At 44.1% G+C, this 72,089-nt stretch overlaps 1 protein-coding gene across 1 annotated transcript; it reads right to left on the bottom strand.

The window, feature by feature from the left end:
- Window positions 1–22,054: 22,054 nt before the first annotated feature.
- On the bottom strand, window positions 22,055–44,809 carry dnai2b (dynein, axonemal, intermediate chain 2b). Its single transcript, XM_061926887.2, has 12 exons — window positions 44,558–44,809; window positions 35,485–35,646; window positions 35,286–35,407; window positions 35,058–35,200; window positions 34,885–34,998; window positions 34,519–34,658; window positions 34,318–34,440; window positions 33,196–33,419; window positions 32,819–32,954; window positions 32,595–32,741; window positions 29,818–30,039; window positions 22,055–22,845 (listed from the first exon to the last, which is right to left on the bottom strand). The coding sequence occupies exons 1-12, from the start codon at window positions 44,738–44,740 to the stop codon at window positions 22,822–22,824; spliced, it is 1,740 nt and encodes a 579-aa protein (XP_061782871.1). The 5' UTR covers window positions 44,741–44,809; the 3' UTR covers window positions 22,055–22,821.
- Window positions 44,810–72,089: the final 27,280 nt, after the last annotated feature.

The raw sequence follows: 72,089 nt of genomic DNA, 5'->3' as shown, positions 1-72,089 counted from the left end.
ACTGTAAATGACATGGATTCAAGTAAAACGTTCCAAAAACGTTCCTTGATGACATTTACAGAATAAAATTGTATGTGAGTCAGCTTCCATTCTGCAAGAGAGTAATCACCTGTAGATGTGGCGGTTTTTAAACGACTGATGATCTACATACAGGTGAGAATAATCAAATAAATTTGTCATATGCATGTATGCCCTGGCACACAATTATCACAATTTCATGATCGAAGCAAACAACTTTTTACACTTTTATACTGAAATAAATACACCTACAACTTATTAAATAAAAATATAGAAAAAACTACCGGCAGCGGTAAAGTTTAGATCCATGAAGGAAAGAAGAAAGTGAATGAATGTTTATAACTGATAAATTTACATATGCATAAACATTTGTTTTCTTTTGTACTATTTTTTAAATTAGTTAACGTTTATGACAACTTTTTTCCAAAACACAATATAGAACATGAGATATAACACGATAATGCATGCATTTATCATTTTTTCTCAAAACGCTTATAAAATGTGGGACCTCAAACATTTACTGTGGGACCCCATTTTTATGACTTGATGTATTTTGAAAATTCCTATCGCCAACACTGTAAAAGGTACAGTAGTTTCATGAATAACACAAAAAAACTTCTCAAACTAGTTTATTATCAGGTCAGCTGAATCATGCCTCAAACTTTGTGCATTCTCCACTCATCTACACACAGAGAAACTTAACAGCACTGCCTACATTCTAGACATCCATCCATCCATTTTCTACCGCTTATCCCTTTTGGGGTCGTGGGGGGTGCTGGAGCCTATCTCAGCTGCATTCGGGCGGAAGACGGCGTACACCCTGGACAAGTCGCCACCTCATCGCACGGCCAACACAGATAGACAGACAACATTCACACTCACATTCACACACTAGGGCCAATTTAGTGTTGCCAATCAACCTATCCCCAGGTGCATGTCTTTGGAGGTGGGAGGAAGCCGGAGTACCCGGATGGAACCCACGCAGTCACGGGTAGAACATGCAAACTCCACACAGAAAGATCCCGAGCCCGGGATTGAACTCAGGACCTTTGTATTGTGAGGCACATGCACTAACCCCTGGTTCACCGTGCTGCCCATTCTAGACATAGTTATGTTTTTTTCAAGTTGTGTTTTACTGCACCAACATACTAACCAGGAGTTATTTCAAATGATATTTAATTTATTGCGTCCTCTGACCAGCAAGCATGTAAACACTTGCAGTGTGACGAGGTTTACATTGTATAATAACGGCGGACAGAAAGCAAAGCATGTATAGACAATTACAGCAAGGGGAAGTTGACATTGACGCAAATTTGCCTGAGTAGCTGGACAGGACCAAAAAAATAAAAAATAAAAAAACATTGACGCAAATAACGGTAGCCTACATATTTGTTTTCATTAATCAGGAATAGCAACTGATAGCTGTTTTTGACAGAACACCTGAAGGAGCAAATACACACAGCTTTAACTTACAGTTGTGTCGTTATCACGATCGATGGGTCTCCCGCATATGGCATCATAAAGTGCAAAAATAAAATGTGTTCACATCAGTGACGTGCAGTCACTGGAGGCAGGTGAGGCCCAGCCTCACCTTTCCTGTCATGGAAAGAAAAAAAATGTAAAAAGAAAAAAAATTAATTAAATTGTTATATGTATCCAGTGATTATACTATAACGTTATTTTCCATTTAACTTCACCAGTTTTAGATTATTTTTATTCAAAATCGCTGAATTTTCACATTTGCCGTTCAAATACTGAGAAGAGACGGTGCGGTGATCGGCAGCCAGTTGAGGCACGTCACTGAGGTGTGCCTCAACATGGATTGCGCAATGACTCGGCTAACTGCTGGCCTGCTGTGCAGTGAGACTGTATTGCTATATGAACTATATTATACATTTCCATAGTTTAGTTAGCTGAGGTATATAATGTACAGTGTATTTTGTCAACAACTGCATGTGTGTAAAGTATTTCTTGTGCTGAGCAATCATAAAACTGCTGCGAAGACGCACTGTGTGAGGCTTGCAGTAATCCCGCCTCCTGGTGCCGGTTATTGCACCCCCGCGCAGAATGCACCCCCCGACGGGAACGCCACACCAACCAAAGCCCACACCCAAACCCTCCAGGTGCAAGACCGAATCCACCCAAAAAAAAGTCACTTAACAAGAAGCCAAAAAGTGCAAAAACAACAATGCTCGCGCCGGAGGAGCCGTGAACGACTGCAGGGACACAACATTAGGTACACCTGCAGACTGCAGCACGGATTTCATATTTCATTCATTCACAACTCCTCCAACACGAACACCACTGTTCCCGCACTTATAAGTAGAGGTAAGACCATAATAACGTTTTTTTTATTAAATGTGCTTTTTTGTGTGCTACAGTTTGTATGTATAAAGTTAAGTTAAAGTAGCAATGATTGTCACACACACACTAGGTGCGGTGAAATTTGTTCTCTGCATTTGACCCATCCCCTTGATCACCCCCTGGGAGGTGAGGGGAGTAGTGGGCAGCAGCGGCGACGCGCCCGGGAATAATTTTTGGTGATTTAACCCCCAATTCCAACCCTTGATGCTGAGTGCCAAGCAGGGAAGAATGCTGGTATGAGCTTTTAAACATAACCCGTTAACTGCTGCCAATCAAATGGTGAATAAGATACTCTTTAGGGTTCATATGTTTGTAAATCTGACTGTGATGAAGTCAGTGCCTCACCAGTCATGAACCTCACCGCACGTCACTGGTTCACATATTGTGACGTAAAACACGACACACGATACATTCACACCTTTTAGTTTTGGCGCGGGCAGCACGGTGTTGGCTGGCGACTTGTCCAGAGTGTACCCCGCCTACCACCCGAATGCAGCTGAGATAGGTTCCAGCGACCCCAAAAGAGACAAGCAGTAGAAAATGGATGGATGAATGGGTAGTTATGGCGCTGCCAGTGAGACGTTCGACTTGAACTTCCTCATCTCAGAAGGAAAGACATCTGATTGGGCCACCTTCGTCGATAACTCCCACCCTCTGTCATATTGTACGTTATTAAAGAACTGTGATATATTCTGAACTTCTCCCAACAATCTACATGAGGTAATTAAATATGATTGGATTTAGTTTCTGACAACTTTTAGTCTGGTTTTTAATTTGTCGACACTGGTTTACTGAGGGCGGAGCCTCTGAGACAGCGGAGGGACAGAATTGAGGGATGATCATATCATTTGAGTGTTTTAGCGAGTACCTTTTTCAACGGATTTCTACACTACTGCAGATAATTTTGTCAACTTGTCATAAATACATTTTGTGGGTAAAATCAAATATACTTTCTATATTTCAAACATTTTGATTTGAGGGGGCAATACATTAATTTGCCTCTACGTAAAGCCAGCCCCAATATAAATTCTACATTGCTCCCACCGCACAACTGTCATCCTCCCGCGCGTAGGTTTGACCTACTTCCTGTTCTTGCTACAGTGCTAAGCCTTCTGGGTAGAGTAGTATATACTGTATTTTCCAGACCATAGGGCACACCGGATTATAAGGCGCACCGCCAATAAATGGTCTATTTTTTAATCTTTTTTCATATATAAAGCGCACCGAGTGCATTAACGGAGTCATATTATTATTATTTTTTTCTAAATTGAAAACATTTCCTTGTGGTCTACATAACATGTAATGGTGGTTCTTTGGTCAAAATGTTGTTGTTTTACAGATCATCTTCAAGCCGCTTTCTGACAGTCGCTTCCGGTTGCGCCGTTTTGTGGGCAGTCTTATTTACGTGGCTCATCTTCGGCAGCGTCTTCTCCCTGTCATCTTTGTTGTAGCGTGCAAGGACGGGAGTGGAAGAAGTGTCAAAAGATGGAGCTAAATGTTTTAATGACATTCAGACTTTACTTAAAACAATAACGGAGCAGCATCTCTTCATCCGGAAACGACAACATCGGAAATGTGTCCCGTGAAAAACCGTTCGACGGGAATTCTCTAATAACTAAAGTGCCTTGGGTGAATAACATAAACTCACTACACCAGTATGTTTTAGCGCTTTCATGGCAAGTTTATTGACAGATATAAGTAAGAACTTTACACTACTTTATATTAGAATGACAACAGTGGAGGATGAATGTCCCATAACAAGAAGAGAAAGAGAAAAAGAAGAAGCTTATCGACTACGTTGTCGGCACGGACTACAAAGGCGGAGACGTGCAAATGTTCAGGATGTATGTAGATCCCAAATACAGATCAGCAGGTACCAGAAGGTAAGGAAAGCTGCTTTTGCATAATATTGCGAAACAAAACGCCAGATAATGTCTTATTTTAAGACTATAATAATACTTGTATGTTGAAGCACATCAAGCGGTGCGGCTTCATAGCTTACCAAAGTCGTACTAAAACAATTTGATGGATTTTGCAATGTTCTATATTTTCAATGGTACATATAAAATGTTGGTGTTGTTTACTTGAGTCATATTGCCATCATAGTGCAGTCTACACGTATCTTACATTTGACTGCCATCTACTGTTCACACTTATCATTACACCATGTACCAAATACAATTGCTTCGAGGTCGGTAAGCAAAACCAGAATTATTCCGTACATTAGGTTATAAGGTGCACTGTCGAGTCATGACTTCTTAGTTTACATGTATTTATATATTTATTTAACCTTCATTCATCCATTGTAAAACCATTAAGAACATATTTCTATATGCATTGCTGACCTAGCAAAGAGGCAGCATTTACATGACAGAGATGTTGAAGTGTGATGATAATCCCTCATCTCATTTACCGACAAAAAATACAGCTCGTTTTCAACAGTTCACAAAAGCTTGTGTCGGTCAGTCAGTTTCAGTTTACTTCGAACATGCATACAATACAATTACAATGTAATACATCACAGATTTCCAGTTGTTTCATTACGGCATTTCTGAAAATGAATACGATAAAGCAGAGCTTATTTACCGTATTTTCCGCACCATAAGGCGCCCTGGGTTATAAGCCGCGCCTTCAATGAACGGCATATTTCAAAACTTTGTCCACCTATAAGCCGCCCCGTGTTGTAAGCCGCATCTAACTGCGCTAAAGGAATGTCAAAAAAACAGTCAGATAGGTCAAACTTTAATAATATATTAAAAACCAGCGTGATGTGGGCGCGCATGGAGTCGTATATCAACATGGACGGAGCTGCGTGAAAAAAGCCACCCGGCCTCTTCGCGTAAACTTACCTTAACCACTCGCTCATCTTTTCTTCATCCATCCATCCCTTCGAGTTAGCTTTTATGATGACGCCGGCTGGAAAGGTCTCTTTTGGCAAGGTCTTTCTTTTGAATATCACCATGGGTGGAAGTTTCTGGCCATTAGCATGGCAAGCTAGAACCACAGTGAAGGATGACTTCTCATTCCCTGTGGTGCGAATATTCACCGTACGTGCTCCCGTTGTATCCACAGTGCGGTTCACAGGAATATCAAAAGTCAGTGGAACCTCGTCCATGTTGATAATGTTCTCTGGCCGGATCTTTTTTTCAGCTATCTTGTTTTTACAATATGCACGGAAAGTAGCCAGCTTTTCTTGAAAGTCTTTAGGCAGTTGCTGTGAAATAGTAGTCCGTGTGCGGATGGAGAGATTGCGTCTTTTCATGAACCGGAAACCTGTCGCCATTTTGTGGTCTTTACAGATGTAAACACACAAAGGAAATGAAACGTAATATCCGCGCGCTTCTTCTTCTTCTACGCGGGCGGGTGGTTGCTTACAGTAGAAGAAGAAGCGCTTCCTGTTCTATGGGGGCGGGTGCTTACCTTGGCGGTTGCTTGCGTAGAAGAAGAAGCACTTCCTCTTCTACGGGGAAAAAAGATGGCGGCTGTTTACCGTAGTTGCGAGACCGAAACTTTATGAAAATGAATCTTAATATTAATCCATATATAAAGCGCACCGGGTTATAAGCCGCACTGTCAGCTTTTGAGTAAATTTGTGGTTTTTAGGTGCGGCTAATAGTGCGGAAAATACGGTAATCCTTTTCGTATCATAGCAGTTGTATCCCATTTCTCTGTTCCCTGTTTGTAACAGAACAGTGAATAAATACATGAGTAAATAAATTAGTTTATAATAAGTATACACTTAATACATAAATATTAGACAAATAAACAAATACACAACAACTAAAGTTCTCATGAATAAATAGTCAAGTAATTTAAGGTTCACCTACTATATGAATGACCGAGATTAGCTTTTTCTTTTTTTAAATGTTCAGGATTTCTTATCAGGATTTTTCTTTGTTGTACTTTGAACATTTGTAGTTTGGACAGTTTCTTAAAGTGAATCATTTTAGTACTTTGACTTCCTTGCTTAATCCATTCCGTAATTTGGTCCAGAACATATTTTGCTTTACAGTATATTACCCTTTCAATGTTAAAGTTAAAGTTAAAGTACCAATGATTGTCACACACACACGAGGTGTGGCAAAATTATTCTCTGCATTTGACCCATCACCCTTGAACACCCCCTCAGATGTGAGGAGAGCAGTGAGCAGCAGCAGTGGCCACGCCCGGGAATTCTATTTGTATCTGACTTTCCTTTCTGCCGTTACTGAATAATATTATTTACATTTCATTGAGATACAAAGGTAGGCTGTTTTCGTCAAACCATCTTTTTAATGTGTTCATTCTTTCTGTTAATATTTGCAGAAGAAATGAACAAATTAAAAAGATGGTATAACAAAAACATACTATCTTTGAATCTCAGTAAAACAAAAATAATGTTATTAATGGTAACGTGCAGGGGTAAATGTGTTGGAACATAAATGAATGTTTAAGATTGACAAACACTTTCTAAGCGTAAAACATACACTAAGAATGTCTGTAAATTGTGGACGACAGAGGACAATAAGGAAGCCTTTGGTGGTGTTGTATTGTATAACAACAATTAATTATTACTATTGTTAGTTATAATTAATTTATACAGAAAATATGTATGTATGTGCTTTCATACATCTAAGGTCTACTTTTAGGTCTGCGTGTTATAAGATAAGTAAGATTTCAATACATCATTTGTTTTTGTTTTTGTTTTTTTATAATCCTGTGATTTTTTAGGTTAATATTACAAGGAACAGTTAAAAATGAAGTTATTACAATAATTTAAACTATTCAACGTTTTTATATTGTGTTTAGTATAATTTAGCTTTATTATTCACAATATATGTATATATTTACATATTTGTACTCCCTCCATTCGAACAAAATATAATATTAAAATATAAAACTCAATGTACCGTATTTTCCGTGCTATAGAGCGCACCGGTATTTAAGCCGCGCCCACTAAATTTTACAAGAAATACATATGTTTACATACGTTAGCAACACCGGACTATAAGCCACAGATATATATACACTGGTATGAAATATTTTGTAAATGTGTATTTACATACCTTAAATGTTTCCAAAAGGTGTTTTAAAACGGCTGATCAAACTAAACAGAAGTCATTCCAATGGACCCACTAGTTGCGGAGACTAGCTCTCCAATCAGCTAAACAGACTCAACAACTTCACAGTGTCGTTTGGTGAAATTACGAAACTGAAACTATACAAAAAGAATACCATTGTATTTTAATAATACTAACACAGACACTTGTAAACTATTGCTAACGATGCTAGCTTCATTACATTACTATTGTACGTTTATATGTATGCATAAAAACACTCGTAGAGAAATCTGTTTAGTAAGTAAGATTTGTTTTAGTTATATTGTAAAACTTTCACAAGTTTTTTGGATTTATGAATAAAGAATCCTTTCGAGCAGAAATGCTAAGAAGAAAAACTTCCAGTTCAAGGAACAAAACAGGAAGTACAATTTAAACTGCAGAATGAAAAAGTACATTTTCAACCTGAAGCACCATCAGTGAGCAAACTCGTCCAAAAGATGGCACCATAGCACAAACATAACAAATATTTTCAGTGTCTCTGTCAATGTTCTTTGAAAACTATTTGTTGAATAGGAAACATTATGGCCGTTAGCGAAGAAAAATCCATAAATTACCTGCACTGTTTCAAAAGCCATAAGGCTCAAAGTGTGGGAAAAAAGTGGTGGCTTAAAATCTGGAAATTCCCATAGAGAACATAAAAACATGTACTCACAACCAAAAATTTTACTTACACTTGAGTAATTAATACTAATTGTATAACACACACATTTGCTACACCTGCTAACACGCTGGTGGGCTCATGATTAACATGCTAGCGGGCTAACTATTAGAATGCTTGTGAGCTAACGATTAGAATGTTAAAGGGCTAACGATTAGCAAATTAACTTCGAACAATAAGATATCTAAATCAGACGGAGTACAAAAAAATTGTTGCCTTTATATTACCTCATTGGCGGCATGCACCAGAGGACTAATTAAAGCCTTTTTTGATGGTTACACTGGCAACTTTGAAGGTGACTTCTTTCTCGATGGCACAGTGCATGGGGAGTAGTTCATCAATCATTGATGTCCCATAACGTGACAGGGCGAACGTTGGTTCCGACATCAAATCAATCCATTAAACAAAGTCAAACAAAAACAGTATCTTAAAAATCTAAACATTTGTAAACTTCACAAAAATACGTATATACAAACATATAAATTCAAATATATTAAATTACCGGTACCTCAAAACAGTCTACCGGCATATCTTGTGGCGACTTTTCCAGTGGCACATTGTTCTTGAAAAGATAGGTCGAGCCCCTAATTGTACAACCTAAGGAGGTGTTTATCCCTCAAACTTATATTGTATTAGCTTTTACCGTATTTTCCGCACTATAAGGCGCACCTAAAAACCACAATTTTTCTCAAAAGCTGACAGTGCGCCTTATAACCCGGTGCGCTTTATTACGATTAATTTTCATAAAGTTTCGATCTCGCAACTTCGGTAAACAGCCGCCATCTTTTTTCCCGGTAGAACAGGAAGTGCTTCTTCTTCTACGCAAGCAACCGCCAAGGAAAGCACCCGCCCCCATAGAACAGGAAGCGCTTCTTCTTCTACCCGCCCCCGGAAGAAGAAGAAAAAACGCGCGGATATCACTGTACGTTTCATTTCCTGTTTACATCTGTAAAGACCACAAAATGGCTCCTACTAAGCGATCCGGTTCATAAAAAGACGCAATCTCTCCATCCGCACACGGATTACTACCGTATTTCACAGCAACTGAACCGCACTGTGGAACGGGAGCACGTACGGTGAATATTCGCACCACAGGGAATGAGAAGTCGTCCTTCACTGTGGTTCTAGCTTGCCATGCTAATGGCCAGAAACTTCCTCCCATGGTGATATTCAAAAGGAAGACCTTGCCAAAAGAGACCTTTCCAGCCGGCGTCATCATAAAAGCTAACTCGAAGGGATGGATGGATGAAGAAAAGATGAGCGAGTGGTTAAGGGAAGTTTACGCGAAGAGGCCGGGTGGCTTTTTTCACACAGCTCCGAAGGCGAACACACCTTCACTAAGACGGGCAGACAGCCTCGGACGACATACGCCAACATTTGCCAGTGGATCGTAAATGCCTGGGCAGATATTTCGGTCACAACTGTGGTCCGAGCTTTCCGGAAGGCAGGATTCACAGAACAACAGCGACACTGACTCCCGATGACTTCTACGAGACGGAACCGGCCATTTTGGATACCACGCTTGCGCAACTTTTCAATTCGGACACCGAAGACGAAGAATTCGAAGGATTTACGAATGAAGAATAACTTCAGAAGGTGAGCGCTATGTTTATTTTGTGTGTTGTGACATTAACGTTCGAGCAACATTATGTTACTATTGCTCTACACCATTTTGAATTTTACTATGTTTGTGATTGCACATTTGCGTACATTTTGGGACAGAGTTGTTAGAACGCTGGTTTTCAATATATTATTAAAGTTTGACTGAACTATCTGACTGTTTTTTTGACATTCACTTTAGCGCAGCGTTTTTTTGACATTCACTTTAGCGCAGCGTAGGCGCGGCTTATAGTCCGGGGCGGCTTATTGGTGGACAAAATTATGAAATATGTAATTCATAGAAGGTGCGGCTAATAATCCGGTGCGCCTTATAGTGCGGAAAATACGGTAATATTGCCTTGTGGTTAGAGTGTCCGCCCTAAAACTGGAAGGTCATGAGTTCAAACCCCGGCCGAGTCATACCAAAGACTATACAAATGGGACCCATTGCCTACCTGCTTGACACTCAGCATCAAGGGTTGGAATGGGGGTTTAATCACTAAAATGATTCCCAAGCGCGGCCACCGCTGCTGCTCCCCTCACTTCCCAGGGGGTGAACATGCCATCTTTATAGCGAGCAGTTTGAATGCAGTTTGAAAGAATTCACAGCGCATCAGTTTCCCCACATTTTGTTATGCAACAGCCTTATTTCAAAATAATTTTGTTCAAATTCTGCACACCACACCCTATAACGACAACATGAAACCGTTTTTTTGTAAATGTTTGCCAATTCTTTAAAAACAAAGAAACTTAAAAAATAAACTGTACATATTGTGAAGCTGAAAATTCAGCACTTATAATGCTTGAGATGTTTCTACTGCTTTAATTTAGTCCACCTGTTGTAAATTCAGTTAATTGGAAAAAAAACTCCCATCAATGACATTTACCATTATTTCCATGACAATGTTCCTTTGTGAGCAGATAGCAGTGACTTTCATAATGACTAGACATTCATTTTAAATGCTCTATTAATTGTGATTTTTAGGACAGAGGTTAATGAACTGCTACACAATAGGCATAAATAAAATTAGTGCTCACTTGGTAACAGCCTTAGGTTTTCATTAGTTCAATTGATTTCTTTCTTCCATGTAAAAAACAGAAAAGATGTGGATATTACAACTCAATGCATCCCTCAGGCTTCACTTTTGGTATTAACCGTCTCCTCCTAAGTGACTTCAATTAACCCCCGTCTGCTCTCGTTAAATGACGCTGCAAGATGCGTACAACATGAGCAGCACATCATCATCATCGGTGCGTAGATTGAATCTTCTTCAATGGATGTGCTAAGTCAGCACAAAGAATGTCCATTGGACTTTAAGAATTAATTAATTCATTAAGTTATTTTTAAGTAACTCTTAATGGGATGGGAGAAGATGAATGTTCTGCACACCTGTTTCAATTAACAGTGCTGATACGATGCAATAAATCAGCGATAGTAAGAATAATTTTGTGATCATTAAAAATACCCGTGGCATCGAGACAGACAAGCGGTGGAAATGGATGTATGGATTGAGGATTCATCAAATGTTTTTTTTAGTTTACTCATATTTCCCACGATATACTGTACAGTTTTGTTTTTTTTAGGTGACATGACCCCCTGGCTCTGCGTCGCCTTGGAAACGCTCGAGACGAAAGTGGTGCGCTTTGCTTTGCAGAACGCAGATTGTCTTACCTCCGCCAAAGAGGTTATGTTTTCACCAGGGTTTGTTTGTGTGTTTGTTAGCAACATAACTCAAATAGTTATGGATAGGTTTAGATCAACTGTCTGAAAACACCAATTCCCCTCATCTACCATGAACACACTTTACTTCTTGCTCAAGGCAATCCACACCCCCACCTTGCCGGTCCTGCGCTGCGCAGAGGATTCTGGGAGATGTTGTTTATTTCAGACTCGGCCTACGCTAAATCGCCAGAAAAAAATATATACAGGTAAAAGCCAGTAAATTAGAATATTTTGAAAAACTTGATTTATTTCAGTAATTGCATTCAAAAGGTGTAACTTGTACATTATATTTATTCATTGCACACAGACTGATGCATTCAAATGTTTATTTCATTTAATTTTGATGATTTGATGTGGCAACAAATGAAAATCCAAAATTCCGTGTGTCACAAAATTAGAATATTACTTAAGGCTAATACAAAAAAGGGATTTTTAGAAATGTTGGCCAACTGAAAAGTATGAAAATGAAAAATATGAGCATGTACAATACTCAATACTTGGTTGGAGCTCCTTTTGCCTCAATTACTGCGTTAATGCGGCGTGGCATGGAGTCGATGAGTTTCTGGCACTGCTCAGGTGTTATGAGAGCCCAGGTTGCTCTGATAGTGGCCTTCAACTCTTCTGCGTTTTTGGGTCTGGCATTCTGCATCTTCCTTTTCACAATACCCCACAGATTTTCTATGGGGCTAAGGTCAGGGGAGTTGGCGGGCCAATTTAGAACAGAAATACCATGGTCCGTAAACCAGGCACGGGTAGATTTTGCGCTGTGTGCAGGCGCCAAGTCCTGTTGGAACTTGAAATCTCCATCTCCATAGAGCAGGTCAGCAGCAGGAAGCATGAAGTGCTCTAAAACTTGCTGGTAGACGGCTGCGTTGACCCTGGATCTCAGGAAACAGAGTGGACCGACACCAGCAGATGACATGGCACCCCAAACCATCACTGATGGTGGAAACTTTACACTAGACTTCAGGCAACGTGGATCCTGTGCCTCTCCTGTCTTCCTCCAGACTCTGGGACCTCGATTTCCAAAGGAAATGCAAAATTTGCATGGTTGGGTGATGGTTTGGGGTGCCATGTCATCTGCTGGTGTCGGTCCACTCTGTTTCCTGAGATCCAGGGTCAACGCAGCCGTCTACCAGCAAGTTTTAGAGCACTTCATGCTTCCTGCTGCTGACCTGCTCTATGGAGATGGAGATTTCAAGTTCCAACAGGACTTGGCGCCTGCACACAGCGCAAAATCTACCCGTGCCTGGTTTACGGACCATGGTATTTCTGTTCTAAATTGGCTCGCCAACTCCCCTGACCTTAGCCCCATAGAAAATCTGTGGGGTATTGTGAAAAGGAAGATGCAGAATGCCAGACCCAAAAACGCAGAAGAGTTGAAGGCCACTATCAGAGCAACCTGGGCTCTCATAACACCTGAGCAGTGCCAGAAACTCATCGACTCCATGCCACGCCGCATTAACGCAGTAATTGAGGCAAAAGGAGCTCCAACCAAGTATTGAGTATTGTACATGCTCATATTTTTCATTTTCATACTTTTCAGTTGGCCAACATTTCTAAAAATCCCTTTTTTGTATTAGCCTTACACAATATTCTAATTTTGTGACACACGGAATTTTGGATTTTCATTTGTTGCCACTTCAAATCATCAAAATTAAATGAAATAAACATTTGAATGCATCAGTCTGTGTGCAATGAATAAATATAATGTACAAGTTACACCTTTTGAATGCAATTACTGAAATAAATCAAGTTTTTCAAAATATTCTAATTTACTGGCTTTTACCTGTATATACCAAGTTTATGTTTGATACCGACACAGCATTATTGTTGCTTAAGCATGCTGACCGTTAACATATGTCCATACTTGCGAACCCTCCCGGAATTTCCGGGAGACTCCCGAAATTCAGCGCCTCTCCCGAAAACCTCCCGGGACAAATTTCCTCCCGAAAATCTCCCGAAATTCAGGCGGAGCTGGAGGCCACGCCCCCTCCAGCTCCATGCGGACCTGAGTGACGTGTCGACAGCCTGTTTACACGTCCGCTTTCCCACAATATAAACAGCGTGCCTGCCCAATCATGTTATAACTGTAGAATGATCGAGGGCGAGTTCTTGGTTTCTTATGTGGGTTTATTGTTAGGCAGTCTCGTTAACGTCCTCCCAGCGCGGTAACAACACACAACAACAGCAGTCACGTTTTCATCTACCGTAAAGCAGTTTGTCTGCCGTAAACAGCAATGTTGTGACACTCTTAAACAGGACAATACTGCCATCTACTGTACATGCATATGTGACAATAACATCTACGGCTTTTAGAGAGTGCAGTGTACAACTGCGCACACAAGGAGATGAAGAAGAATGCATCATCAGAGAGGGTGTTCAGCATGGTTAGAAAAATAGTGACAGAGAATAGAACAAGGGTGGACAATTCACTCCTCTCTGAGCTGCCACCTTACCGTGGTAGAGGAGTTTGCGTGTCCCAATGATCCTAGGAGCTATGTTGTCCGGGGGTTTCTATGCCCCCTGGTAGGGTCTCCCAAGGCAAACTGATCCTAGGTGAGGGATCAGACAAAGAGCAGCTCGAAGACCTCGATGAAGAACACAAACCAAGGACCCAGATTTCCCTCGCCCGGACGCGGGTCATCGGGGCCCCCCTCTGGAGCCAGGCCCGGAAGTGGGACACGATGGCGAGCGCCTGGTGGCCGGGCCTGTCCCCATGGGGCCCGGCCGGGCACAGCCCGAAGAGGCAACGTGGGTCCCCCCTCCAATGGGCTCACCACCCATAGTAGGGGCCATAGAGGTCGGGTGCAGTGTAAGCTGGGCGGCAGCCGAAGGCAGGGCACTTGGCGGTCCGATCCTCGGCTACATAAGCTGGCTCTTGGGACGTGGAACGTCACTTCCCTGGGGGGGAAGGAGCCTGAGCTAGTGCATGAGGTGGAGAAGTTCCGGCTAGACATAGTCGGACTCACTTCGACGCACAGCAAGGGCTCTGGAACCACTTCTCTTGAGAGGGGCTGGACTCTCTTCCACTCTGGCGTTGCCGGCAGTGAGAGGCAACGGGCTGGGGTGGCAATTCTTGTTGCCCCTCGGCTCAAAGCCTACACGTTGGAGTTCAACCCGGTGGACGAGAGGGTAGCTTCCCTCCGCCTTCGGGTGGGGGGACGGGTCCTGACTGTTGTTTGCGTTTACGCGCCAAGCGGCAGCTCAGAGTACCCACCCTTTTTGGATTCACTCGAAGGAGTACTAGAGAGTGCTCCCTTGGGTGATTCCCTCGTTCTACTGGGGGACTTCAATGCTCATGTTGGCAGCGACAGTGAAACCTGGAGAGGTGTGATCGGGAAGAATGGCCGCCCGGATCTGAACCCGAGTGGTGTTCTGTTATTGGACTTTTGTGCTCGCCACAGATTGTCGATAACAAACACCATGTTCAAACATAAGGGTGTCCATATGTGCACTTGGCACCAGGACACCCTAGGCCGCAGTTCCATGATCGACTTTGTAGTTGTGTCATCGGATTTGCGGCTTCATGTTTTGGACACTCGGGTGAAGAGAGGGGCGGAGCTTTCTACCGATCACCACCTGGTGGTGAGTTGGCTGCGATGGTGGGGGAGGATGCCGGACAGACCTGGCAGGCCCAAACGCATTGTGAGGGTTTGCTGGGAACGCCTGGCAGAGTCTCCTGTCAGAGAGAGTTTCAATTCCCACCTCCGGAAGAACTTTGAACATGTCACGAGGGAGGTGCTGGACATTGAGTCCGAGTGGACAATGTTCCGTACCTCTATTGTCGAGGCGGCCGATTGGAGCTGTGGCCGCAAGGTAGTTGGTGCCTGTCGTGGCGGTAATCCTAGAACCCGTTGGTGGACACCGGCGGTGAGGGATGCTGTCAGGCTGAAGAAGGAGTCCTATCGGGTTCTTTTGGCTCATGGGACTCCTGAGGCAGCAGACAGGTACCGACAGGCCAAGCGGTGTGCGGCTTCAGCGGTCGTGGAGGCAAAAACTCGGACATGGGAGGAGTTCGGGGAGGCCATGGAAAAAGACTTCCGGACGGCTTCGAAGCAATTCTGGACCACCATCCGCCGCCTCAGGAAGGGGAAGCAGTGCAGTGTCAACACCGTGTATGGTGGGGATGGTGCTCTGCTGACCTCGACTGCGGATGTTGTGGATCGGTGGAGGGAATACTTCGAAGACCTCCTCAATCCTACCAGCACGTCTTCCTATGAGGAAGCAGGGTCTGGGGAATCTGTGGTGGGCTCTCCTATTTCTGGGGCTGAGGTTGCCGAGGTAGTTAAAAAGCTCCTCGGTGGCAAGGCCCCGGGGGTGGATGAGATCCGCCCGGAGTTCCTTAAGGCTCTGGATGTTGTGGGGCTGTCTTGGTTGACAAGACTCTGCAACATCGCGTGGACATCGGGGGCGGTACCTCTAGATTGGCAGACCGGGGTGGTGGTTCCTCTCTTTAAGAAGGGGAACCGGAGGGTGTGTTCCAACTATCGTGGGATCACACTCCTCAGCCTTCCCGGTAAGGTCTATTCAGGTGTACTGGAGAAGAGGCTACGCCGGATAGTCGAACCTCGGATTCAGGATGAACAGTGTGGTTTTCGTCCTGGTTGTGGAACTGTGGACCAGCTCTATACTCTCGGCAGGGTCCTTGAGGGTGCATGGGAGTTTGCCCAACCAGTCTACATGTGCTTTGTGGACTTGGAGAAGGCATTCGACCGTGTACCCCGGGAAGTCCTGTGGGGAGTGCTCAGAGAGTATGGGGTAACGGACTGTCTTATTGTGGCAGTTCGCTCCCTGTATAATCAGTGTCAGAGCTTGGTCCGCATTGCCGGCAGTAAGTCGGACACGTTTCCAGTGAGGGGTGGACTCCGCCAAGGCTGCCCTTTGTCACCAATTCTGTTCATAACCTTTATGGACAGAATTTCTAGGCGCAGTCAGGGCGTTGAGGGGATCTGGTTTGGTGGCTGCAGGATTAGGTCACTGCTATTTGCAGATGATGTGGTCCTCTGATGGCTTCCTCCGGCCAAGATCTTCAGCTCTCACTGGATCGGTTTGCAGCCGAGTGTGAAGCGACTGGGATGGGAATCAGCACCTCCAAGTCCGAGTCCATGGTTCTCTCCCGGAAAAGGGTGGAGTGCCATCTCCGGGTTGGGGAGGAGATCTTTCCCCAAGTGGAGGAGTTCAAGTACCTCGGAGTCTTGTTCACGAGTGGGGGAAGAGTGGATCGTGAGATCGACAGGCGGTTCGGTGCGGCGTCTTCAGTAATGCGGACGCTGTATCGATCCGTTGTGGTGAAGAAGGAGCTGAGCCGGAAGGCAAAGCTCTCGATTTACCGGTCGATCTACGTTCCCATCCTCACCTATGGTCATGAGCTTTGGGTCATGACCGAAAGGACAAGATCACGGGTACAAGCGGCCAAAATGAGTTTCCTCCTCCGAGTGGTGGGGCTCTCCCTTAGAGATAGGGTGAGAAGCTCTGTCATTCGGGGGGAGCTCAAAGTAAAGCCGCTGCTCCTCCACATCGAGAGGAGCCAGATGAGGTGGTTCGGGCATCTGGTCAGGATGCCACCCGAACGCCTCCCTAGGAAGGTGTTTCGGGCACGTCCGACCGGTAGGAGGCCACGGGGAAGACCCAGGACACGCTGGGAAGACTATCTCTCCCGGCTGGCCTGGGAACGCCTCGGGATCCCCCGGGAGGAGCTGGACGAAGTGGCTGGGGAGAGGGAAGTCTGGGCTTCCCTGCTTAAGCTGCTGCCCCCGCGACCCGACCTCGGATAAGCGGAAGAAGATGGATGGATGGATGGATGGACAATTCAACCCTTAACTCAACTCAGTAGATGAGTGTTGTGTGTGTGTATATGTGTAAATAAATGAACACTGAAATTCAAGTATTTCTCTTATTTATATATATATATATATATATATATATATATATATATATATATATATATATATATATATATATATATATAATAAAATAAATATATATATACAGCTAGAATTCACTGAAAGTCAAGTATTTCTTATATATATATATATATATATATATATATATATAAATATATATATATATATATAGCTATAATTCACTGAAAGTCAAGTATTTTATATATATATATATATATATATATATATATATATATATATATGTATATATATATAGCTATAATTCACTGAAAGTCAAGTATTTCATATATATATATATTGACTGGTGAATTCTATTCTGTAAATATACTCCTCCCCTCTTAACCACGCCCCCTTTCCACCTCCCAAAATCGGAGGTCTCAAGGTTGGCAAGTATGCATATGTCAAGCACCAAAGTATCCAACACAGGAGGTGTATACGTCAAAAAACTAGCTAAAAACTAGCATGCTAATGTTACCATGCTGATATTATGGTAAATGGCAAATGGTTTGTATAGGGCTTTTCTACCTTCAAGGTACTCAAAGAACTTTGACACTATTTCCACATTCACCCATTCACACATTGATGGCGGGAACCGCCATGCAAGGAGCTAACCATGACCCCATCAGGAGCAAGGGTTAAGTGTCTTGCTCAAGGACACAACGAACGTGACTAGGTTGGTAGAAGCTGGGGATCGAACCAGGAACATTCAGGTTGCTGGCACGGCCACTCTCCCAACTGCCCCACGCCGTCCCCAATAGCATTAGCATGTATCAAGTACCAAAATATGACTCTCAGTTATAAAACTGCAAAAATTGTTGTGTTTTGACTAAAGGGGAGGTGATGGCAAACAGACACCAGGGGGAGTGTATATACAATTTATTATATATATATATCTATATATATAGTCAATATATATATAAATAATAATAAACAATACTACTGAACTAAGGAAATGGAGTGTGAACTAGAATACAAGAGTGTGTAGTGTAAGACTATGTGTGTAGTTAGCTGAAGTGTGTTACCAAGTGTTGACGAGAGCAAACGAGGCAGTCCATGGGGCAGGCAGGTGATCCGGGGCGAGAGAGAGGCGTCAGAATCCAGGGGCGAGCAAGAGGTGCTGAAGTCGGCGGAGCCGGCCGAAGTGCTGAAGTCGGCGGAGCCGGCCGAGGTGCTGGAGTCGGCGGAGCCGGCCGAGGTGCTGGAGTCGGCGGAGCCGGCCGAAGTGCTGGAGTCGGCGGAGCCGGCCGAGGTGCTGGAGTCGGCGGAGCCGGCAGAGGTGCTGGAGTCGGCGGAGCCGGCCGAGGTGCTGGAGTCGGCGGAGCCGGCCGAGGTGCTGGAGTCGGCGGAGTCGGCCGAGGGGCAGAGGTTGAGGCCAGCCTGGAAGCTCGTGGAGACGAGGGGGCCAGCCTGGGAGCTGGTGGAGACGTGGGGGCCAGCCTGGGAGCTGGTGGAGACGTGGGGGCCAGCCTGGGAGCTGGTGGAGACGTGGGGGCCAGCCTGGGAGCTGGTGGAGACGTGGGGGCCAGCCTGGGAGCTGGTGGAGACGTGGGGGCCAGCCTGGGAGCTGGTGCTAGCTCGGAGGCTAGCCTGGGGACTGGTGCTAGCTCGGAGGCTAGCCCGGGGACTGGTGCTAGCTCGGACGCTAGCCGAGGGGCTGGTGCTAGCTCGGACGCTAGCCGAGGGACTGGTGCTAGCTTGGACGCTAGCCGAGGGACTGGTGCTAGCTCGGACGCTAGCCGAGGGACTGGTGCTAGCTCGGACGCTAGCCGAGGGACTGGTGCTAGCTCGGACGCTAGCCGAGGGACTGGTGCTAGCTCGGAGGCTAGCCAGGGGACTGGTGGTTGCGGCTGGGAAAAGCGGAAGACAGGTGGAATTAGTCTGGCAGAGGGTAGCCTGTCTTGGTGCAGCTGCGCAACCCCATCAGCACAGCCACCAGTACTACCCCCCCCCCCTCTCCGAAAGCGGATGCCAGACGCTTCTTTCTGGCTGAGGAACAGTCACTAAGGGTGGGAGGAGGGTGTCCAGGCGACGGGTAAATTCCTCCTTGCTCACATCACTGCTAAACATGCCTTTCCACGACAGTTTGGCAGGACAAGACAACTCCTCCGGTGTGGAGCGAAAAAAAGAAAAAGACATGGTGAATGGGGCAAGAGGCAGAAAAAAAAAAAATTGTCACAGGGGGCGGAACGAAAGTCACTAGGGGCGGGGCTAAGGAACTGTGCCGTCAGGTCCTTAATAATTTTGGCGGGAACTTACTGTTGTGTTTAGACTAAAGGGGAGATGACGGCAAACAGACACCAGGGGAAAGTATGTCCAAAGATTTATTATATATATATATATATATATATATATATATATATATACATATATATATATATATATATATATATATATATATAAAATAATAAAACAATACTAATATAAACTAAACTAATGAAATGGAGTGTGTGACAAAACCCTAGAGTGAGTGGTGTTAGACTATGCGTGTAGTTAGCTGTTGTGTATTACCGTTCTGCAGAGGTGTGGACTCGAGTCACGTGACTTGGACTCGAGTCAGACTCGAGTCATGAATTTGATGACTTTAGACTCGACTTGACAAAATGTGAAGAGACTTGCAACTCGACTTAGACTTTAACATCAATGACTTGTGACTTCACTTGGACTTGAGCCTTTTCACTTGACATGACTTGACATGACTTGCCACTTTCCCCAAAATCCAAAGCTTAAAAAGTTATTTGGGAGCGCTCCGTATTTTTCATTTTCTTCGTCTGTCTATCAGCGTGTTATTCCTGTCAGCTGGTGTGCTGTCAGTACAACAGCCAATCAAATTAGATATACGTTGTTTTCATCACACAGCATTCATCCAATCAAATTGCAGGACAACCAATGAACAAGAGTTGTCCAACAACGTGCCAGTGAGAAACAATTATGTTAAAGTTGGTTTCGTTCGGGTATAAAAACTACGACTTGGTCAACAAAAAACGAATTGCGGTATGCAAATCACGCAGTTCGAATATTACAGACGGAGACGCAACAACTTCCAACTTCGTTCGACATTTGAAGTTGCACAAAGAAGGGTAAGTTTTGAATGTAAGATAACGTTTATTGGCTAAGTAACGTGACTTTTATTTGCTGTGTAGTTAAATCAGTGAGGCTGCAAACTCACTGCTAACGTTATAACCATAGACATCTTATAAGTAGACGCAGCATCGAGCGCTACTGCCTACTGGCGCAGACGAGGCGCGTGGCCGCCATCTTGGAGTGGTGATCCGCTCCACTCAGTGCAATTAATTTGGCAGGAGCAATGAACTGTCAGCGCATTTAATTCATTTTACCTCACTGAATACGACTGATTTTCACCCCCTTTTTTGTCATACGTGTAGCCATGATAACAGACACATGTTTTGGCATGTTTTATTATTCATAGTTTGCTTAACAGTAATATAATATTCGTATACACTATAAATGACCAAACGTCCGAGATCAAAACTGGGAATATAATCCCAGAGAAGGGGGAAAAAAACAGTAATCTATTTTTAAATTGAAGAAACAATATGATTAGGTTATATATACATATGTGTGTATCCTACATAAACAATGTATGAATACATTAGATATCTATATATCTTAGGGACCTATAGACTGTATCTCTGTTGCTTCAGCAGCAGAGAGTTTATTCTGTCTTGACACTTTGTATTGATATTTTCTATTACATTCTTCCCTTAAATGATAATGTTTGCAGTGATTGTTTTATATGTATTATTTTATGTATGTCGCTTTGGATAAAAGCGTCTGCCAAATACTTAAACATATATAAACACCTGAAAGTCTTCATATCAGCTAAAACCACCAATCTGTTTCACTGGATTCAGAATAAAACCAAATTCTGTTCAACCCAACAATGTTAGTATTTGAATATTGTTACTTGAAGACTGATTCCTGGTTACAATTATACTGTTAAGAAAGTATTGTCTTATACTTTGCCTAAAATGAGAATGCATCATAATCAGTGGCGGCTGGTGAATTTTGTTTTAGGTGGGGCTGAAAGTTTGTAAACCAAACCCCTGTAGGGGCGTCATCCTCCCCCAGAAGATTTCTTTGTGATTTTCACATACAAATATTGAAGATCTTTGATCCTTCTCAACTCTGTGGTAATATTATTTTCATAAAATACAACCAATAGTACGTTAATGTTAAATCTCACTTGTGAAAAGTAATCCCCCGATTCCTATTTTCAACAGTCCGCTCATTTGAGCAGGAAAACGCTGAACACCATCTTTGTTTTCTACCTGTCATCTGTCAGTTTTGGCTGCTCGCCGGCTCCTCATCAGCACTTCAAGATGGCGGCCAAATTGCTCACGTCACAGCAACCAATGCTGCGTCTACTTATAAGATGTCTATGGTTATAACGTCATTGCAAACACGGCAATCTGTTGCGTCCACTGCAGTTTGCTACCTTATTCATACTTTTTGTCAAGTGATTTCTTTTTTAAGCAGGGTTTCATGAGGTACATATACATAATGTTACGTTAGTCAATGTATCACACACAGTAACGTAACGTTAGACGGCAGTCAGCAGCACCGCGTATTTTAGCCACCTACAAAAAGACAAACATAGTCAAATAAAGGTCAGTTAAAATGTATACTATATTAAGAATATGTGTACATATTGCATAGGGTCCTGACATCTAAAAAGTACAACTCTGTTCATTGTTATGTTCATATATTTGTTATGTTTTTCATGTGTACGCACACATAAACACACATACAGTATGAGATGAGATCAATGAGATAAGGTAAGAACAGGATAGAAACTGCTGTGGAACTAGTTACAATGCAATATGCCATGGAAATACAATGTTAACACTTTTGTGCAAATAAGTACAGTTGCACTTGTTTTTTTTTCAAATGTGTTTATTCTGTAAAGGAATGAGTTACATGTTTAAAATGACTGGTTAATAGTGCTATTTTGAAGTGCAATGTCATCACTATCTTTTTCCCTGCAATTTCAAATGCACTTGTTTTAATAAATAAATACAGCGTTTTAAAAGCATACACAATCTGTGTAAATATATTAGTCTGTGGTTAAATGACTTGAAAGGACTCGAAACTCAAAATGCAGGACTTGGGACTTGACTTGAGACTTTCCAGTCTTGACTTTGGACTTGACTCGGACTTGCCCTGTATTGACTCGGGACTTGACTCGAGACTTGAGGGTAAAGACTTGAGACTTACTTGTGACTTGCAAAGCAATGACTTGGTCCCACCTCTGCCGTTCTGTTGGATGAGGGAGCAGACAAGTCCAAAGAGGGCAAGGCAATAGGGGTCCAAGAGGCAGGCAGATGATCCGGGGCGAGAGTGAGGCGTCAGAATCCAGGGGCGAGAGAAAGGTCGAGGAACGAAGGAGGCAGTCAGAGTCCAGAGGGAGATCCAGGGGAAAGTGAGACGCACAGCTCACTTTACAGGCGACAGAGGGTACTGCGGGGACACGGGAGAAGACAAATCAAGGCACGGAGAGGAAACACGAAAAGAGCATAAAGCTTGTTGCTTACGGTACACCATGAGAAAACTAAGTTCCCGCGCCGATCCTAGGGTCCACTGGTCTTTTACCAGCTCGCCCTCATTCCAGGTGTGAAGATTGCCAGCGAGTGATTGCCAGAGGTGGGTAGAGTAGCCAGAAATTGTACTCAAGTAAGAGTACTGTTACTTTAGAGATTTATTACTCAATAAAAGTAAGGAGTAGTCACCCAAATGTTTACTTGAGTAAAAGTAAAAAGTATGTTGTAAAAAAACTACTCAAGTACTGAGTAACTGATGAGTAACATATACACACATATATATATATATATATATATATATATATATATATATATACATACATTGATATATACAGTATATAATTTTTTTTTTTTTTTTTTTGCCGTTTTTGTTTACATGTTAATAGTGTTTTAATGAATATACATGCATGTTTAACACATATAGATTCCTTTCTTTCATGAAGACAAGAATATAAGTTGGTGTATTACCTGATTCTGATGACTTGCATTGATTGTAATCAGACAGTAGTGCTGACAAACGTCCACGTTTTCAAATGGAGGAGAAAAAAAGTTCCTCCTTTCTGTCTAATACCACATGAAAGTGGTTGGTTTTTGGCATCTTATATGTCCAGCTTCCATATTCGTTTTTATACACTTTACAAGAAATACATTGGCGGCAAACTCCGTAGCTTGCTAGCTTGTTTGCGCAGGCTTTCGGAGACTCTTATTTTGAAAGCGCAGGCGCGATGGAGCGGCACTTTTATTGTGAAGACAGGAACTGTGCAGTCAGTCTTTAGGCTTTTGACGGGGTGTACGGTTAAAATAAAAAATGGTCTTTTTTCCTTCACACTTTTGATTGATTGATTGGAACTTTTATTAGTAGTTTGCACAGTACCGTACATATTCCGTACAATTGACCACTAAATGGTAACACCCCAATAAGTTTTTCAACTTGTTTAAGTCAGGTCATGTGACCCCTGGCTCTGTTTGATTGGTCCAACGTCACCAGTGACTGCATCTGATTGGTGGAACGGAGTGAACGTCACCAGTGACTGTATTTGTTGAAACGCAGGCACTATGAAGGTCTGTCTGACAGACCAAAACAAACAAAGCATGCATTAACAGATCGATAAAAATTAGTAGCGAGTAGCGAGCTGAATGTAGATAAAAGTAGCGGAGTAAAAGTAGCGTTTCTTCTCTATAAATATACTCAAGTAAAAGTAAAAGTATGTTGCATTAAAACTACTCTTAGAAGTACAATTTATCCCAAAAGTTACTCAAGTAGATGTAACGGAGTAAATGTAGCGCGTTACTACCCACCTCTGGTGATTGCAGCTGGTGGCTTCTGCAGGGCGGAGACGCGCGTGGCGCGTTCCTGGATGTGCGCACCCGTGGGCGTGTCCCGAGGTGCGCACAGACGGAGCCTCCAAGTGTTCCCGCAGAGGAGGGAGAAGCAGACTGCGCGTGCGCCGTAACAAAAATAGCTTAAAAAGCAAGCATGCTAGTATTTGGTAAATGGTCTGTATTTATTTAGGGCTTTATTCTACCTGGACACATTCACAGACTGATGGCGGAAGCTGCCTACTAAAAGGTGAAATGTCTTACCCAAGGACACAACGGCCATGACTAGGATGGTGGAAGCTGGAATTGAACCGAGAACACTCAAGTTGCTGGCACGGCTGCTATACCATCAGCACTGTGCCAACACGCTAGCAATGGACTTAAATGAACAAGGAGCATTTTTACTTTAAAATGGTTTGAAACGTGGACTTCTAAAAATTGCACATTGATTTCAAATGGGAAAATATGTCCCGGAAAATTTAGAATTCCTGGAAAAGTGGGAATTTTTGAAAATGTAAGAAATGTTGGCACGCGTGTCATGAAGGAGCTGAAATATTTGGAAAGTGGAATAGTTTGAATCAGATGAAAAATATGGACGAATAGGGCAAAATAATATATTACAATACTATACATTAGGGACGGGATTCATATGGTCCCATTCTTGGGTTGATCTCGTGTGAGAGGAAAAGGGCGGTTTAATCATTTTGCAATGCAATCTGCTGACAAGGATGGAAAGTGCCACTCTGCATAGCAACTGATGCTGTGATTAAAGTTGGAATTGCCACAAAACAAATGTTGGGATATTCAACACTACTGCCATGTGGTGGCTAAAGTGGATAGTGCAATCCCCAATTCGTCACCTTTCTTGTATCAGGTAAACTGCAACGAATGAGCCATATGAATCCCCTTCCTACTGTATGTGTGAACGCTAGAAAACCTGATGTTGTATACATGGCAACAGGTGGATAAAGAGGGCCATCCTGTACCTTCTGCCATCCACTGGAATAACATTTCATTGTGCCATTAGTTTGCTGACATAGATGGTTTGTGGTAAATAATTTTTGCACCAAGTAATTAGAGTGAAACTTAATAATTTCCCGCGGCACACCTGATAACCTCTAACACAGGGGTGGGCAATTGATTTTTACCGGGGGCCGCATGAGCAACCCGAGCACTGCTGGAGTTGCATTGCAAAATTACACAGAATAAATGTGTTTATTTTGTTTAGAATTCAGATGGGTTTGATTTGGTGCGCGGCATATATTTGCTGTGCGCAGAGGACGCTTGAGCAGTGCGCAATTGCGCAGGCGCGCACCGTAGAGAGAACGTTGCTTGGCAGTCCATGTCTTGTTGAAAACACGCCATTCGTCATCAACTTTTCTCTTTTTAGCGTCTCAAGTGTAAACCGTGCATCACTTGTCGCTGTGCACCTTCACTCACAGGTTACACACGGACATACGCCCATAAATAACACTTTTCAAAATAAAAGCAGCACAGTTCTATTGCGCGCACGACATAGATGTTTTTTAAACTTTATTTTGTAATTTGTGATTGCAGCTCACAATCACGCACGTGCATACGTCCACACGGAAGTAATACAAATAACGCTTTTCAAAACAAAAGCAGCACCGTTGTATTGCACACTCGACATAGATACTTTTTTAAATTTATTTTGTAATTTATGATTGGCCTCACGCGGGCCGGACAGGGACGCACAAAGGGCCGGATGTGGCCGCAGAATGCCCAGGTCTGCTCTAACAGGTTAATGTGTACAGTGGTTGGAATCATTGCTGTATGAGGAATAAACAGACATGAATATACTGTTTAAATTCTGAACATTCCATTGTGAACAATGCACATTTTTATCTAAATTTGCACCAAATTGTGTTCTTCCTCCGTACGTGGAGTGTCATGAAAACAGGGACAAATTGAAAAAAACTAACAAAAAAAGCAGACTCCTCTCTTTCATACTGATGCACTTGGCAGAGGTAAACATGTTGTTCCTTCCCCTTGGTAGACACGTGATTCTTTGCCAAGCAAAAGCTGAAGACCCACAGTTGAGGTGTCTGTATTGCATTTTTTGGTGGTGAAGGACGACATGGAGTTGTTGATAGGTTTGAGGAGATGGTTTATTGTACTGAACAGAGTCTGCGGATTGGAGGAGTTAAAATTGATGAAATTGGAATAGTAAGTGGACCGGGCAGTGTTGTATTGTTGGATGAAGTCTGTAAATGCTTGCTGGTGTACGATGAAGGTGAGTTTTCCGGTAGAGTCTTTCAAGTTGTCTTTTGTGGATTTTCATTTTCCGTAGCTCAGGAGTGTACCAGGGGGCAGAGTGAGTGAAGCAGACGATTTTGGATTTTAAAGGGGGCCAGTATTTTAAGGCAGGTGGACAGTGTTTGATAATAGTAAATGATGAGATCAGATGGGTTAGACTCAAGAGGAGGAGAGGCTGATAGAACTGAATTGAGTTGGGTAGATAAGGCAGATGAGGAGATGGATGTGATATTCCGAAAGTTATTATCCTGTTAGCTTCTAAGATGGGGACAGGGATATGAATGTCCATGGTGATGGCCAGGTGATCAGAGATGAGGAGATTGTGACTGGAGAGTTAAGGGAGGATAAGTTCAGAGGAGCAGACATGATCCTGGATGTGTCCATGACGTGCTGAATGATATTAAATGAGTTTAGGAGTCCAAGGACACTTGAGGCCACTTTGTTGTTGGCTTTATCTACATGGAGGTTAAAACTACTAGAAGTAAAATGCATGGAGATATTGCACAGAGTTGGGTCAGGAGGCCAGAGAAATCAGAAAGTAAGGAATGATTTGTTTTTGGAGGGCGGTAGACGACGGCAGTGACAAGGGGAGTGGAGCCAGAGAGTTTGAAGGCAATGTGTTCAAATGATGGGACAGGAGGGGTGGCGATGACAGTGGAGGGTATGTCCTATTGGTTGATTACAGCAATGCCACGCCCCTCCCCCCATGACTGGGTTTTTCTATGTGGGTGTGGTTTTAGGGAGAAGTAATCCGGTTGTTTCAGTGAGACAGAGAAAATCCAGGTAATTGTCAGTGATGAATTGATGTACGATGGAAGATTTGTTATTCAGGTAGTGGGTGTGGAGTAGTGCAAAATTAAGTTTGTGATACTTGGTGACTCGTTGTGAGGAGCGGGAAATAGGGCCAATATATGACATGTGACGTTTGGTGTTAACATGATGGAATAGTGTGAGGACGACATGACCAGAATGAGGGGATGGGCTGAGGGGACAGACAGGTAGAAACAGAGTGTTGCTGTAGTACTTCGTTGGGGTTGGTTTTACAGTACAGTAGTGAAGATATATGTCTTACTAGTCAATCAGCTGATGTTTGCACACTGTATTGTATGGGTTCTGAAGGTAGTTATCCTGACAAAATAAACCAAAATATTACATCTAAATATAGCTTTAAAAACACTTATACTAGGGTTGTTTGGGAATAAAGTACTGCGATTGTAATTGATTGAAGTCTGTATTATTCTGGCGTTGAAAAGTACCGGTACTGTTCTTTCATCTGAGTGCAGCTGAGTGGCGGTGACTACAGAGTCGAGGCACTAATAATTGTATTTTTCTTAAAGCACATACCAGGATTGGCAACCATAAATCATGAAGCATTTAATATAACGTAAATAAAGCTTTTTTTAAATTATATTCTAATATAATCTTGTAGTGCAACAAGAAAAACAATGTGTTTAATGCCCTTTAATTTATATTTCAACCTTCTAAAATTGTTCTTTGAGTGCAATAGGAAACATGTGTTTATTGTATTGCAAGATTTTCTGTTAAAATAAAGCCAAAATTGACAATTGTTCATAGTTTCCTTTATTTGGAAAGGTATCGATATACATTTTGGTACCGGTACCAAATTATTGGTATTGGGACAATCCTAATTTATACATACATATCCATAAAATAAAGTAACAAAAACATGCTTTTATGTCTTTGAAATATAATTTTGCGGCTGTATTTTGTTGCACTCCGCTGTATACACTCATGCACTGTTTAGTGACCAGCGGGGGTCACACATGATTATTTTTTGGAATTTAGATTAATCCTGAATAATCACAGATTATTATTTACTTGCATAATTTAACTTGAGAAAATACCAATATTTGTATATAAATGCAATTGTATTGTCAGAATGCCTGTTTTACTTGAATGCATGTCATTTATTTGCATAAAAGTTTTATCTAAAGTATTTTCTGCTTGTATTTTGGAATGAAATTTACCAGCAAGCACACCGGTCAAAGTCTTCTTACTCATTTGTGTACCCACGCATGCACTGATCTAAAAGAGCTTGTTCATCGCTTATCCGAGTCAGCAGTCTAAGCAGAGATGCCCAGACTTCCCTGTCCCCGACCAACTCCTGTAGTTCCACAGGAGGGAAACCGAGGCGTTCCCAGGCCAGCTGTGAGAAAATAGTCCCTCCAGCGTGTCCTAGGTCTGCCCGAGGCCTCCTCCCAGCTGGACATGCCCGAAACACATAAACAGGGAGGCATCCATAGTAGATGCTCGAGCCACCTCAGCTGCCTCTTCTTGACGTGAAGGAGGCCGGACTGTCCTCTCCAGCACCCTAGAATAGACTTTCCCTGGGAGGCTGAGAAGTGTGATCCTCTATAATTGGAACAAACCCTCCGATCCCCCTTCTTGAAAAGGGGGACCACCACCCCGGTCTGCCAGTCCAGAGGTGCTGCCCCAGACTTGTACGATCAACATTATTTGCATGATTAATATTGACGCAATACTGAAGCAATATTGTTCCTGTATTTACTTGGTAGAGGATTTAAATGCTCCTCAAGATGAGACGAATTCCGCTTTAAATTGTATATGTGACAAATCAAGTTCATCCATCCATTTATCGCTTGTCCCTCTCAGGGTCGCAGGGGTGGCTGGAGCCTATCCCAGCTGCATTCAGGCGGAGTACACCAAGGACAAGTCATGATACAAATCAAGTTCAAATATGATAATATCAAAAGTTGCAGTACTGTATCGCCCAGACTAAATACCCAACTATTGTAGCAGAGGCTTCATTTGAATCAAACGTTCTCAAAGTCTAGTTTTACAGCTTAGAAAAAAACTTGACTAGACTATTGCTTCAATTTGGGTCAGGTTAAAAATGTGGAGAATATCTAAGTTTGTGTTATTTGTATTTAACAGGACCTCAGGTGTCAATTCACACAAAAGTGAAGAAAAATACAATTAAATTATATAGGTACAGCATATGAGCATGAGCAAAGCCATAATATTTATTTTGTAGTGTTTATGCAAAAAACAGAAGAAGCCAGCATAAAAACAAACAAAAATACATCTTAGCCACGCTGATTAATGTCCACGTTTGGAAAAAAATTATGGACACGTTATTGAATGAACTGATGGCTAAGCTTCACGCTAGGGTGAGTTCAACAATTGGATTTTCTTTGACTGCCGCCTATGAACTAAGCTGAAATAAAAAATGACAGAAACATCAAGCAAATTAGATGATGAGGTGAAACTAAATATATCATATTGTTAGTTAATGATAACCAAGTGCCCTTACCTGCTTCTTATCTTCCTCCCGCCGTCTCTTCTCCGCCTCCACTATCGTGAAAAAGTCTAGCTCAGCTCTGGCAATCAGCTGCTCGACAGTTTCCTCTTGGTCCGCCCCGTTTTGGCCCGTCTGGTCTTCTCTGCTCTGCTCGGAGCGACTCCTCTCCTTCAGGCGCATCTCCTTCTGACGGGCCTCCAGGATCTTCTCGCGCTTTGCCTCACGCTCAAACATCTGCGCATGCAAAAGAATGCTTGATTTTAGGGAATCGTTGTATGTATTGTACGAATGTACTGTTTGAGTGGCACGGCACCGTGTAAAAGTTTAGGTTCAATTATTAATATTATCATTATCAGTGGTAGTAGTAATAGTAGTATACCGGTAGTCGTAGTAGTAATAGTATTTGTTGCTTGAGCATATATAAATATACAATGACCATTCAAAAATGTAAATCTTCTTTAGCTCTAGTTGCACACCCCTCTTATAATTATAAACACTTGGAGGAATAAGTTTTGTATTTTTGTCATAGTCCTGCTAAAAGTTTTGCTTTAACTCTAAGGGAATGTGCTGTTAGAGAAATCATAAAAACAACAAAAATAGTCCTGGCTTAAGGACGTTATTAATGATATATGTCACCTGGTAAGCCGGTAATAATGCAAAAATGCAAAGGAATGACCCAAAAGTTAAAGCCCACACTTACTCCTGCAAATGCAATTTAGTTGATGCAATTTCTTCTCCTGGCAGTTATTGATAATGGCCACTTTGCATAAGAGAAATAATTTGAAAATAAATTACTATGCGTGTTACAATCCAATATTAATATCAGATATTGGTCCATTACCAGCAAAAAAAACAAATATTGGATTGCATCTTTTCTTGTATTTCAGTGAAATAATGTACAAAAGGTAAACATGGTAGGCTATATGCTACTAGAGCTACACATCAACCAAGAACACAAGCTATACATACATACCTGTTCTTAATTGAACAATACTGCAGTATAAAACAGGGCATTTGCCAATATAAACAAGTATCAAATAATTTTAGTTGCATAATACTTAGATACAAAGTCTCCAAGGCAGAAGTGTCCAGTAACACATGTGTCTGCATCATTCAACTTACTGCATCATGAGCTTAATTTAATGAAGTATTGTGATCACTATGTGTTTCCACAAAAATCAATAAGTAAGCATAAGTCAATTGCATGAAGTTAGACATAAATAGGTTAGTGTTTCTCATACCTACTATTGTTTTCCGAGTAATTATGCTTGATCAAGCCTTTTCTAACATTTCACACAACAAAATAAGAAATGTATAATACGTGACGATATCATTCAACACTCCAATATTGGTATTCTATTGTAAGTGAAAAAGTTGTATCAGTGTGATGGGACACAAGTAGGGGATTTTATTTTTGATGTTTCGTTGCCATGCATGTTTTAGAGTGTTTTTATTGTTGTGGATTTTAGTTGCATGTTTTTATTGCTGTGGAATTTGATTGTAATTTTAGTTGCATGTTTTTACACTTTGTGGACTTTGATTGTATTTTTAATTGCATGTTTTTATTCTTTGTGGACTTTGCTGGCATTTTAAGACGTTGCCCCTTTTAGCTTGTTGCCCCTGACAACCAAAGTGCCCAATCGGACTGCACCTGAGAACAGCCGCACCTGTGGAGCATTAAGGCTGCACACATTTAAAAGGGAAGAGTGTCAGAGAGAAGGGAGGGACGAGGAAGGAAGAGCGACCGCGGGAAGCGCGGCGGAGGGAAACGGAAGCAACCGGGGGGGACGCCCGCAGGCTGGGAGGGAATCCAGGACTACACAGCAGACCCCGCAAGCTACCGGAGTGAACCCCAAGAAGCCCACAACACGCAGGGGCAGAGGAAACTCTGCCTCCGAAGTAAGTGTCGTGGATTGTGGATCTGTGAGGGTGATCAAACTGCCTTTGGCTGTGGGCTTGCGGGCTCGTGCGTTGTACGCTGGCTGTGTGGTCCTGTGGACAGGAGTAATCGGGACCCAGAGACCTGCGGTGACTCCCGGGAGCGACCAAGAGGCGGAGCGAGACGGGACGGGTACGGCCACGTAGGTCCCGCAAGTGACCGGCGACTCACGAGGAGAGTGGGCGTACCCAAAACCTCGACACAGAACTACAGCAAAGGCAGGAGAAACCCTGCCTTGCGTGTAAGTGTGACGTCAGCCCGGAGAGCGTCTCCGTACTTTTAGAAGATTTTATCCCCGTGGCCTGCCTCCGTTTTAATTGTGTGTGTGCAGGAGGACGCCGTGGAAGTGGGCGGAGCCAGGACGCTGACCCACTACGCCTGTACCCTCACCATAATATTGTTTACCAATTGGTATTTTTAGTGTTATTTACTTGACTGTTTTTACTGTTTGGAAATCATCATCATTATCTTTACTTATTTTGGGACTGTTGCTCTCACTACATTGGGTTCTTAATATTTATATTAGTTTTTATCAAAATGTTATTAGATTTTAAATTTCCACCACTCGGGTCCACATCACATCAGGACACCCTTAGACCCACACAGTCAAAGCCCAAGCTCACTCATGCACACATACCTGATGCACAAGAGCAACATACTTGTCATATAAATAATATAATTAATGTGATTTTAACTCATGTCAGTTATTCACTATAATGGCCACCTTGCATAATTAAAACAGTAATATAGTATTGTGTATTAAAGTTTACAGAGCAGTGTGAATGCGGGAGATTTTCAAAGACTCCACTAAATTCATGCATTTCAGTCTGCTACTAATTTGGAGTCTCACCTCAGCCATTTGACTCTTCTCATTCTTCTGAAGGCTGGACAGTCCTGAGCAGATCTCCAGTATTGTAGCGGTGCCCTGCTGAGAGCCACAAGCCACCAGGCGTCCGTTGTCATGCACCCGCAGGCTATACAGAGCTTCATCACACACCTGGGGGGAAAAAAATGGTTAAATAGAGCTAGAGCGGTCAAGACACTTTCAAAGAAACACAAGTAAAATCTGGGTACTTTGACACTCAGCGTTGGGTCATTTTGCTTGAACAAGACATCCCAGATGTCCAACACGCCATCTGTCTTCACAGTGAAAAAGACGGAGGGTCTGACAGGACTCCAGCAGGCATCTGTCAAGTATGACATCTGGTACCTGATCAAACCACAAACAGACATGGCTCAGCCCAGAAAAAAATCACGATGTAAGAACGTTAGAAGATGGCAAAGGATCATGTCGCCAGAATACACTCAATTGGAAGATATTGGGTAAATCCAATAAATAATAGTAAGATGGCAATTGGGGGTGAACTAATATTCCTTAACATGCCTAAATTTTGTATGCATACAATATTCACAAATAAATAACTATTAAACAGAAAATAAGGACTTTGTACTTTGTCCACATGATGGACGACTCCTTAATGTCCTCAGACCAGATGCGAGCCCTCCAGTCCCCCACTGTGAGGAAGTTTTTAGGGAAGAAAGGGTTCCTCTGAAGAGCGTAGACAGGTCCATGGTGACCCTCATAGGTACAGACAATTTTCTCGGCTGGGGTCTTCGCCTTCCTGTTGCAGGACACAACAATGCCTTGCTCGGTCCCCACCATGAACTTAGTTGGCTGGAGACACAGGAGGAAACCTTTGATATCCTGAGACACGCCTACATCCAGTAAAGTCCAGATTAGACCAAAACAGAAAAAATATTTTAGTTGTGTTATTGAAAGCAGTTATGTAGGGGTTAACATTTCATTTAGAGACTATTGTTCATACTGTAGATGTGAATGGTTGTTGGTTTATACAGTGGTACATCAACCTACGAGCACGTTGCGTTCTACGACCATAGAGTTTATAACTCTGAATACTTAAATTACCCCCGCCAATTGAAATTAATTCAATCTGTATTCGGCCTTCCCAAAACAGCACAATTTTAACATGTCACATGCCTTTTAAAAAAGAAAAAAAAAACTAACCCTTACTCCTAACCCTTAGAAATGGTGTGGATGAGCAAGCCTCAGCAGCAGAACGATGTCAACTAAAAGGCTGTGGAAGCTGGACTGCTCCTATTTGTTTGGTTTCCAAATGGTTTGAGAACAAACTTATTTCAATCTCCAGCTATAAGCTAATGATAGCAAGTAAAACCGGATGTTTTGGGGCGGACCTCACAACGTTGGCTGTGGCATTAGCTATAAACCCTCAAGCAGCTCAGAGGTTGGTAACTTAAATTAGGCTGGTAAATTAAAGAATAACAAAAAGCCAAGAGACACCTTGTATGCTAATGAACTCGTAAGTAGAGGTACCACTGCATGTGGCCTGTGATTGACTGTGAGCCAGTCCAGGCTACACCGTGCCTTTCACCCAAAGACAGCTGGGATAGGTTTTGGACAGGGTAAGTGGAGACAAAATTACTGATTTACATCATTGTCTTAAAGGAAGCAGGATGGATCTGTTGACCTACCATTCTCCTTCTGTTGCAACTAAAGACAAAACTTTTTAAAACCTCAAAGAACAGAAACACACCATGGTAGCTTCAAACTCCAGAGAAATGGCTCCTAAGGCCCGGTCCAGGTTCCCTTCTCGACCTAGGTCCAGAACCAGCTGCTCGGTGGGTTCGCTCAGCCTGCGGACGTCCCACCATAGAACCTGCCATAAATGACAAGGTTTAGTTACTCAGGCTGGATGAATCAAACACTTTACAACTGAGGCTGGGCTCAAACTGACCTGTCCATCAGTGGAGGCAGAGAAGGCTTCTGTCCCGGTCTTGGATTGTAACCAGATGGTCTTATAGACAGGGTCCCTATGACTCTGCTCCAAAGAAGAAACATTCGTTGGCTGGCTGCCTTTGCGGGTGTCCCAGAACACTAAAATAACCAAACATTATTGAGTACATGAATAAGAAGTCCATCCCTGGGTATCCTGTTCAGAATCACAAGATGACTGAATCCTATCACAGGGTTTTTACCTATTTAGGGGAAAAGGTGAGGTACTGTACACCTTCGACTGATCACCAGTGACAGTACAGGGGTTGAGGTCAATACCAAAATTCTGATACTACTGACATGAGGGGAAGACCATCACTGAACCCACCGATTTGTCCATTGTAGCTCCCGCTGACTAGAGTGTGTGAGTCTTTGGGGTTGTAGTCCAAACAGACGAGTGGAGATGCTGCCTTCAGGGTCATCTCAGGCTTGTTAGGATTCTCTGCAATAAACATCACATATGATCAGCCTCCTGCCTGATTTTGTGACTAGCATACGCACCGATATCCCAGATGTACGCGTCCGTGCTCATGTCTGTAGATGCTTTCTGGAACTCCAGACATGAATAGGCAGCGGCCAGCTTCCTGCCTCCTTCGGGATGCCATGACAGACAAGTGACGGTTCGCTTCACCTGGTTCGGATCCCTGTTGAAATCGTTAGTTACTAGTCTGCCCCATTAGAAGCGGAAGTTGAGGTCCAAAAAGTTATTGAACAAAGAGTTTCTCATACCTAAACACATTGATGGTCTTAGCAGATGGTGGCTCCTGAATTTCATCCTCCAATTCTTCATCCTCAAAGTACTCTTGATAGATATCCACTGCGTTATTCTGCCCAACACAGTAGCGGATAACCTGGACCAGACAAAGATAATTTCAGCAGTGGATATACTGTAGCAATGAGAAACAAACATGGATTAAGTAGATCGTACACCACCCAGCTGCATAATACTGTTCAAGTAGCTCTCATCCTTCTCAACTTTCTTCCTGAAACGAATGGTTTGTTCCATCTCTTGGGGGTTGATGTCTTTGGGCCAACCTCCCTCCACATGGTTTATTCCACAGCTCTCAGATTCAAACCTCTCTGTGTTCACCTGGCAAGTAAACATCAACCAAAGCAAGGTAGTTCATTACAAACATTCGGATCATATTAAAACGTTTTTCAAGCAGTCAGCAGGACTGCCAGGTGCAGTGTCCTGCTTGACGATGCTGTTTTTGTGTCTTGTTTATGTTATATACACACATACAGAGCAATTTGATGAGTATAAATATGCCAGTGCTGCACCCTATAATTTCTGCGTAACGGAATTGGCCAATAAAGACAATCTAATATTAAATGCAGACATTTGCAATTTACATAATGCAATTGACATGTCTTTGTGAAGAGAAGGAATCTTTGGAAAATCCAGCACCAAATAAACTAAAACCATAACTGTGTTATAACTTGCGGTCAAATTTTCGTGACATAGCCATGCCATGTCTGAGGAGCACATAGAAGAGGTTGAGTAAGGACCCGGAGACGGAAGCGCCCGGAGACGGAAGCTGCTTACTCCGAAGAGGTGATGAAGCTGGTCGAGTTAGGGCTGGTCAAGAAACTGGAACCCGAGGAGGAGGAAGCTAGTGCCGAGTCACAACGTGAAGCACAATGGCAAGAATCAGGTTGTGTTCAATTGTAGCTTCCAAGTCCGCGAACAGAACCTGAACAAGCACCTTCTTCCTGGTCCGACTCTGACCCCCTCCCTACTCAGAGACATGGTGCGCTTCCGCCGGCGGCAGACCGCGATCAGCGATGACATAAGAAGAATGTTTCATTCTGCTGCTGCTGGACGAGGACAAGCCACTTGTGAGGTTTGTGTGGTGAGAAAACCCAGACAAGCCCCTCTACTTACTAGTGGGAAGTGCTTCCCTTTGGGACCACCTGCAATCCGTGCTGCGCGACATACGCCTTGCAGGCCCATGTGGCAGGAGGAACCGTACCTGAGGGGGTAGCTGACGTCGTCCTGCACAATTTTTATGTACAGGTAAAAGCCAGTAAATTAGAATATTTTGAAAAACTTGATTTATTTCAGTAATTGCATTCAAAAGGTGTAACTTGTACATTATATTTATTCATTGCACACAGACTGATGCATTCAAATGTTTATTTCATTTAATTTTGATGATTTGAAGTGGCAACAAATGAAAATCCAAAATTCCGTGTGTCACAAAATTAGAATATTACTTAAGGCTAATACAAAAAAGGGATTTTTAGAAATGTTGGCCAACTGAAAAGTATGAAAATGAAAAATATGAGCATGTACAATACTCAATACTTGGTTGGAGCTCCTTTTGCCTCAATTACTGCGTTCATGCGGCGAGGCATGGAGTCGATGAGTTTCTGGCACTGCTCAGGTGTTATGAGAGCCCAGGTTGCTCTGATAGTGGCCTTCAACTCTTCTGCGTTTTTGGGTCTGGCATTCTGCATCTTCCTTTTCACAATACCCCACAGATTTTCTATGGGGCTAAGGTCAGGGGAGTTGGCGGGCCAATTTAGAACAGAAATACCATGGTCCGTAAACCAGGCACGGGTAGATTTTGCGCTGTGTGCAGGCGCCAAGTCCTGTTGGAACTTGAAATCTCCATCTCCATAGAGCAGGTCAGCAGCAGGAAGCATGAAGTGCTCTAAAACTTGCTGGTAGACAGCTGCGTTGACCCTGGATCTCAGGAAACAGAGTGGACCGACACCAGCAGATGACATGGCACCCCAAACCATCACTGATGGTGGAAACTTTACACTAGACTTCAGGCAACATGGATCCTGTGCCTCTCCTGTCTTCCTCCAGACTCTGGGACCTCGATTTCCAAAAGAAATGCAAAATTTGCATGGTTGGGTGATGGTTTGGGGTGCCATGTCATCTGCTGGTGTCGGTCCACTCTGTTTCCTGAGATCCAGGGTCAACGCAGCCGTCTACCAGCAAGTTTTAGAGCACTTCATGCTTCCTGCTGCTGACCTGCTCTATGGAGATGGAGATTTCAAGTTCCAACAGGACTTGGCGCCTGCACACAGCGCAAAATCTACCCGTGCCTGGTTTACGGACCATGGTATTTCTGTTCTAAATTGGCCCGCCAACTCCCCTGACCTTAGCCCCATAGAAAATCTGTGGGGTATTGTGAAAAGGAAGATGCAGAATGCCAGACCCAAAAACGCAGAAGAGTTGAAGGCCACTATCAGAGCAACCTGGGCTCTCATAACACCTGAGCAGTGCCAGAAACTCATCGACTCCATGCCACGCCGCATTAACGCAGTAATGGAGGCAAAAGGAGCTCCAACCAAGTATTGAGTATTGTACATGCTCATATTTTTCATTTTCATACTTTTCAGTTGGCCAACATTTCTAAAAATCCCTTTTTTGTATTAGCCTTAAGTAATATTCTAATTTTGTGACACACGGAATTTTGGATTTTCATTTGTTGCCACTTCAAATCATCAAAATTAAATGAAATAAACATTTGAATGCATCAGTCTGTGTGCAAAAAATAAATATAATGTACAAGTTACACCTTTTGAATGCAATTACTGAAATAAATCAAGTTTTTCAAAATATTCAAATTTACTGGCTTTTAGCTGTATATAACTGCCTCCACGGCACTGAGACCCTGGAGGAGGCACGTCGTCTGGTTCACAACCTGCACACCCACCTGGCTACCGCTGGCTTTGACGTCCGCCAGTGAGCGAGCAATGACCCTAAAGTCTTGAGGGACCTCCCAGCCGAGGCAAAGTCAGACAGCAGTGAGACCTGGGTCACTCAGTCAAGCGACGACGCATGAGATGACGCTGGGCCTCCTCTGGAGCTTCAAATCGGACAAGCTGCGCTACCAGTATAAAGCAGAGGTGTGGACTCGAGTCACATGACTTGGACTCGAATCAGACTCGAGTCATGAATTTGATGACTTTAGACTCGACTTGACAAAATGTAAAGAGACTTGCAACTCGACTTAGACTTTAACATCAATGACTTGTGACTTCACTTGGACTTGAGCCTTTTGACTTGACATGACTTGCTACTTTCCCCAAAACCCAAAGATTGAAAAGTTATTCAGCGCTCCGTAGCTTTAATTTTTTACGTGTCTGTCTATCTATGAGCGTGTGTGCTGCTTGTCAGCTGCTTGTCAGCGTGTGTGCTCTCAGTACAACAGCCAATCAAATTTGATCTACGTTGTTTTTGTCCCACAACATTCATCCAATCAAATTGCAGGACAACCACCGAACAAGAGTTGTCAAATAACGTGCCAGTGAGAAAGATTTATACCAAAGTTGGTTTCGTTCGGGTATAAAAACTACGACTTGGTCAACATAAAACAAATTGCAGTATGCTAAACATGCAGTTCGAATATTGCAGACGGAGACTTCCAACTTCGTTCGACATTTGAAGATGCACAAAGAAGGGTAAGTTTTGAATGTAAGCTGACGTTTATTGGCTAAGTAACGTGACTTTTATTTGCTGTGTAGTTAAATGAGTGAGGCTGTAACCTCACTGCTAACGTTATAACCATAGACATCTTATAAGTAGACGCAGCATGTAGCGCTACTACCTAATGGCGCAGACGAGACGCGGGGCCGCCATCTTGGAGTGGTGATCCGCTCCACTCAGTGCAATTCATTTGGCAGGAACAATGAACTGTCAGCGCATTTAATTCATCTTACCTCACTGAATACCACTGATTTTCACGTGCTTTTTTGTCATACGTGTAGCTATGATAAAGGACACATGTTTTGGCTTGTTTTATTATTCATAGTTTGCTTAACAGTAATAGAATAATCTTATATGCTATAAGTGACCAGACATCCGAGATCAAAACTGGGAATATAATCCCAAAGAAGGGGGAAAAAAAACGTCAGGTATTTTTAAATTGAAGAAACAATATGATTAGGTTATATATACATGCGTATATCCTGCATAAACAATGTATGAATACATTAGATATCTATATATCTTATAGACTGTATCTCTGTTGCTGCAGCAGCAGAGAGTTTATTCTGTCTTGACACTTTGTATTGATATTTTGTATTACATTCTTCCCTTAAATGATCATGTTTACAGTGATTGTTTTATATGTATTTTTTATGTATGTCGCTTTGGATAAAAGTGTCTGCCAAATACTTAAACAGAAACATATATAAACACCTGAAAGTCTTTATATCAGCTAAACCACCAATTAGTTTCACTGGATTCAGAATAAAACCAAATTCTGTTTTACCCAACAATGTTAGTATTTGAATATTGTTACTTGAAGACTGATTCCTGGTTACAATTATACTGTTAAGAAAGTATTGTTTTATATTTTGCCTAAAATGAGAATGCATCATAATCAGTGGCGGCTGGTGAATTTTGTTTTAGGTGGGGCTGAAAGTTTGTAAACCAAACCCCTGTAGGGGGGTCATCCTCCCCCAGAAGATTTCTTTGTGATTTTCACATACAAATATTGAAGATCTTTGCTCCTTCTCAACTCTGTGGTAATATTATTTTCACAAAATACAACCAATAGTACGTTAATGTTAAATCTTACTTGTGAATAGTAGTCCCCCGATTCCTATTTTCAACAGTCCGCACATTTGAGCAGGAAAACGCTGAACACCATCTTTGTTTTCTACCTGTCAACTGTCAGTTTAGGCTCCTCGCCGGCTCCTCATCACCACTTCAAGATGGCGGGCAAATTGCTCGCGTCACAGCAGCCTATGCTGCGTCTACTTATAAGATGTATATGGTTATAACGTCATTGCAAACACGGCAATCTGTTGCGTCCACTGCAGTTCGCAACCTTATTCATACTTTTTGTCAAGTGTTTTTTTTTAAGCAGGGTTGCATGAGGTACCAACACATAACGTTACGTTAGTCAATGTATCACACACAGTAACGTAACGTTAGATGGCGGTCAGCAGCACCGCGTATTTTAGCCACCTACAAAAAGAGAAACATAGTCAAATAAAGGTCGGTTAAAATGTATACTATATTAAGAATATGTGTACATATTGTATAGGGCCCTGACATCTAAAAAGTACAACTCTGTTCATTGTTATGTTCATGTATTTGTTATGTTTTTCATGTGTACGCACACATCAACACACATACAGTATGAGATGAGATCATTGAGATAAGGTAAGAACAGGATATAAATTGTTGTGCAACTAGTTACAATGCAATATGCCATGGAAATACAATGTTAACACTTATGTGCAAATAAGTACAGTTGCACTTGTTTTTTCAAATGTGTTTATTCTGTAAAGGAATGAGTTAAATGTTTAAAATGACTGGTTAATAGTGCTATTATGAAGTGTGATGTCAGCACTATTTTTTTTGTCCTGCAATTTCAAATGCAGTTGTTTTAATAAATAAATACAGCGTTTGAAAAGCATACACAATCTGTGTAAATATATTAGTCTGTGGTTAAAAGGACTTGAAAGGACTCGAAACTCAAAATGCAGGACTTGGGACTTGACTTGAGACTTTCCAGTCTTGACTTTGGACTTGACTCGGGACTTGCCTGTCTTGACTCGGGACTTGACTCGAGACTTGAGAGAAAAGACTTGAGACTTACTTGTGACTTGCAAAACAATGACTTGGTCCCACCTTTGGTATAAAGAGATTGAGCACCGCCGCTACGTCGCTATGTGGGCGATCTACCGGACCCTGGCGAGCCAGTACGACCCTCTCGGGTACATCAATCCATTCACCACCCGAGCCAAGGTGTTGGTGAGGGAGTTGTGGACTGAGAAGAGGAGTTGGGTCGCCCTCTCCTCGTCCCCGTGTCCTCCTGTCTGACAACGGGACCAACTTCCACGGTGGGGAAGCTGAGCTGAAGAAGAATTACAGGGACATGACCGAGGAGCTTAAGAAGCAACTAGACCCCCTTCAAGTTGACTTGCAGTACAACCCACCTAGCGCCCCTCACTTCGGTGGAGTCTGGGAGGGGGAGGTCAGGTCGGTGAAGGCGGCTCTAAACTTCGCCCTTGGAACACAGGTCCCCAAAGCTGAAGTCTTTGCCACTGTGTTAGTCAAAGTGGAAGCGATCCTGAACTCCAAACCATTGGGATATGCAAGTAGCGACCTGGCTGACCTCGATCCCTTCACGCCCAACTCTCTCCTCATGGGGCGGCCAGACACAGCTCTTCCACTCGCTGCCTATGCTTCAACGAATGACGTCAGTGATCATACCTGGAAGTACAGTCAGGCCATAGCTGACCAGTTTTGGAGGAGGTACACCTCCGAGTATCTCCCCAGCATGCAAGGCCGTCACAAGTGGCACAGAGAGCGCAGTAACTTGGAGGTTTGCACTCCAGTCATGATAGTGGATCCAGCGCTACCCAGAGCGCATTGGCTCCTGGGCAGAGTGAAGACAGTCACTACGGGGAAGGATGGAAGAGTTTGCTCAACGATAGTGGACACCGGCCAGGGAACCAACCATCGACCAGTGGCTCGTCTTATCGAGCTTCCCCCATACTCTGACCCGACTCCCCCTGAACCCCCTGATTTGCTTGTATAGCAAACCTTCATTTGCATAACTGATTTCCTTCACATAAATCAGGGGGCTGCTCTTCTGAAGGTTTGCATATTTGTGTAATTGTCTCTTTAGTTCTGCAGATAGGAGATAATTTCTGTTAAGGGATTAATTATAATTATTATTTATTTATATTTCATATGTGTCGTTTGGGAAGCTAAAAGGTAGGAATGGTTCACATACTCTTCATTTTCAATGTTTTATCGTTTGTACTTCATTTTGTAGAGGCGGGTAATCTTATCCGGCACGCTCTTATTGGCGGGCAATCTTAATCATCGGATTAAACGAGCGTGCGCATATTTGGGGTAGCGGGCAATTTTATTCGGCACGCAGCGGCGCACATAATGACGGGCAATCTTATTACAACACGCGCATATCCGGGTGGCAGGCATTCCTTTTTTGACTGATGAGCAGCCAGGTTCCTGGCATCCGCATCCTTCACTGACTAAACGTAAGTTATTTAGTTACAATATATGTTCTTACACAAGTGTGTTCAAGCTGCTACTTAAGCGTTAACTGTGATATTTAACTTTTGAATTTGATGTGAGTATGATTGACTGTATGACTGTTTTTACAACCTTATCAGGAAGTGTTCCATGAACTGTTTAGATTCTGTAAAATAGCCTAAGCCCTTCCTGTAAGCAGTGCTGCATGTGAACGGAGCTTCTCAGCTCTAATGCTCGTAAAAACAAATTTACGTACAACTATGGTTGACACGAGGCTGTGCCTTTTAGGTGTCCTAAGCATTGAATCTAAAAGAGCTACGGACTTGAACATGGATGATTTTATTAACGTGTTTGCCTGCCAACACAGGAACAGGCGCATTGAACGTTATTTCAGTCCAATCATCTTTTGATTCTACCATGATGTTATAGTTCTACTCAGTCCAGTTAATGTTTTTGTTTTTGACAAATACTTTTAAAAGCACATTGTGTAAAATTTTTAATCTTTAATTAAAAGTGGATTTGAATGAGGACCTCCATCCATCCCATCCATTTTCTACCGCTTGTCCCTTTCGGGGTCGTAGCCTCGCGGGGGGCGGGGGGGTGTATAGGCTCCAGCACCCCCCGCGACCCCGAAAGGGACAAGCGGTAGAAAATGGTTGGATAGATGGACTTTATTATAAGAGGAAAGTTGACATACCGTATTAGTATTTTGCACCTACTGTTGCAAGCTGTCTGATGTAGGCTACTGTACTGATGTACTCAATGCCAGCAATTGTCTTACAAGGAGCTTCACCCCATACTTGGTTGTGGTATTCGTGGTAAACTACTATAGTAGCAACGGTTGTTCCTGCGGTAGACTGACGGGTTTTGTTGGGTGCCTCCCCTGCGAAAAAGTATGGACACGCCACTGGTTTGAGCCTGACAACAGACGGCCTTAATACAGTGATTTTCAACCACTGTGCCGCGGCACACTAGTGTGCCCTGACATATTGTCTGGTGTGCCGTGGGAAATGATGCCACTTCACCTAATTGGTCCAAAAAATATTTTTTGCAAATCACTAATCATAATGTGCTGCTGTCTAGTGCCTGCGCTGTGTAGAGCTTGGCAATCCCAATATGCAGAGCACAGCAGGAGACAGGTAAAAAGGTATGTAACGCTTAAACCAAAAATTAATACAAAAGGCAAGTCCCACTAGGAAAAGGCACTGAAGCATAGGGATGGCTATGTAAAACAAAAGTAAAACTGAACTGGCTACAAATTCAACAAAAACAGAATGCTGGACGACAGCAAAAACTTACAGCGTGTGGAGAAAAGACGGCGTCCACCAAGCACATCCGTACATGACATGACAATCAACAATGTCCCCACAAAGAAGGATAGCGTATGCACAACTTAAATAGTCTTGATTGCGAAAACAAAGCAGGTGCGGGTAATAGTTCAATCCCCACCTTCTACCATCCTAGTCACGTCCGTTGTGTCCTTGAGCAAGACACTTCACCCCTTGCTCCTGATGGCTGCTGGTTAGCGCCTTGCATGGCAGCTCCCGCCATCAGTGTGTGAATGTGTGTGTGAATGGGTGAATGTGGTAATACTGTCAAAGCGCTTTGAGTACCTTGAAGGTAGAAAAGCGCTATACAAGTATAACCCATTTATCATTTATAATAGCACTCAAAGGAAGGCGTGAAGCTGCTACAGGAGAATAACAACAAAACAGGAAAAGTCACCAAAATAACAGCGCAAGACAGGAACTAAAGCACTACACACAGGAAACAACAACAAACTCAAAATAAGGCACGACAACCTGGTGGAGTTTCATTTTTTAACCTTTTCTGCTGGTGGTGTGCCTCCGTATTTTTTTTTATGAAAAAAATGTGCCTTGGTTCAAAAAAGGTCGAAAAACACTGCCTTAATTGGAGAACACATTTGGAACTAAAACAGGCTCATTAAACAGTAAATTTGGAAAACATGTCAATAATATACAGCTGTAATGTGTTACTAAACGGATGAAATGACTGAAGTCACCTGGTGCTCGGACATGTCCCGGGAGCATTGTAGCGCCTGGACACTGTTGATTCTCGGCACAAACTGCAGCGCTAGGTTGGGGTCTGGAGGAACATCTGCTAACAGCTCCGCCGACCGGTCAGAGAAAAGACATTGGCGGCCCAAGTCCCTACGGGCTTTCGTGTACTCACGAACGATCTCCATTGCGTTTAAATTACCCGACAAAAGTCACGAAATTACGGGCCAAGCAATTGCATTGGCGTCTCTTAGCAACAGAAGTAAACCCGGAAGTGAGTATTGTTTTGTAGCGACAGGATTCGAACTTTAAAGAGAGTCAAACCTATTAACTGGAAGCATGCGGTCACTTGAAATATATATATATTTTTCGACTAATGGCTCAAATAAAAAATAAAAATAAAATAAATACAACTAGCACGGCATATGCCAACTGTAATCCGATCCATCCAAAACTTTATTGGCAGATAGGGGTTGACAATGTTTCAGTACCTCTTCAATAAAGAAAATGACCACAAAAATTTAAACATGCATACAAAGTAAGTACAGTGGGAATTAAGCGCATATTTTAAAGTGTACAGTTACTAATCTATAATGTAGTAAAAATCTACATACATAAATATTAATTTTAACATCGATGCACATTCACATGAATACAGGATGTACTACTCCCAGTATGAATATTCATAAAGACAAAGACAGATTTAATAGGCGATAGCTCACACGGATAGTAACTGCAGAATACAACAAGGGAGAGAAAAATAAAATAACGTACCACACCATACCAACTTTATTTATAAAGCCCTTTAAAAACAAGCACAGTTGAAGAACAAAGGGCTGTACGCCACAAAGAAATAGCGGCAAAGGACAGACTAAAAAATAACATTTAAAACAGAAATAAAAATACACATTGAAAAAGCAAATGCAAATTACCCTAAGAACAATTTGTTAGATAAAAAGGAGTTTAAAAAGTTAAAAACAGTTAAAAACAGTACTCAATAGATTGATATCAAATCTTGCATGGTTACTTTTCTATTTTTCACTGTAATTACTCTCTCAGTTTAACCACATACCTCCAAAAACATGCACCTGGGGATAGGTTGATTGGCAACACTAAATTGGCCCTAGTGTGTGAATGTGAGTGTGAATGTTGTCTGTCTATCTGTGTTGGCCCTGCGATGAGGTGGTGACTTGTCCAGGGTGTACCCCGCCTTCCGCTCGATTGTAGCTGAGATAGGCTCCCGCGCCCCCCGCGACCCCGAAGGGAATAGAAAATGGATGGATGGATGGAAGATTGATATCAAATCTTGCATGGTTACTTTTCTATTTTTCACTGTAATTACTCTCTCAGTTTAACCACATACCACCACTTAATGTACAAGAGTGTGTAACATAGTCTACGGAACGCCTTAGGGGACAAATCAGTTTGAATTTCCAGTAGTTTGTTGTTTTATTATAGATGACAGTTTTTAAATGTGAAATAACAGTTAATTGTTGTGAAATATAAAGATAACGTAATTTTTACAGTCATTGGTTGTAATGTTACAGCAACTTTAAATTAAAATATTTTACTGTGAAAAATCAATGTTAAATGCTGTAAAAACTTGGTTAATTATTACATTGTAGCTTTAATACAGGGTTGCCCAAACTGCAGCCCAAAGGCCATCATGTTCAAAACAAGAAAACTCGAAAAACTTTGAAATAATACTACTATAATAACACAATGAATGTCAAAATTATAGGGAAAAAAAAATACAAAATGTGAAAGAAAAAGAGCAAACATGCATACTGTAATGAGAAAACATTGATACTACTACTACGCCTTGTTGTCTACAATATTACACACAGCTGTGGGCTTCAGTACCTGCAACAAGGGGTGTATATATATATATATATATATATATATATATAAATAAATAAATATAATGATAAATGGGTTGTACTTGTATAGCGCTTTTCTACCTTCAAGGTACTCAAAGCGCCTTTGACACTACTTCCACATTTACCCATTCACACACACATTCACACACACATTCACACACTGATGGAGGGAGCTGCCATGCAAGGCGCTAACCAGCACCCATCAGGAGCACGGGTGAAGTGTCTTGCTCAGGACACAACGGACATGACGAGGACTAGGTGGTGATTGAACCAGGGACCCTCGGGTCGCGCACGGCCACTCTCCCACTGCGCCACGCCGTCCCAACTTTATTTATGTATATATATATATATATATATATATACACATATATATATATACTGTATGTATATATATATATATATATATATATATATATATATATATATATATATATATACATACATATATATATATATATATATATATATACATACATATATATATATATATATATATATGTGTGTATATATATATATATATATATATATATGTATATATATATGATATGTGTGTGTATGTTACTCATCAGTTACTCAGTACTTGAGTAGTTTTTTCACAACATACTTTTTACTTTTACTCAAGTAAATATTTGGGTGACTACTCCTTACTTTTACTTGAGTAATAAATCTCTAAAGTAACAGTATTCTTACTTGTGTACAATTTCTGGCTACTCTACCCACCTCTGCATAGAATTGATTGATTAATTGATTGAAACTTTTATTAGTAGATTGCACAGTTCAATACATATTCCATACAATTGACCACTAAATGGTAACACCCGAATAAGTTTTTCAAGTTGTTTAAGTCGGGGTCCACGTAATCAATTCAAGGTAAGAAAAAGCTTTTCACATTTAGGATAAATAAACATTGATTGATTGAATGTAAACCAAAACAGAATTGCGCGCACTTAAGTCAAGCAATGATCCAAAATGATTAAGAAGCATCCTGACCAACAACCAGGGATAGGCGTGTCCTAATTGCCGATCAAGGACAGGTGAGGTAGCCAGTGCTCAGACTAGTGGTGGCAAATGGAATCAAACAGGAAGTGAAACAAAAAATCAGAGCGCTTGACAGGTAATACAAAATACAAGAAACAAATAACTGCCATGTGAGATCATGAAATCTTAACAGTCCAGTTGTGATCAAATCACTGCCTTTGTGATAAAACTAAGACTAATAATACACTTTGTCAAAGATAGCACAATCTGTCGTAAAATATATATATTTTTTTTACAAAATAAAAAATAACGCTTGATTTTTGCAGAATGTGGAAAATAAAAAATCGGAGGGACGAGCGCTTCTCAATTATTCTTAGAAAACATATTTATTTCAATTTGCATCAGATAAGCAAGTAAAGATGTCACTCTGAATTATTGTTATGCATTCAGACAAACACATTCAAGTGCTGCACATACAATGCCATCAATTAAAACCCCCACCCCTATCCGTCCGCCGGTGCAACGCGACCTAGTACGCATGCGCAGAAATGCGCATGTCATAGTTTCTTTTTATGCAAGTTCTTAAATTCAATTTAACTTCAAATTTATCTGAACAATATCCAGTGTTGTGGTATTTCAATTAACTGAAATCCAGCATGCTGTGGGACCTTATTGTAGTGAATCACAGCTGAAGCAACATACATTAATCAAATATTTAATGGACATGTGAAAGTAAACAACTTGTTAGCAAACTTTATATATTCTGGACCAAGAGATTGAGTAATCGTTCGACAAAATGTACATCGCGGACAATAACTGATACACTCTGCTTTGCCAGTCCAAATGCATTCGCTGTTTTCCGTAATCTTCCCTCGTCGGCCAGGTAATTCAAAGAACACGCTATCTTTTTTATCACATACACGGAAGCCCACATTCTCGTTGTCTCTCCTTCGACAAATGAACAACGTTTTTCAGTGAGTAGAATCACAGCTGACCTGGACACAACACACACTCGTTAACAAACACATCCCACCAGGCTGCCGTTCTTCCAGGGCTTTTTCAAAACCGTCGCTCAACATTGCTGTGTTGTATCCGAAATAGCTGCAATCGCGCGTTTCCTTCTCTTAAGGTATTCATGTGTAATTCCCACAAGCATCTGTACATATAGAAGAAGTAGAAACACGGGTATGTCTGGATGATTAGCCCAGTTACGAAACCGGTTGTTATGAAGCTGGCTGTGGCGCGTTCTTTCTGGTGTCACTTCCTGTGTGGGGCGCGGTCTTTCTGACGTTACTTCCTCTCCGAACTCAGTTTGTAAATGATCATTGAGTCCATACAGAGCTAAGCGCCCGAGATTCAAGAAATACACGGCGCACTTACTCGTGTAAAAAATTATCCAAGGAGGGGAACCTTAAACGATAGGTTAGTGTGGCTGACACACAAACAATTATTCGTTTAAGGAGTTATCTGGCTTAATGAAGACAGGGCCTTACTGTACTAAATGGCCTCTCATGAGTGAGTGTTCCGCCATAAAACATGAAGAACAAAACAAACACTACAAAAATGGTGACGCGGATAGACAGTGGGCCAGAGCTCATACTGCGTAGTTTTTTTTACACATTTTTTGGTGGTTTTCTTTATAATTTCACATAGTTTTGGCACCCTTGCACTGCAATATAGTCGGACTGAACTCCTGCAACTTAACGAGCACATCATGTGTCAATTAGGCTACACAAACTAGGACCCAAACTCCATCAACTGGGACTTAATATTACCCTGTGCAACTGGATTGTGGACTTTATAACAAATCACACACAAGAGTGTTAGAGTAGACAATAACACTTTCTCCAGCCTTGTCATCAGCACAGGGGCGTGTGCTGAGCCCCCTGCTTTACACTCATGACCGCTCTGCTTTTTCCTCCAACCTCATTGTCAAGTTTGCAGACAACCCCTCGGTCTTTGGACCATACCTGCCAACTTTTGAAATCAGAAAAACCTAGTAGCCAGGGTCCAGGGGCCGCAGGCCCCGGTAGAACCAGGACAAAGTCCTGGTGGGGGGTTCAGGGGGCCGACACAAAATGATTATTAGCATTCAGACAGGTTAAAATGTTGCTAAAACCATCACTTTTCTATCAGTCACAATGACTTTTCAAAACAAAAATATTACAGCAAAAATCATATGGGTTGATTGACATGTTTATTCTGTAAACTAACTTCAATAGTTTGAAATTATTTTGACAGTTAATGCCAGTTATCCTGTCAACCTTTCACAAGACTTCAATTTGTTAATTGAAAGTATAAACAGTATAAACACTTTTTACAGTAAACAAATGGTAAAACAGTACTAAACAATTCCATAAAAAAAAAAATTGGTGTCATTATTAACTTTCTGTCCAAGCTTGTATAATCTACTGCCTTGTTCAATTGTAAAAAATATTCTGTGCCTAAAATTCACATTTCTATCACAATTATCATACTGTAAACATGGTAAGCTAACTTCATTAAAATTAATAGTCCTGTCAATAGCATGGAATTACAATTCAAATGTAGTTTTTTTGTAAGCCTTTCAAAAGAATTCAAAATATGAAAAATTAATGAAAATTAATTTAAGCCATCAGACACTTGAAAAGTGGCACATCACATCTCTAATGTAATCATTTTAACTTTTCAACAGAAATAGCACTGCAAAAATATTAAGGACATACTTCTGTATTTTGGTAGTTATGCTGTCAACATTTAACAAGATTTCTTCAACTTGGACTTGAAAGCATAAATAGTATAAACACTTTTAACAGTATAACAGTACTAAACAATTCCAATAGATAACATTGGTGTCATTACCTTTTTGTTTGCTCAATTATTGCCTCCGTAAATAAAACTTCGGCATTTATCACATCCAAAGAATCTGTTTGGGCGACGAAAAACGTTGAAAGTTTTTCACTTGATTCGCTAGCAACGGCATTAGACTTGTGTTTTTTTGTCCCAGCGTGGTCTTTTACATCGCTAATTCCTCCGTGTCTGATCGAAAAATCTTGTCTGCACAAGGTGCAATTCGCGTAGTTTTCACCCTTTTTGGAACGGATAATTATTCCCGGATAGGCTTTTGAATATTCTTCACGGAATGACTGCAGTTTTCTTTTCGGTTTAAGACTCGTTTGCGATTTTTCTCCGGCTGATTCCATGATCGTTCGCTCGTTTGGAAACAATGGCAACTGGTGCCTCGTGCTTGGCAGCGGTGCTATAAATAGCCTCGCGCATGGCATTCGGAATGGCTCGATAGGAAGTTACGGGAAGCAGTGTCGATTGTCATTGTTGTTACGCGATTTCGTGAATAAAACTTTAAAAAAAAAATTTTTTTTTAATTACTGAAAAAACGTCCATCCAAAAACATATTTTTTATCACTGCAACCGTAACCCGGAATAGGTTGATGAAAACCGTACTAATTACGGGAAAACCGGAGTAGTTGGCAGGTATGTTTGGACTCACCACCAACGACAATTAGACGGATTATAGGAATGAGGTCTGGAGTCATGGTGTGACAATAACCTGGTTTTATACATCAAAACATCAAAAATAATTATTGTGTATTTTTGCAGGAAGGGACTCAACCACAGACCTCTCTCCATCGGCTCGGCTAAATTCTTGGGGGTGACCGTTGCGAAGGACCGGTCCTGGGGCACTCATATCGTCTCCCCAGCATAGAAGGCCCAACAACGCCTCTACTACATGAGGAAGCTGAGGAACATGCATTCCCAGACCTCTGATCTAACTTACACATTTTTAGTGTGGTTTTCTAGCTCCACTAAGGCGGACCAACAGACACTCCAACGAGTGGTGAAAGCGGCAGGGAAAATAATTGGGACTACTCTTCCAGAGATCAATTCCATCTTCACTACTCAATGTCTGAGGAGAGTGTAGAACATCCTGTGTGACCGTCACCACCCTGCCTATCATCTGTTCCACCTGCTGCCCTCAGGCAGAAGGTACAGGTCCAAACAGGCCTGAACAAGACTGTCTAACGATCTGTATCCTCAGGCTATAAGGTTGCTGAACACTCCCCCACTCCCTCCACCAACCTCCCTCTGACCCTCTCTCATGGACAATAACAGCTCTAAACTGGACTTTGCATTGCTGCCCTCTATCTTAGACTTAGACTTAGACAAACTTTAATGATCCACAAGGGAAATTGTTCAACACAGTAGCTCAGTTACAATGATGGAAAGTGTAAGGATGGAAAGGACAATGCAGGTATAAATAGACTAATATAGCGATAAAAAAATCTAACATATATACGAATATATACATAATATGTGTACAGAATAATATATATACAGATATATTATATTATGTCTATAACATATATACAATATATACCAATGACCATGTACAATATTACAGTATATACAGTATATGTGACAGCAGCAGCATAAAATAGAGAGTAGATCCAGCAGGAAATAGAAAATAGACATTATAAACATTATAAACAAAGAGAAGTAGCTAACATGTCAGCTGTCAGGTAATAGGCAGAGGTCATCTATTGCTGTATGGCGAGTGATTATACAGCTGGATGGAGTGTGGAATGAAGGAGTTCTTGAATCGCACAGTGCGGGAAGGAAGTTGAAGGAGCCTGTTGGAGTATGAGCTCCGCTGTCCCTTAATTGTCAGGTGGAGTGGGTGGGCAGGATTGTCCATGATGGCGAGCAGTTTGTCCAGTGTCCTCCTATCCCTCACTGACACAAACGCCTCCAACTGCGTGCCAATAGTTTGGCCGGCTTTCCGGATCAGTTTATCAATCTGGTTTGAGTCCCTTTTGCTGGTGCTGCTCCCCCAACCAACCACTGCAAAGTACAGTGCACTGGCCACAACAGACTGATAAAAGATCTCCAACAGCTTGCTGCACACATTAAAGGACCTGAACTTCCTCAGGAAAAAGAGTCTGCTCATGCCCTTCTTGTAAACAGCTTTGCAGTTGTCCTTCCAGTCCAGTCTGCTGTTCAAGTGGACTCCCAGGTACTTGTACTGCTCCACTACTGCCACCTCCCGGCCCTGGATCTTGATGGGCTCCACCGGGGTCACTCTCTTCCTGAAGTTGATGACCAGCTCCTTGGTCTTGTCCACATTAAGGACCAGATGGTTCGCCCGAGACCACTCCACAAAGTCAGCGATCAGTGTCCTGTACTCCAATTCCCGTCCCTCTCTGATACACCCGACCACAGCAGAGTCGTCAGAGTATTTCTGCAGGTGGCAGGACCTGGAACTATACTGGAAGTCTGAGGTGTACAGGGTGAACAGGAAAGGAGACAGGACGGTCCCCTGTGGAGCACCTACACCACTGACCACAGTATCTGACAGGGAGCTCCCCAGTCGCACAAACTGGGGCCTGTCAGACAAGTAATCAGTGATCCAGGAGACAATGGATGAACTGACACCCATCCTGAGCAACTTGTCACTCATCAGAATTGGCTGAATGGTGTTAAAGGCACTGGAGAAATAAAAAAACATGATCCTCACAGTGCCCCTCCCACCATCCAGGTGAGAGTGAGCATGATGCAGCAGGTAGATAACAGCATCGTCCACTCCTACATGGGGCTGATATGCAAACTGTAGAGGATCCAGGGAAGGAGCCACCAGTGGTCTCAGCTGATCCAGCACAAGTCTCCCGAGGACCTTCATGACCTGGGACGTCAGGGCAACAGGTCTGAAGTAATTTGAGCCCGATGGGATGGGCTTCTTGGGCACCGGCACTATGCAGGATGTTTTCCATAGCACTGGTATCCGTTCTAGCTTCAGACTCAGGTTGAAGATGGAGTGTAGGATTCCAGTTAGCTGAGCAGCGCAAGTCTTCAGGACCCAGGGGTTGACTTGGTCAGGGCCTGCTGACTTGGCTGGATTGACTCTCTCCAGCTGCCGTCTTACATGTCCAGGTGTCAGACACACCAGGCTGGCTTTTTCAGTGGGGGTGGAATTGGGGGAGGGGGAGGGGGGAAATAAACGGCTGTGGCAGGTAAAAGAGAAGGAGTTAGTGTATTGAAATTCAGGGGAGGTGTGAGAACAGGAGTCGTGGGGGGAGGGCCAGTAAGGGGTGCATTGCTAAATCTATTGAAAAACAAATTCAGCTCGTTGGCTCTATCTACACCCCCATCCAGCAGTTTGGCTTTATTGTTGAAGCTTGTGATGGCCTTCATTCCCTTCCAAACCTCATGAGTGTTGTTCTGTTGGAGTTTAGCTTCAAGCTTCCTTCTATAGGCATCTTTCCCTTCTTAAATATGATAAATGGGTTATACTTGTATAGCGCTTTTCTACCTTCAAGGTACTCAAAGCGCTTTGACAGTATTACCACATTCACCCATTCACACACACATTCACACACTGATGGCGGGAGCTGCCATGCAAGGCACTAACCAGCAGCAACAGTAATATGAGCAGGATTACACCACCTCTCGTTCACCAAGATGGCAATCCCGGTGCCTTTTTTCTTACCGCTCTGGAGTGTGCTTCTATCCGCCCGTGAGGTTGTGAAGCCGGGCAGAGACGCGCTCTGGTCCGGGAAGTCCGCGTGTAGCCAAGTCTCCGTAAAGCACATGATGCTGGACACGGCGTACTCCTTTTGAGTTCGGGCGAGCCCAAAAAATGTGTCCATTTCGTTCGCCAAAGACCGCACGTTCCCCATAAGGACAGAGGGGATTGCAGGCTTAAATTTCCTTCTGCGCTCCTTCATCTTAATGCCGGCACAGCGTCCCCTGTGCTTTTTCTGTAGTTCCACGGGAAGGTCCCGGCCGCGTTCCCCATAGCGCTGGTAAGGAGAGCGCAAACAGCTCCTCGCGTGTGTAAACAAAAGGTCTACTGCTCCGTTGATCAAAGCCAAACACAAAACGGCCCAAAAAGAAAAAGAAAAGTAACGAAAACACACAAAAGCGCCCAAGAACCATAATTAGTGGTTTATGGAAGGTAAGAGATTAAAAAAAAAAGGCAAGAAAAGTTAAGAATAATACCAAAAATAAAGTAAAATGAAAGGAATACAAAGTAGCTACTGTGATGTGCTGCCACTCTTCCAGGCGCACTCTAACTACTATCTGTTACAATGTTGCAAGGACGTCAGAAATAGTTAATCTGTTAAACGTTTACGAAGGGTTATTTATGGGGATTAGGAACATGTGGCACTTTACATTAAACTATGCAGTGTTAATGCTCTTAACTTAATGTTACTGTTCTTTGTTACAATAACAATAAATTGAATTGAAAGGAGAAGAATAGACAGTGTGCACATATATAGGAATCCTCCATCGAGAAACTAGAAAAACAACTGCGGTATTGATTTTAGTCAATCTGCGCAGGAACAGGCCCCTTGACCGGCTTCTAATCTTAGACTGGAATTATTTTTATGGAGGTCTTTGCATGTGTGTGAGGTAAGGAGAGATGATTGCAATTTCCCTCAGAAAAATTATGTAAATTGATCTTTAAGACGGATGTTCGAACCTCTGGAGAACAGAAACAAACTTTAACATAGGACAAAAGCTACTAAACATAAATAAAGAAATGACCCGGGCAATGGGTCATGACACAAATCTCTCAATAAATTTAAGTCCTAAATAGAAATAGCAAACATATCATGTTTTTTATTTTTTATGTTAACCCTTTAAACGGCCATTTGATCTAATAATGTCATTTTTTTTTATTTTGAAAGATTTGCATAACATGAGTCATCATTCATCCAGTAAATGATAAAAGGCCTGGGAACTAAGACCAGACCTAAATATATAGATTAGTAATGAAACTTATTTTGATGCATTGATTTGTTTTTTGCCGTGTCGGATTACAAACTTTATAGCAGCATTGTGTCATGGCTGTGGTATTTAAAAGGATAAACAAAAACATGGCCTGTTTGCTATTTTTATTTAGGACTGAAGTTCATTGAGAGATTTGAGCAAAAAAAAGTAGAACAAAATATACATCCAAACATGTTTTATCACTGTTTTTATACTCATAACTCTCTAAGGACTTTTTCAGACAACAATATTGAAGTGAAGTGTGAAGTGAATTATATTTATATAGCGCTTTTTTTTCTTCTCCTCCTCTCTGAGCTGCCACCTTAACGTGGTAGAGGAGTTTGCGTGTCCCAATGATCCTAGGAGCTATGTTGTCCGGGGGCTTCTATGCCCCCTGGTAGGGTCTCCCAAGGCAAACTGGTCCTAGGTGAGGGATCAGACAAAGAGCAGCTCGAAGACCTCTATGAAGAACACGAACAAGGAACCCAGATTTCCCTCGCCCGGACGCGGGTCACCGGGGCCCTCCTCTGGAGCCAGGCCCGGAGGTGTGGCACGATGGCGAGCGCCTGGTGGCCGGGCCTGTCCCCATGGGGCCCGGCCGGGCACAGCCCGAAGAGGCAACGTGGGTCCCCCCTCCAATGGGCTCACCACCCATAGCAGGGGTCATAGAGGTCGGGTGCGATGTGAGCTGGGCGGAAGCCGAAGGCAGGGCACTTGGCGGTCCGATCCTCGGCTACAGAAGCTAGCTCTTGGGACGTGGAACGTCACCTCGCTGGGGGGGAAGGAGCCTGAGCTAGTGCGTGAGGTGGAGAAGTTCCGGCTAGATATAGTCGGACTCACTTCGACGCACAGCAAGGGCTCTGGAACCAGTTCTCTTGACAGGGGCTGGACTCTCTTCCACTCTGGCGTTGCCGGCAATGAGAGGCGACGGGCTGGGGTGGCAATTCTTGTTTCCCCTCGGCTCAAAGCCTGCACGTTGGAGTTCAACCCGGTGGACGAGAGGGTAGCCTCCCTCCGCCTTCGGGTGGGGGGACGGGTCCTGACTGTTGTTTGCGCTTACGCGCCCAACGGCAGTTCAGATTACCCACCCTTTTTGGATTCACTCGAGGGAGTACTGGAGAGTGCTCCCCCGGGTGATTCCCTCGTTCTACTGGGGGACTTCAACGCTCATGTTGGCAACGACAGTGAAACCTGGAGAGGCGTGATTGGGAAGAATGGCCGCCCGGATCTGAACCCGAGTGGTGTTTTGTTATTGGACTTTTGTGCTCGTCACGGATTGTCAATAACAAACACCATGTTCAAACATAAGGGTGTCCATATGTGCACTTGGCACCAGGACACCCTAGGCCGCAGTTCCATGATCGACTTTGTAGTTGTGTCATCGGATTTGCGGCCTCATGTTTTGGACACTCGGGTGAAGAGAGGGGCGGAGCTTTCTACCGATCACCACCTGGTGGTGAGTTGGCTGCGATGGTGGGGGAGGATGCCGGACAGACCTGGCAGGCCCAAACGCATTGTGAGGGTTTGCTGGGAACGTCTAGCAGAGTCTCCTGTCAGAGAGAGTTTCAATTCCCACCTCCGGAAGAACTTTGAACATGTCACGAGGGAGGCGCTGGACATTGAGTCCGAGTGGACGATGTTCCGTACCTCTGTTGTCGGGGCGGCCGATTGGAGCTGTGGCCGCAGGGTAGTTGGTGCCTGTCGTGGCGGTAATCCTAGAACCCGTTGGTGGACACCGGCGGTGAGGGATGCCGTCAAGCTGAAGAAGGAGTCCTATCGGGTTCTTTTGGCTCATGGGACTCCTGACGCAGCAGACAGGTACCGACAGGCCAAGCGGTGTGCGGCTTCAGCGGTCGCGGAGGCAAAAACTCGGACATGGGAGGAGTTCGGTGAGGCCATGGAAAAAGACTTCCGGACGGCTTCGAAGCAATTCTGGACCACCATCCGCCGCCTCAGGAAGGGGAAGCAGTGCAGTGTCAACACCGTGTATGGTGGGGATGGTGCTCTGTTGACCTCGACTGCGGATGTTGTGGATCGGTGGAGAGAATACTTCGAAGACCTCCTCAATCCTACCAGCACGTCTTCCTATGAGGAAGCAGGGCCTGGGGAATCTGTGGTGGGCTCTCCTATTTCTGGGGCTGAGGTTGCCGAGGTAGTTAAAAAGCTCCTCGGTGGCAAGGCCCCGGGGGTGGATGAGATCCGCCCGGAGTTCCTTAAGGCTCTGGATGTTGTGGGGCTGTCTTGGTTGACAAGACTCTGCAACATCGCGTGGACATCGGGGGCGGTACCTCTGGATTGGCAGACCGGGGTGGTGGTTCCTCTCTTTAAGAAGGGGAACCGGAGGGTGTGTTCCAACTATCGTGGGATCACACTCCTCAGCCTTCCCGGTAAGGTCTATTCAGGTGTACTGGAGAGGAGGCTACGCCGGATAGTCGAACCTCGGATTCAGGAGGAACAGTGTGGTTTTCGTCCTGGTCGTGGAACTGTGGACCAGCTCTATACTCTCGGCAGGGTCCTTGAGGGTGCATGGGAGTTTGCCCAACCAGTCTACATGTGCTTTGTGGACTTGGAGAAGGCATTCGACCGTGTACCCCGGGAAGTCCTGTGGGGAGTGCTCAGAGAGTATGGGGTAACGGACTGTCTTATTGTGGCGGTTCGCTCCCTGTATAATCGGTGTCAGAGCTTGGTCCGCATTGCCGGCAGTAAGTCGGACACGTTTCCAGTGAGGGTTGGACTCCGCCAGGGCTGCCCTTTGTCACCGATTCTGTTCATAACCTTTATGGACAGAATTTCTAGGCGCAGTCAGGGCGTTGAGGGTATCTGGTTTGGTGGCTGCAGGATTAGGTCTCTGCTTTTTGCAGATGATGTGGTCCTGATGGCTTCATCTGGCCAAGATCTTCAGCTCTCACTGGATCGGTTCGCAGCCGAGTGTGAAGCGACTGGGATGAGAATCAGCACCTCCAAATCCGAGTCCATGGTTCTCGCCCGGAAAAGGGTGGAGTGCCATCTCCGGGTTGGGGAGGAGATCTTGCCCCAAGTGGAGGAGTTCAAGTACCTCGGAGTCTTGTTCACGAGTGAGGGAAGAGTGGATCGTGAGATCGACAGGCGGATCGGTGCGGCATCTTCAGTAATGCGGACGCTGTATCGATCCGTTGTGGTGAAGAAGGAGCTGAGCCAGAAGGCAAAGCTCTCGATTTACCGGTCGATCTACGTTCCCATCCTCACCTATGGTCATGAGCTTTGGGTCATGACCGAAAGGACAAGATCACGGGTACAAGCGGCCGAAATGAGTTTCCTCCGCCGGGTGGCGGGGCTCTCCCTTAGAGATAGGGTGAGAAGCTCTGCCATCCGGGGGGAGCTCAAAGTAAAGCCGCTGCTCCTCCATATCGAGAGGAGCCAGATGAGGTGGTTCGGGCATCTGGTCAGGATGCCACCCGAACGCTTCCCTCGGGAGGTGTTTCGGGCACGTCCGACCGGTAGGAGGCCACGGGGAAGACCCAGGACACGTTGGGAAGACTATGTCTCCCGGCTGGCCTGGGAACGCCTCGGGATCCACCGGGAGGAGCTGGACGAAGTGGCTGGGGAGAGGGAAGTCTGGGCTTCCCTGCTTAGGCTGCTGCCCCCGCGACCCGACCTCGGATAAGCGGAAGAAGATGGATGGATGGATGGATGGATAGCGCTTTTCTCTAGTGACTCAAAGCGCTTTACATAGTGAAACCCAATACCTAAGTTACATTTAAACAAGTGTGGGTGGCACTGGGAGCGGGCGGGTAAAGTGTCTTGCGGCATTGACTAGGATGGCGGAAGCGGGGATCGAACCTGCAACCCTCAAGTTGCTAGAACGGCCGCTCTACCAACCGAGCTATACCACCCACCCACCCATATTGGGGGAATGCCTTAAAGGCACTGCCTTTGCGTGCCGGCCCAGTCACATAATATTTGCGGCTCTCCACACGTGCAAGTGAATGCAATTCATACTTGATCAACAGCCATACAGGTCACACTGAGGGTGGCCGTATAAACAACTTTAACACTGTTACAAATATGCCCCACACTGTGAACCCACACCAAACAAGAATGACAAACACATATCGGGAGAACATCCGCACCGTAACACAACATAAACACAACAGAATAAATACCCAGAACCCCTTGCAGCACTAACTCTTCTGGGACGCTACAATATACACCCCCGCTTAACTTGGGCTGTGGGGTGATTTGTTGATGTTCATCACACTGAAAGTCTGTTCACAGACATACATAGATCCAAACAGCAGCAGCATCATCTGTGCCATCTTCTGGATGTTTGGAAATTTCGGTGGGTTTAATGAAGCATAAAACTCATGCAGTTTAAACGAGTTGAACTTCTCCCTCAATATGTGGTCACAGATTCACATTCAGCTCACTCATATGTGCCAGTATGTCCACAGCAAAAGCTAATCTGTGTCACTAAGCTCAGAGAATGTGTCATCTTTTTCAAGTTGCTCCAAAATTTTTAGCTCTCACACGCATTGACATACCTTACCCAAATTTAACCAGCGGACATTGGAATGGTAAAGCAAGTCCTGGTGGTCTGCGTCAGTCTCTTCAAGAAATTTAATAAACTGACGATGGTGAAGTGCCCTCAGCCGAATAAAGTTAACAATCTTTATAACTGGCTTCACTATGTGGTCAAGCCGCAATACGGATTTGCGAAGTGTCTCCTGGTGTGGGGGGTTGTCCTCTTTCACCCTCTCCTGGATTTTCTTCATTCAATCAATCAATAAAAGTTTATTTATATAGCCCTTAATCACAAGTGTCTCAAAGGGCTGCACAAGCCACAACGACATCCTCGGCTTAGATCCCACATCAGGACAAGAGAAACTCAACCCAGTTGGCACAATGAGAAACCCCGGGCGACCGGTGCAATGGATGCCGAGTGGATACGGTTAATAATGTGACAGTCCAGTCCATGGTGGGGCCAGCAACAGTCTTTAACAAAAACATGATTTAATTTGACACTAAAACTAGAACAAACAAAAGGGTACAAACAAAAGGCCGCACACAAAGCGGAGAACAAACTTGGCTATGAACAAAAACTAGCACAAAGGCTAGCTGTGGACAAGAAACAAAAACACTTACTGTGACACGAAGGAACTATGACATGAGCAGAGTGAACAGAAGTAGACACAGCTACAAGGACAAGTATTAATGACATTGACAATCACAAGTATCAGCGACATTACTCCAGGACAGACTGGATGGCAAGGGAGGTTTAAATAGTAGCTGGCTGATTGACACCAGGTGTGGCCAGGTGCCAATCAGCCGCAGCTGAGGGGAAGCAGCACTCAGGGAGACAAGCAGGAAACAAACAAAATAAAAGTGCTGACAGGAAATGAAGACAAACAGAGGAAAAACTAAAACATAACCAAACTGTCATGGACAAGCCTGACACATACAGGTTTTGGAGTAACATATGTTGCCATCCAAGCAACGTCTTTTTCATGGGCGCTCCTGCTTATTTCAGCAAGACAATGCCAAGCCATATTCTGCACCAACTTTTTTGGAATGTGTTGCTGCCTTTAAATTCTAAGTTAATTATTATTTGCAAAAAAAAAATGTGTTTCTCAGTTTGAACATTAAGTATCTTGTCTTTGCAGTCTATTCAATTGAATTTAAATTGAAAAGGATTAGCAAATTATTGTATTCTGTTTTTATTTACGATTTACACAACATGCCAACTTCACTGGTTTTGGATTTTGTAAATGACTCTGTTTTGTTGTTGAGATTAATCGCTAAATCTTCGTCAATTAGCTCAACACCGCGAGTCACTGTCCTGCGTGATGAGCTAATTTTTTCTAATTTGCTCTTGCTTTTAGGACAAGAAACACCTGCTGTCTCCACCATGCACTCATTTAGAAATTCTCCTTCCAAAAAAGGCTTTCAAGTCTTGGCTAGTTTGAATGCCAGTAGATAGCTTGCCTTTGTGCTTGATTCTTGGATGTTAGTTTGTTGGATTAAGATGTTTTGCTGAGCCTGCAAATTAGCTTCCAATTTATGAGCAGTAGCGGTCCGTTCTTGTATTGACTGGTTGTTCGCATGATTAGCGTGCTTGGTGGAGAACTTACGACTTACGTTGTATTCCTTCAAAACCGTGACGTTTTTTTTGGCAAACAAGACTGTGGAGAGGGGCGTGGTTCACGCGTTCCCTGCGGGCGGGGTGTGTGCAGGGGCCGGCCATGAAGCGGCAGACAGGTGAGTGGATATCTCAGCTGGAACGAGTTATCTAATCACCTGTTCCTTTTATTAGCAGCGTCGGAGACCATGAGGGGGTGGTGTGGGCTGGAGACGACGAGAGCGACACCACGAGAGAGACGCTGAAAAGCGTAAAGAGACTTTGGGAGAAAGAAAATAAAATATTTGTAAACGCTGCATCGGATGGTTGTGCCAGTTCCTGTGGTCCCAGACGAACCCGAACCTAAGCCTTGCTACAGTGGCGCCCAACAGGAAAGCGGACCAGGAAGAGGATGTCGGCACCAACCCCTTTGGAGGCGCTGGGCCAAGTTCTGGCCGAGGTGTCAGCGGCGAGCAGACAGCAGACCCAAGTGCTGCGAGTGCTGATGAACAGAGCAGAAGCAGCGGGAGGGATGTCCTCCATGAAGCGCATGGTGGAGGGGGAGGACCCCCAGGCATTCCTGGACGTCTTCGAGGCCACGGCGACGTCGTGCAAGTGGCCGGAGGAGGAATGGGGCGCGAAGCTGCTGCCGCTCCTGGTGGGGGAGGCGCAGCGGGCGGCGCTGAGTCTCCCGGCGACCGCCCGCATGCAGTACGCCGATCTACGCCACGCCATCCTGGACCGGGTCGGCAGCAGCCCCGAAGACCACCGCCGAAAGTTCCGGGCCATGAAGTTGGGGGTAGAGGACCGGCCCTTCGTGTTGGCATACCGGATGAGGGACGCGGCAACCCGGTGGCTCCAGCCCAATGGGCTGGACCCAAAGATGTTGGAGTCCATCATCCTAGAACAATTTATTGATGCCCTCCCGGCCAGGACCTCAGCATGGGTGCGGTACCACAGCTCCCAAGATGTAAAAACAGCGGTGAAACTGGCGGAGGAGCACCTGGCGGTCCAGCGGGAGGCGACCCCAAAGACAGCCGAAAGGCCCACCCCAGCACCCCGCCGACGACTCGCCCCGCTATGGGGGGGATGGAGGAGACGTCCCGGGAGCAGCGACCACGCACGGCCGAGCCACCCGGAGCCAACGAGCAGGTCCCCCACGCGGGCAGCCAACAAAAAATCGCACCCACACGCACCCACATATACACAGCAAGGGGGGGGACACGGGGCTATAATATCTCCTCTGTTGGTGCATTTCAGGGTACCGGCGCTGCGGAGAGGGGGCTTCCCTCGCAGATGGCGCCTCAAACACCAGGGCCGGTGTGCTGGAGGTGCGGACGCCCGGTCACGTGCGCCGGGAGTGCTCCATGATGGAGGTGGGGCAGGTGATGCGGGTTGTCGGGCCTCCAGCACCCGCCCCCGATCTGGGAGAGACGTACTGCGTCCCGATAAGGGTACAAGGGAGTACATACAGGGCGATGGTGGATTCGGGCTGTAAACAGTCCATGATCCACCAAAATCTGGTTCGACCCGGGGTATTGAGGCATGCAACACGGGTGAAAATTAGGTGTATTCATGGGGATGTGCACGAGTACCCTATTGTGCCAGTGGAAATTTTACATAAAGATCAAAAGCATAAAGTCAAGGTTGCCGTAAGCGCGCAACTTACGCACCCCGTAATTCTAGGGACGGATTGGCCGGGATTTAACCAATTGGTGACGCAATGGGTGGGGGTGCGTTCACGGACAGTAGGCGAGGGGAGTATCCGCGCAGTTCTCAGCGGCGACGCGGCTTCATCCGGTACTGCCGAGCGGGAACCGGGGGGGGCTTCGCGGGAGGCCCCCCGGTGGCATCCTACTGAGGATTTTCCCCTCGAGCAGTCCCGTGATGAAACCTTGCGCGAGGCCTGGGACCAGGTGGATTATATTGACGGTCAGCTGGTGCGCCCGGGGAAAGCACGGGTATTCCCCCATTTTTCAATTATTCGGGATAGATTGTACCGAGTGGGCCGTGACACTCAAACCGGGGAGGAACACACCCAGTTGTTGGTGCCAAAACGCCACCGGGAAATGGTTTTCCAGGCGGCGCATTTTAATCCCATGTCTGGCCATTTAGGGTATGATAAAACACTTAATCGGGTCATGGTCCGATTCTATTGGCCAGGCCTCCGGGCAGACGTGCGCCGTTGGTGCGCTGCCTGCCCAGACTGCCAGCTGGTGAACCCAGCGGCCACCCCAAAGGCGCCCTTGCGCCCATTACCGCTCATGGAGGTCCCGTTCGAGAGAATTGGGATGGACCTCATCGAACCATTTCACCCGAGCACACGGGGATACCGCTTTGTGTTAGTCCTGGTGGATTACGCAACGCGCTATCCCGAAGCAGTGCCCTTGCGCTCTATCTCTGCAAAGAGTGTTGCGCAAGCGCTGTTTCAGGTCATCTCCCGAGTTGGAATCCCGAAAGAGATTCTGACTGACCAAGGCACGTCCTTTATGTCGCGCACGATAAAGGAACTTTACGGGTTATTGGGAATTAAAGCGATCCGCACCAGCGTATATCATCCGCAAACAGATGGGCTGGTGGAGAGATTAAATAAAACGCTGAAAACCATGATCCGTAAATTTATGCACGAGGACAAACAAAATTGGGATAAATGGTTGGACCCCCTAATGTTTGCGATGCGCGAGGTACCCCTGGCCTCAGTTGGTTTTGCACCATTTGAGTTATTGTACGGCCAAAGGCCTCGCGGAGTGCTGGACGTTATTAAGGAAAGCTGGGAGGAGGGTCCGAGCTCCAGCAAAAATGAAATTCAGTACGTCATGGACATGCGAGCAAAACTCCACAAGGTGGGGCACTTGTCACGTGAGAATTTGCTCCGTGCCCAAGAGCGTCATCGGCGCACGTATAACAGGGGGACCCAACTACGCAAATTCGCACCGGGAGAAAAAGTACTTGTATTGCTTCCAACCTCAAACTCCAAATTACTTGCAAAGTGGCAGGGACCCTTTGAGGTCGCACGGCAAGTGGGTGATGTCGATTATGAGGTTCGGCGCTCGGACCGACGTGGAGACACTCAGATTTACCATCTGAACCTGCTGAAGGCGTGGAAGGAGGCGGAGCCTGTTTCCATGGTGACAGTAGTGAGGGAGGAGGAGGAGTTGGGCCCGGAGATCCCGCGCTCTGGCCCGGCCCCTCGGCTGACCTGTGATGACCAGCTCACATTGGCGCAGAGAGCGGAGGTTGCTGAGTTACAGCAGCGCTACTCTGATGTGTTCTCCTCGCGGCCCGGTCGCACGAATCTCATCCGACATCATATTGAGACCAGCCCGGGGGTTATGGTGCGGTCTCGGCCATATCGGCTTCCCGAACACAAGCGCAAAGTGGTTCGGGAGGAATTAAAAACCATGCTTGAGTTGGGTGTAATAGAAGAATCCCACAGCGCGTGGTGCAGTCCCGTTGTTCTGGTTGGGAAGAGGGACGGGACTGTGCGGTTCTGTGTGGATTACCGCAGGGTGAATGAAATATCACGTTTTGACGCGTACCCAATGCCTCGGGTCGACGAGCTCCTAGATCGGCTGGGCACTGCTAGTTTTTTCACGACGCTGGATTTGACCAAGGGCTACTGGCAGATTCCCTTGTCACCAGAGTCCCGAGAAAAAACGGCTTTCTCCACTCCGGAAGGTTTGTACCAATTTGTAACACTTCCGTTTGGCTTGTTCGGTGCGCCCGCCACGTTCCAGCGTCTCATGGACCGCGTGCTGCGCCCCCACGCTGCATACGCGGCTGCCTACCTGGATGATGTCATCATCCAGAGTGGCAGCTGGGAAGAACACATGCGGAGGGTGGGGGCGGTGCTCGAGTCCCTGAGGCGGGCGGGGCTCACCGCCAACCCCGCGAAGTGCGCAGTTGGCCGGAGGGAGGTACAGTATCTGGGGTACCACTTGGGAGGGGGACAGGTGCGGCCCCAGGTAGACAAAACAGCGGCAATCGCGGCCTGTCCACCCCCCAAGACAAAAAAAGAGGTGAGGCAGTTTTTGGGACTGGCGGGCTATTACCGGCGGTTCATTCCCCGGTTCGCGGACTTAACCGGCCCACTGACTGACCTCACCCGAAAGGGTGCTCCAGAACTGGTCCAGTGGACGGAGCAGTGCCAGCGGGGGTTTGAGAAGGTAAAAACAGCACTCTGCGAGGAGCCGGTGCTGCACATGCCTAACTTTGACATCCCTTTCTGTCTGCAGGCTGACGCGTCGGGCCGGGGGCTGGGGTCGGTGCTGTCCCAGCGGGTGGGGGACGACGACCGCCCCGTGCTGTACATCAGCCGTAAACTCTCGGACCGGGAGGCAAGGTACAGCACGGTGGAGAGGGAGTGCCTTGCCATCCGGTGGGCGGTCGGGGCCCTCCGCTACTACCTGTTGGGGCGTGCCTTCAGTCTCTGCTCGGACCACAAACCGCTCCAGTGGCTCCACCGCATGAAGGACGCCAACGCGCGGATCACCCGGTGGTATCTGGCATTACAGCCCTACAACTTCCGGGTGGTCCACAGGCCTGGTGCGCAGATGGCCGTGGCCGACTTCCTCTCTCGCCCCGCTATGGGGGGGTGTGGGGGGAAGTGGGCGCGGCCGGACGGCTGCCCGGCCTGAGTCTAGCGGTGGAGGCATGTGGAGAGGGGCGTGGTTCACGCGTTCCCTGCGGGCGGGGTGTGTGCAGGGGCCGGCCATGAAGCGGCAGACAGGTGAGTGGATATCTCAGCTGGAACGAGTTATCTAATCACCTGTTCCTTTTATTAGCAGCGTCGGAGACCATGAGGGGGTGGTGTGGGCTGGAGACGACGAGAGCGACACCACGAGAGAGACGCTGAAAAGCGTAAAGAGACTTTGGGAGAAAGAAAATAAAATATTTGTAAACGCTGCATCGGATGGTTGTGCCAGTTCCTGTGGTCCCAGACGAACCCGAACCTAAGCCTTGCTACAAAGACATACAGCCTTTGGCTGGACTCCAGTGAAAAAGTATTTAGTTGTCCATTCCTTATTAAACACCCAGTTTTCGCTGTCAACTTTTCTTTTCTTTAGCCCACTCATTGTTGCAAATTGGGTCTGCTGTCACAGCAGTTTACCTGGGCTGTGCAATCAATCAAGCGTACTGATAAGCTATTGCGCTACTTTGTGGAATTACTTGTTATTACAGGACAATGAATGTGGTCATAATTATTACACAATTTGCTCAATTCTGTTTTATTTTTAGACGAGCAGGATCAGAAAGCTTCGGACTGTAGTTTGTCTATAGCCTACCATGTTTACCTTTTCTAAATGACTTCACTAAAACACAAAAAAAGACAGGAGGGCATTTAGATGTTAACCAGCTGTCCAGTTTTGCACAAGTTAACACGCTACGGGACGGCTTGTATTGGAGAGTTTATATTGAAAGGTTTAGATGCAAGCCGATAAAATCCGATGCTTTTTTTTTTTTTTTTGCTTATATGGAATTGATATCAATATCGGATTGACACACCGCTAGTGGGCTTAAAAGAGGTCAGTATGGATAAACCAGACGACTTGACGGACCAAACTTGGCTCCCGGGCCGCACTTTGGGCGCCCCTGTGTTAGAAAGTTAGCAAACGCATTTGAGCATTGACAATGACAACACTCGGAACACATTTGCAGGAAAGTTGCTGTGATTGGACAAAGTTGCGAGCTGGTGTATGGTTTGCAGGGAGATTGTTTGAACATTGGATACTGCAGGTGTCTTGTAAGGGACTGTTATTTATGCAGATACAGTGAGTCACACAACCATCGGGTGACATGATGGAACTGGAAATAATTGGACGTTTGCACAAATGCATATGCATTATATATGTGTATATATATATATATATATATATATATATATATATATATATATATATATATATATATATATATATATATACCGTATTTTCCGCACTATAAGGCGCACCTAAAAACCACAATTTTTCTCAAAAGCTGACAGTGCGCCTAATAACCCGGTGCGCTTTATTACGATTCATTTTCATAAAGTTTCGGTCTCGCAACTTCGGTAAACAGCCGCCATCTTTTTTCCCGGTAGAACAGGAAGCGCTTCTTCTTCTACGCAAGCAACCGCCAAGGAAAGCACCCGCCCCCATAGAACAGGAAGCGCTTCACCCGCCCCCATAGAACAGGAAGCGCTTCACCCGCCCCCGGAAGAAGAAGAAAAAACGCGCGGATATCACCGTACGTTTCATTTCCTGTTTACATCTGTAAAGACCACAAAATGGCTCCTACAAAGGACAAGGATCCGGTTCATAAAAAGACGCAATCTCTCCATCCGCACACGGATTACTACCGTATTTCACAGCAACTGATATTCCTGTGAACTGCACTGTGGAACGGGAGCACGTACGGTGAATATTCGCACCACAGAGAATGAGGAGTCATCCTTCACTGTGGTTCTAGCTTGCCATGCTAACTTCCACCCATCCAAAAGAGACCTTTCCAGCCGGCGTCATCATAAAAGCTAACTCGAAGGGATGGATGGATGAAGAAAAGATGAGCGAGTGGTTAAGGGAAGTTTACGCGAAGAGGCCGGGTGGCTTTTTTCACACAGCTCCGAAGGCGAACACACCTTCACTAAGACGGGCAGATAGCGCCGGTCGACATACGCCAACATCTGCCAGTGGATCGTAAATGCCTGGGCAGATATTTCGGTCACAACTGTGGTCCGAGCTTTCCGGAAGGCAGGATTCACAGAACTGCTGCACAACAACAGCGACACTGAATCCGATGACTTCTACGAGGCGGAGCCGGCCATTTTTGGATCCCACGCTTCCGCAACTTTTCAATTCGGACACCGAAGACGAAGAATTCGAAGGATTTACGAATGAAGAATAACTTCAGAAGGTGAGCGCTATGTTTATTTTGTGTGTTGTGACATTAACGTTCGAGCAACATTATGTTGCTATTTATTGCTCTACACCATTTTGAATTTTACTATGTTTGTGATTGCACATTTGCGTACATTTTGGGACAGAGTTGTTAGAACGCTGGTTTTCAATATATTATTAAAGTTTGACTGAACTATCTGACTGTTTTTTTGACATTCACTTTAGCGCAGCGTTTTTTTGACATTCACTTTAGCGCAGCGTAGGCGCGGCTTTTAGTCCGGGGCGGCTTATTGGTGGACAAAATTATGAAATATGTAATTCATAGAAGGTGCGGCTAATAATCCGGTGCGCCTTATAGTGCGGAAAATACGGTATATATATATATATATTTGACTGAGCTGCATTCAATGGAATGGAAATGTTTGTTATTTGAAAGACAGCGCCATATAAGACTGATTACCCACGTGTTACAGTGCACGCACAATCATGATGACAGCAAATTATAAAGCCAGACGGTAATAGCTGCAACGACTCTACTATTTTCACACAAAGACCTCCGCATGCAGCTGCCACTGTGAAAGGCATCCATTAGTAAAGCGTGTTTTAGTCACTGTGTCGTCTTGGTCCTACTTCTTCCATTTGTTGTTGCTGTGTATACTTGCCTTCAAGCTCAGCACCAGCCATCGTTTGAATCCGGAGCAGGTGGGCATGCAACAAGAAGAGGAGCATTCAAATGGAACGACAGCATAATGAGGCAGGAGGCTCTTCAAATGGACAACAACATCTTTCCCTTATGATTCACTGACTGTATTTCACATCTCTCTTTATATACATTAGAGTTCGACATGTAACAATGACAGATTTAGCAGCAAAGGCTAATTTTCATCTGCAGACCCGTGTCAGGTTGATGTCAAACCATGACGTAGACATGAAGGACAGGAGAACCTCAACTTACGAGCTCAATTTGTTAATTGGCCGAGCTCTTAACTCAAAACACGCTTATCGCAAATCAGCACTGCCCACTGAAATGAATTGAAATCAATTTAAACATGCTTGGCCTCCCCGATACACCACTATTTCAACATGTTACATGCCTTTTAGACAGAAAACTAACTTTTAGATAAGAAATATTGTTTGAAAGACAATACAATATTAGTACAAAACAACAACAGTAGTTTTATCAAGAATTTTATTTTTGGAACCATAGGGCGCACCAGATTATATGGCGCACTGCCGATGAGCGTGTTTAATCAGGTCTATTTTCATACAAAAGGTGCACAAATTATAAGGCACGTTGAATGGGTCATATTATGATTTTTTTTTTCTACATTTAAAACGTTTCCTAGTTGTCATAGATTAGATTTATATAGCGCTTTTCTAGACACTCAAATCGCTTCACAGAGAAGTGAGAACCCATCATTTGTTCACACATGGTGGTGGTAAGCTGCATTTGTAGCCACAGCTGCCCTGGGGTAGCCTGACGGAAGAGTGGCTGCCAGTTCGCGGCTACGGCCCTTCCGACCACCACCTATCATTCATTCACCAGTGTGAGCAGCACTGGGTGAAGGGTGAAGTGTCCTGTCCAAGCACGCAACAGCAGTGATTTGGATGGTAAGAGGCGGGGAGCGAACCTGCACGGCTGCTCTACCCACCACACCATGCCGTTTTACAGACCATCTTTAAGCCGCTTTCTGACGTCTCTTTAAAATGCGTCGTTTTGTGGGGTCTTGGTTCCACTTTGTTGTAATTGTTAGCGTTTCCATAGCAAGTCTACTGACAGCTATAAGTTAGAACTGTACGCTACTTTGTATTAGAAATGGCAACAACTGAGGATGAATGCCCCACAAGAGGATAGAGAATAAGAAGGAGCTTATTAACTACGATGGATGTGCGCACATTTTCGGGACTTAATCAGTTCCCAAATACACATCCGTAGGTACCAATAGGTAAGAAAAGTTGGTTTTGCATAATAGGTCAAAACAAAACACTAAATAATGTCTCCTAATAGTTGTCTTTTGGGGTCCTTATACACACACACCATAATATTACCCGTATGTTGAAGCACAGTACGTCTGACTACAGTAGCTGTATAGCTCCGACAATCCTTCAAGCGTTGCGGCTTTGTAGCTTACCAAAGTTATACTAAAACATTTTGACAGATTTTTGAGTGCACTGTGTAATGTTCTATATTCTCGATAAAACATAACAGTTTTGGTCTTACTTGCAAGTGTCATTTATTGAACAACAGGGGTCAACCTGCAGTCCACATGTATCTCTTCTGTGTGACTGACATCCACTGGCCACACTTATCATTACACTATGTACCAAATAAAATAGCTTCAAGGTCTTTAAGCGCAACAAGAATGAATCCGTACATTAGGCGTACCGAGTTATTAGGCACACTGTCGATTTTTGAGAAAATGAAAGGATTTTAAGTGCGCCTTATACTCCAAAAAATATAGTAATGTGCATAAATAATATAAAGTATTTACCTCTTCCAGCAGACTGAAGAGGACTTCGAAAACCTTTCTGGTCTTTTCTGATTGCCATCTTCCTGCCTCATTAAATCCTACATGTAAAATGAGCCAAGGTAATAAAGAAGGAAGGCAGGTCAATTAAGCTGATATTCCTGGGTGGATTAGGCGTTGAGCTTCGTGTGTTACTATCTCACGAAGATGGGCAGCAGCTGGACCGGAGACATCGCCGGTATGTAGCACGGCATTTCTTCTCTCAAGGAATTGTGAAATAAAATCATGTCTTCAGTGAAGCCAAGAACACTCTACGCATTTCCCCAGTTTTAGTTTAGAGAAAAGGAAAGATTGGCCTGGCCCACTAGGATCCCTCTTTATGTTTGTGAACTTTATAGTCTATACATTTAGAGTGACATGAAAATCAAACACTCTAGAAGTCTAGAATGAAAGAGTATATAAGAGAATTGACAGAGTGTGTGCACCTTCAGTGCTGAATGATGAGCAGAGGCAGAGTTTGGAGTGTTTTCTTTAGCTTGCTTTCCATGTTTATGTGCTCACTGTCCACTATGTCCAGGAACTTGGAAAATGTTTTCGTGCCATTTGCTGTTTGACGCCGGTATCATGCTAATTAGCTGCCTGAAAGCGGGTGACTCCACTGTACAAATAGCCTGCATGTCTTCTAGCACATACGCTGCAATGGCTCTATCAATGTTGTCCTGGCTAGCAGTCCCTCTGTTAAAATCCAGCCGGTGAAGTGTGTTTCTCTTTATTAGCTTTGTCGAAGCATGTTGCTTTTGTAGCCGTTTCAGCAGATTTGAATTGCTGTTTTGTTTAATAACGCTGTTTTGTTTAATAACGCGTTAGACTACTAGTTACCGCCAAAACTAACGGCGTTACACTAACACGTTTTGTAACGCGTTAGTCCCAACACTGGTTTCCAGTAGTTGGAAAACAAAGTTATGTCGATCTCTTGCTAGAAGTTAAAGCCTGCAAGTAAGACCGGATGTTTTTGGGCGACTCTCACCCTATTCCTGTGGCATTAACTATATGTAGCAGCTTGTGACTGAAATCAAACAGTCATGCAATGAGCACAAAAACACGCAAACGGTTTATAAAAATATTATACTAAATAAAAATATGATTGATTCTTCCCAATACGCAAGCTATGGCACCATTTTGTTTTCCAGTCCATGTCCACAGACTACTTATTTTGATGGCGCACATGGTCCTCGGTCGACATCAATGGCAATTGACTTTTAGTAAGTATAAGTAATATAGTATAACTAAATGTAATTCAAATAAGTGCACAAATCCTTACTTTTTTCCGTGTTGTTGTTTTGCTCACTTGTTGGCAGTATGAAGTTTCAATAATTAGTTATCACTGACACTGCTTTCACATGTTTATCAACACTATCACTGCTACAATGAAGGTGATAAATGACATAATTTTAGCGTTTGATAAAAACAGTACT

Source organism: Nerophis lumbriciformis, linkage group LG32, assembly GCF_033978685.3.
Source record: "Nerophis lumbriciformis linkage group LG32, RoL_Nlum_v2.1, whole genome shotgun sequence".
In the NCBI taxonomy this organism is placed as follows: Eukaryota; Metazoa; Chordata; class Actinopteri; order Syngnathiformes; family Syngnathidae; genus Nerophis; species Nerophis lumbriciformis.
Note: the sequence above shows the minus strand (reverse complement) of the source record. Positions and strands in the feature narration are given on the sequence as shown.

Excerpts from the sequence above, each read along its gene's own strand:
- dnai2b (XM_061926887.2), bottom strand. The coding sequence starts at position 44,740 with ATGGAGATCGTTCGTGAGTACACGAAAGCCCGTAGGGACTTGGGCCGC. Across the intron at positions 35,408-35,484 it reads GTATTATGCAGCTGGGTGGT|GTTATCCGCTACTGTGTTGG; the intron begins GTACGATCTACT and ends TGTCTGGTCCAG. Across the intron at positions 32,742-32,818 it reads ACCCAACGCTGAGTGTCAAA|GTGTGTGATGAAGCTCTGTA; the intron begins GTACCCAGATTT and ends TTTTCCCCCCAG.